The 72,089-nt window shown below is 28.5% G+C and overlaps 4 protein-coding genes and 2 long non-coding RNA genes across 10 annotated transcripts in view; 3 read left to right on the top strand and 3 right to left on the bottom strand.

Moving 5' to 3' along the window:
* The window catches only part of LOC148234906 (uncharacterized), a 17,724-nt gene extending 15,808 nt beyond the window's left edge, over positions 1 to 1,916 (bottom strand). The window contains exon 1 of the mRNA XM_088185458.1: positions 1,686 to 1,916. The gene's annotated coding sequence lies outside the window, so the exon portion shown is untranslated. The remainder of the gene's footprint in view (positions 1 to 1,685) is intronic.
* A 14,863-nt stretch (positions 1,917 to 16,779) lies between these two features.
* Positions 16,780 to 19,164, bottom strand: LOC148234908 (uncharacterized). The gene is made up of 5 exons (XM_088186336.1): positions 18,957 to 19,164; positions 17,916 to 18,130; positions 17,743 to 17,845; positions 17,468 to 17,672; positions 16,780 to 17,394 (listed from the first exon to the last, which is right to left on the bottom strand). Exons 1-5 carry the CDS (start codon positions 19,095 to 19,097, stop codon positions 17,309 to 17,311), a joined length of 750 nt encoding a protein of 249 aa, XP_088042462.1. The 5' UTR covers positions 19,098 to 19,164; the 3' UTR covers positions 16,780 to 17,308.
* A 1,549-nt stretch (positions 19,165 to 20,713) lies between these two features.
* gzl (godzilla E3 ubiquitin protein ligase) lies at positions 20,714 to 33,813 on the top strand. Of its 4 annotated transcripts, none has more exons than XM_088185918.1 (11): positions 20,714 to 20,864; positions 21,096 to 21,293; positions 25,357 to 25,529; positions 26,302 to 26,393; positions 26,465 to 26,567; positions 26,640 to 26,748; positions 28,661 to 28,835; positions 28,902 to 29,110; positions 29,442 to 29,548; positions 30,475 to 30,591; positions 31,195 to 33,813. In XM_088185918.1, exons 2-11 carry the CDS (start codon positions 21,192 to 21,194, stop codon positions 31,559 to 31,561), a joined length of 1,554 nt encoding a protein of 517 aa, XP_088042044.1. In that variant the 5' UTR covers positions 20,714 to 20,864; positions 21,096 to 21,191; the 3' UTR covers positions 31,562 to 33,813. The 4 variants fall into 4 exon arrangements, 3 of the variants coding, with proteins under 3 accessions (XP_088042044.1, XP_088042046.1, XP_088042045.1); XR_015809578.1 differs by lacking the exon at positions 31,195 to 33,813 and adding an exon at positions 30,092 to 30,218 and having other exon boundaries at positions 20,725 to 20,864; XM_088185919.1 differs by having other exon boundaries at positions 20,845 to 21,032.
* Positions 33,814 to 34,900: 1,087 nt separating this feature from the next.
* Positions 34,901 to 41,417, top strand: LOC148234910 (uncharacterized). 2 transcript variants are annotated; one of them, XR_015809579.1, is made up of 4 exons: positions 34,901 to 35,588; positions 36,091 to 36,161; positions 36,284 to 36,430; positions 38,407 to 39,389. It is a non-coding gene; the product is annotated as an uncharacterized LOC148234910 (long non-coding RNA). The 2 variants fall into 2 exon arrangements; XR_015809580.1 differs by lacking the exon at positions 38,407 to 39,389 and adding an exon at positions 41,345 to 41,417 and having other exon boundaries at positions 36,091 to 36,430.
* On the bottom strand, positions 39,959 to 40,791 carry LOC148234911 (uncharacterized). Its single transcript, XR_015809581.1, has 3 exons — positions 40,517 to 40,791; positions 40,151 to 40,318; positions 39,959 to 40,084 (listed from the first exon to the last, which is right to left on the bottom strand). It is a non-coding gene; the product is annotated as an uncharacterized LOC148234911 (long non-coding RNA).
* Positions 41,418 to 60,102: 18,685 nt separating the features above from the next.
* LOC148234912 (uncharacterized) lies at positions 60,103 to 61,133 on the top strand. The gene is made up of 4 exons (XM_088186960.1): positions 60,103 to 60,238; positions 60,383 to 60,550; positions 60,612 to 60,758; positions 60,816 to 61,133. Exons 1-4 carry the CDS (start codon positions 60,149 to 60,151, stop codon positions 60,978 to 60,980), a joined length of 570 nt encoding a protein of 189 aa, XP_088043086.1. The 5' UTR covers positions 60,103 to 60,148; the 3' UTR covers positions 60,981 to 61,133.
* Positions 61,134 to 72,089: the final 10,956 nt, after the last annotated feature.

Here is a 72,089-nt window from a genome sequence, read left to right on the forward strand (position 1 = left end):
ACTATATATACTTAAACAAGAATCAATAAATTTAATTAGAAAAATTATGTCTTTGATATATCAACGGTTATGTATAATATTAACGCTCTTTAAAGCAATGCTAATAATAATATGGAAACGTATCTACACATATCGTTTAGAATCCTCTCAATTTAATATCATATATTGATTGATTTGCTTAGTTTATTTTTGTGTTAAATGTTGAAAATTAACGTAAATAAGAGATTCTTAAGACAATCGTTGTGAAAAAAATCGATTTTAACTAACACTATATATGAGCTTTTTTAAATTAAAATTTAAATCATTTTTAGGATTACTAAAATTAATATTTATCGATGTATTAAATAATAAAAAATATTAAACACCCATTAAAAATGTATCTGGTTTTTTTTTAGCATAAGCTGATAACTAAAGGGTTAACATGTATCGTATCAAGATATATATTAACAAAAAAATATTTTAACTCATTGGTAATTAAAGGTGTTTTTTTTAGATTCTTATAAATTGTCATTAAAAACGACGCAAACATTTACAATACATAACAACTAAATTTAATATTATATTTTTGTGTACAATAATAAGTCAAGTAACTCCTTTTGACAATGTATCAAAAGCCAGCGCCGGATTAGTGGGCATTTAATAAATTAAAGATTTTTTTTATTGTTTTTTAAAATTATAAAACGTATATGCTTTGATATCAAAAATCAAACATTTTATATAATAATAATCTAAACACTTTTAAACTGATTTCAATTAATTTTTATAGAATAATAAGTAGTAGTAGAATATATTTTATTTCGCAACACTAAATTTATTAAGTTAATAATTGCTAATATCATACATTAATATTCTTAAACAGTTGTATATTATTTATAATTAATTAATTTGAAATCTAAATACAAATTAATCAGATGTTATAGTTTTGAGAATCATGAACTTAATTTTAAAGTTTAAATACATTTTATTAAATAAATTACATACATAGTTTAGAAATTAATAAGTAAATTTTTAACGTTATTTTAATATTGAAAATTTTGTAGTTAACATATTTTGAATGAATATGAATGATTTTTTTTCAGTATTCGCTGATATTACTTTGATTACAAAGTAAGGTTTTGGACGTTTTTAAATAGTAATATTTATCTAGTTATTAACTGTTATATATAATACATAAACGTTGTTTTTTTAAGCCGCGTAGAAATATCGTAAATTTTGCTCAAAAATTTTTTTTGAGCAATCACTCACTTTTTTAAAATAAAATTAATATGTTTTTTAAAATTCTAGAATAAGGTTTATTTTTTTAATTTCAATTGGTATTTTAAAACTAAGATTTTTTTCCGGAATACTGCGGTTTTATGTTTCAAATATTTTAAATGTTCAAGCAAATATATTTCGCTAAGCTTATCTAGCCTTTTTTACCCTTTTTTTAAAGCAATTATATTTTTTAAATGCAAATATGTTATAATTAATAGCACATAAACATCATATTTATATATGCAAATTCTAATTGCTCCTGAAGCAAAGAATTTTGCAGAAATATTTATGTATATATCGTAAGCGTCAGATCAATGGCCTTGTGAAGTTCGTTACACAAATCTAGCTCTCGATTAACTATTTTAATCAATTTAAAGCTTTTCTTCAATTCACTTAAATATGTTAAACAATAATTTAAAATATATACATACCTTTAGATGTCGTTTTCTTCAAACACTTTTATAAACTAGCGAAATAATATATTGATTATATATTACACAAATCTTAATGAATTTAATTTATTAAGAATTAAACGTGACGAAATTGGTATGAATGCTGGTTAAATTTAACCGGCAAAGTAACTCGAATACGGTTTAACTATAAACTCGAATAGAGAGACGCGACATTGACCTCTCCACAGGGTCACCGGCGAGCGAGTAAGCGCGAAACCTGTACGTCGAGCTTTATATACCGCGCTTTGAAGAAGACGTCTCTTACTTACTTGGTAAAATACGTAATAATAAAATGTAAAAAAATATAAAAACAACGCAAAACGAGATCGATACTTCATAATAGTAACATCCGATACAGATGCCATTTAACCGGTTCTTTATAAAATGGTATGGATGTGTTCACATCATAATATGTAACGATATCGAATTGCCTTATGCGATTTAATATTTTTTAATGTACTTTATTGTTCCAGACTATTAAATATAATGCACGCAGAGTAATACTTTTGATTGCCAATAAAATCCAGAATAATATACATATGTATGTTCAAATAAAATAACATATAAAATAACCATTAAGCATCACTTGCAATTGGATAAAAGATTCGATTCCGTTTTAAATTTTTAATTAGTAAAGTTTTCAAATCACATAAAAAGCACATCAACGAGAGTCTGTTCAAGTAATTCATTACAAGTAATAAAATAGTAATTAAAAGTATTCATGATGTATACCTTAAATTATTGAACTGATAATTAAAAGCACTTGTGGTTCGTTCAATTGAAAAATAATGATAATAATAATAACAATAATAAAAATATTTTTAATAATGTATACACAAAAAAAAAAATACAGTTACAGCACTAGGTGGCGCAACTTATTTTTAAAATCACAGCTATCAACCTATATATTGAAGGTAATCAAATGCATCTTTTCTTGATTCAGAAACCATAGTCAATGGTAAAAATACACTCATATTTTGGTTTACACTCCTATAATACACCTCGCAGTTCAAGACATATACGATCAATAAATAATCTTTCAAGGTGCTCGGCTTTGCTATGAGAAATGCATTTTCGATTTGTCAGATATTTGCGTCTCTGTAACACTTGAGTTCGCAGCATATTCGAAATATGATCTATGATTTAGAATCACAGAATAACCAAAATGATCTCTCTTAATCGAAAAAGTTCAGAATAAGTTCTTGAGATACGTTTTATAAGAGAATATTTGTTTATTATCCATTGTATCTCAAGTTTTGTGAAGAAAAGCCAATTCAAACTTTGAATCCAAAGTCCCCGAAATGGTGCAAAATATTTGCCCTTTCTCAAAAATACTAATAACTGAGATGTGTGTGGATCAGTTAAGACAAATAAATCAACAAAATAAAAATTAATTTGTATAAAAAGTAATTATGGGTTATTATAATTCAGCATATTTTTATATGCCTTTTATTATTTATGTAATTAATTGCCTTTTAACGCAATTTCTGGTAATATATTTTTAAAATACTATCGAGGTTTCCTTGTTTTTAATTAATTACATTTTTAAAAGCATTTTTTTCTTACTGTTTGATGCAACAATGAAATGGATTAAATTTTTATATAGGATCAATGGTTCATAAGATATTTAAATAATCTATTTGTAATGGTACTTTGTAAGCAACTCATTGCAATTGCTAATTAAAAGTATTTTAAAAAAACTATTAAAATATTATCTAAGCATATCTTACACGTGTTTACTAAAAACACTCAATAGATGTTTTTCCATTTTTGTATTGTATACTAAAAAAAATGTAGTATCTCTAATTGTACATTTACATAATTAACTTTTATATTAACCATCATGATTAATTGAAAGAGATACCTGAAAGATCTGGTTACAAATCCCATAAACCTAATATTTTTCAATTTCTATCGCGTTTGAAAGAATATAGTGATTATTATATAATAATAATTCAGGTCGATCATCACCGGTTATGTTTTCCTAGATTTCCCTAATTTCTCGGATGACTATCGTGATGAATAATTATAATAAAATCGAGCTTGGTCATGCATGACATGACATTTATTAATTCCAAGCTGTAATATAAGTTTTAATTAATAAATCTCGCTACTTAGCTATTGATTGTATTTACTTCATTGTAATGCATTGCGCTTATAACGAACGAGTCAATATAAAAATAAAACATCATGATTAATTAATTCATTGAATGGTATTTTTACACAAAAAAATATTTACACTGTTTATCTACAATTTCTGGTACGTGAAGATTTATTTATACTCTAAAAACAACTCAATTATTAAAAAAAGAGGTTCTCAGTATTGTGATCATACTATACGTTTACGATTTGCTAGAATAAGTTCTTTTAGCAGTCGTTGTAAACGTTGTAACTGTAAATTTGATATAGAAAGGATTATATTTTTAGTTGTAATCGTATATTACTTTAACGTTTTAGATGGATTCAAGTTCGTTTTATTTTATTGTTCAAGAAACTTAAGTTTACAGTTAAAAATATTATCTCTGAATAATTGTTTCAATCTTTCGTTTCATTTGTAATGATAATAACTTGATGCACAGAGTTTATTCCTCAAACTAAAGTTTTCATGTCTTAAAAAATATAAGCATATTCAACTGAGTTCGATGAATAGCCAGAGATAATGAGCGAATGACGTAAATATGTTACAAAATGTCCTCCTGTGCATTCGTGATGATTTTCGCACAAAAGGCCTGACAACTAAACTCCATTGTGCGAGTTCGCAAATTTGTCAGTAAAGAAATAAATATTTAATAGTTTATGCCAGACGAAGATCTATGAATATGAAACGGATCCACTTTTTTTGTTTCAGCGTCTGAATCGTCTCTTTTGTCGTGAAAAGATCAAACGAATCTCCATATCTAGACCGAATATTAATGTCTTCAGGATTAACGGTTATATTCTAATAATACTTTCGGCGCACGTGTACAGCGGAGTTAAACTAGGGGTTTATTCAAGTAGTATTTATAATCATAGAGTATATTAAAGTAGAACAAATAAACTAAAAGTTGGATAATATATTTTAATTGAAGATAATATTTTTTTAATATATTGTGCGTTATATGTAATAGGCAAAAAAAAATTCGGGACCGCATATAATGTGGTCTTGTACAACTGGTCTAGCCAAGTAGTCATCCTTAATCTCCAAGAGTTGAATCTGATCTTTTGGATGAATTAAAGAGCAGCTCTACGGCACTGATCTAAAACAACTTTTCTATTGGTTTACAAACTGAAAGACATATTTGAAACTATTATGACCTTAAAATAATTAAAAATAAACATAAATGCCGACCAGGCATTATACATATTTTTACTTTTCGCTTACGAAGAAGCTGTGCCTGGCTGGTTGATTGATGACATACGTAATTTGGCCTGTGAGATTTAACTTACAAATTGCGTTATATTAGTTCATAAAATATACAATTATTAAATTTAATAAATGACAATTTTTATAATATATTTGCTTTGATAAAATATTCACACACAAAAAGTTTTTGTAATTGTATTTTTATCTATTGTTTAAGTATAAATACATAGGAAATATTAAAAATGAAGTATCACTGTATAAATTTAATTGTGTATTTAACAATGAACAAAATTTATAAGTTAAAAAAATATGAGAAGAACTATTCCGCGCTTCTTTCGAATAATTATTTTGTCGGAAAGTAGAATTGCCGGTTAATTTCCATAAGCATGAACATAATTGCAAATACTTGCGTAAACATTTTAACGACCAGGGATGAACTTAAAACCAGATCCTGGCGACAAAAATGGTTTTGAAACTCTTTTTTTTGTTCATGTCTCATGAAAAGTACAAGAGTTTTTTATAAATTATTTTTAGATTACCACAGTTTTTAAAATGGCTACTTTCTCGAGCTTTTAAGGATTGCCCCGTTTGGTCCATAATCCAATACGGAAGCGAAGTGGTAGTTTTGCATGAAGTTTGCACTAAAATATTCGAAGAAAGTGATTCAGTACGGCCTTTCTGACAGATATATATATATATATATATATATATATATATATATATATATATATATATATATATATATATATATATATATATATCTGTCAGAATTGTGGAAAGTACAATAAACCTTTGCCCTGTCGCCAATGTGATAATTCGGGGCGGAACCAGACTCTTTTTTTATAATAACGTTGTAACGCATTGGGGTTACGCCTATCAGGCTACATAAAAAATACATATCTATCATTGTGTAACGGTAAGTTTCGCGTATTTGTGTCAAAGCAAAGTTTTTTTCTCGTTGATATAAACTGTATTCAATAATAGTTTTTAAAGCATTTGCATTAAAATCAGAGCTACCTGAACAAAGAAAAGGGTCGGTGTCAATTGCGAATAAATGCGATCATCTTTGACCACATACATATACATTTTTTTATTTTTAAAATAAAAAAATCGGTGAGCTTGAGCAAATCACAAACAAGTGGTACTAACGTAAGAAAAAAAAATATATTGAACCAAAAAAGAACAGCACTAAAAATCCAAAAAATGTTTATATTTTATATATAGTATGTAATAATTTATTTTCTTATTAAAATGAGCTTTTGCATACTATAATTACATATTTTATTTTATAAAAATTAATTGTGAATATAAATATAAATAATTCATTCTGGTTTCGAAGGTTAAGTAACAAGTATATATAATACATTTATAGAACATCTTTTAATGATAAGATTCATTATTAACAAAAGCCTGGACAGCTACAATCAGCTCAAAGTAATAACTCCATTATTAATATGTAATCAATATCCTCTGAAGTCACAAAAAAATGTAACACCTGATGTATTCGACCAGTTCTGCATACACAAATGAGAAAAGTTCATTAACAGTCACAGTTAATGTGTTATTTGCACGTCATCGTTCGTGATGTATAATGATATGTGCTCTAAAAAAAATGAACTTTACCTCATCAAACAGCTCGGTATGGTGTCACTTTGGCGAAAATTATTCGGCATAGAAAAAATAATGTATAACAGTAAAAACGGAATATATGATGACAAAATGAGTGTAAGCGCGAAACCTGTTTCATCAATGGACGTATAAAAGCGATGAGTCAACATACCATTTGAATATTTTCTCGGTATTGTAACAAAAAAATGTCCAAATGACTTACTATTCTGATAGACTTAATTGTAGTCAGATGATTTATTTGCAGATTGATGTATGCAGAAAAGCAATATATAAGCTATGGTACAAAAAGTAATAGTCATACATTTCATTTCCAGAGCATAACGAATTTCTAATGAAGATGTTATTAAAGATTATTATAATATTATTTTAATATTGTATAATATTATTAATCCATATATATTTCAAATTTACTGTAAATTTAATTATAAAATGTTAACCGTTCGTACACTAATATTATTCTAACAAAGGACCAAAATTTTGCGTGAAATTATCTCAATATATGTACAAATATTATCATCACTGGCTGCTTTGTTTCTTATGTAAAATAGAAATGCTGCCATTTTTTAGCACCGACATTAGAATAATTCAATGGGTACAACCGAAAAATCTGTACTCCTGGAAATAGGTAAATCAGTCTGTGTAAGGCAAATATGCGCACTTACGGCTAAACCAGAAATGTGTGCAGAATTGTTAATGGATTTTTAGTTCTTTTAATTAATTTAAAGAGTACATTTAGTTTAAGTACATTATTTTTTAACCATATTTCTATTATACTTAAAATACACCTTTGCAATTTATTAATGTGTCGTAATTATAGATAAAACATTTGGAAAACAATATTTATAATACTTGCTTAACTTTATTTATGAGAGTTCTGCGCAATAAAAATCTGCTTAGAAACACTATCTAGTTAACTAAATACCAAAGTACTGCGAATAATATCCCTAACATGACTAAAATGCTTTTTGATAAAAACATTTACGAAAAAAATCGCTACACTGTTTAGTGTAATTTTGAAAAATAGAAATGCAGTTTTAATTTTTTAATGCGATATTTTTTTACATACATATGTAAACACACTGCACATAAAAAGGATACTAATTATACATATTATTTTTAATTAATAATAAATGAGTTATTACGCCATTACCATTGCTAACGTTTAACATAACAATAACAATATAATCACACAGAAATAATAAGATGTTCAAATTATTTACACCATAATAACAATCCGTTTGATGTCTTCATTACGTATTATAACACCCAGTGAAAAAAAAGTTGATTGATATCAAGGAAGTTACTATATAAAAAGTAATTGTTCAAACAGCTACAAAAAAAAAGACAAGTCTCCGAACGACCTCTTTCAATTTGTAACGTGTAATTATTTTAAGCGAAATTTTATTATCCAGAATAACGAAAACGGTTATCTATGCGTTTATTTTTTTATTGTTATTTTTTTTAACCTATTGGACGGTTGGTACGCATAATTACGAAATGTTTTGTGGTCGTTCATGCGTGGAGGATGAATAATGCTTAGATTGACTTTAATTTAGAAATTTAATTAAGAAACGTCCATCATCTTGTTAACAATGAATTTAAATTACAGATTTTATGGTATGGATATTGTTAGGTAAGTTTTTCATTAAAAAGTCAGTAGAAGATGGGTGATTTAAGTATTTATAATTAAACTATGACTTCATGCCTTCATAAAAACAGAAATTTGAGAAAAAAATATTTATAATATAATTTTCGGTTTACACACGATATGAAATTTCTACAAAACGTTTTTTACTGATTCTCAAGATTTACGCATTAAAAAAATATAGTAAAGTAATAAAATTACAACAACATAGTATTTCAGAAATTTGTTTTACAAACATACATATTTTTTTACTCTTCGATTTTTCTTTATAATGACAATATTTACGAAAATCAATGTAAAAATCGATGAAATAAATATCTTGATGCAAAAGATTATGCTAGTTGCAGCACGTTTATTTTACTCAATTGCCGAAATAGTTAATGTAGAATTAGCTACTTGTTATAAGTTTCGTTTTTAAATTCCATGAATCGCACAAACTAGCCCTCAAAGTTTACAGCCTTGTTAAGATTTATTAAAATGTGTTCAGAACTTTATTTTATGAAATGGTTAAAGAAAGATTTGTCTATCTGTAATTTGTGCGCTTGTTTGGTTACAAAAAAAGGCCCACTAGTCAGTGGCGTAGCTAGGGTATGTGCTGCCCATGGCGATCTTTAAAATTGCCGCCCCCCTCATACATTTTTTGCAGGGTTATAAAATCAGCATTTCTTAAAATAATAAATTGGTTATTATTAAGATCTTGTTATTCGTGGATTTATATATGTTTTAGTGTATTCATTTTAGTGTATTCAGATCTAGACGATCCCATTGCGAATATTCCGCCCCCAAGCAAGCGCCGCCCGGGGCGGCCCGCCCCCTCCGCCCCACCATAGCTACGCCACTGCCACTAGTATCCATCTTATTATGCACCAAAGAGTTTTTCCGCAATCATCTTTTAGAAGCAAAATTTAAATATCTCTAAATAATAATAAGTGCGTGAGTTTAATATCAATAGTGTAACACGAAAAAATGTGTATGTAAGCAAGAACTACGGAGTCAAGTGTAGAGATTTTCAATTAATAATTGCAGCTTTACTTAATCTTAGATTACCATTAAGCTGCGAAGCAAGCAATTCAAACATTTTCTCAATTTCATTTGGTCATCCAGTGAAAATTTTTGTGTAAAATAATTTAATTAATTTCAATACCAGTATTTTTTCTTAAGATAATGTGGCGACCACCAAAAACTTCTACAGAAACTTTAAAACAAGCTGTAAAAACCAATGTTTTTTGTTGTGACGCACGTAGGAAAACACGGTGTTTTAGTGGACTGCTCAAAAGGACTGCCAGGTCCAGTGATAACACTTGACAAACCGCATAAGTCAATAGCTTGAAATTCATATAATATATTGATAGTGATTCCGATTCTACTTCACTCTCTCATGATTAGTCAATGAGTTAAGGAAGAGGATTGTTGTTTAACTTTTTTCTTTTTATTGATTATATCTAAGCCGTAACGCTGTCATAAGAAAATAACCCAGCTTTGAATTTTTAGTTTCACCCAACTTTTACTAGCCCTGCTCTCTTTATTTCTGTCGTGGAATTTAACGAAAGTTTAATCAGTAGAGATCTTTAAATTGACAAATATGACACCATCGAAGTGCAAAAAAAAAGCAGCCGCTTCCACTTAGTTCTGGTAAAGCCAATCATTTACATCTATTGTAAATCAACAAAAGTTAACTAGACTTTTGAGACCACTTAAAAGTTTTTATTTCACAGAGACACATTATATATTTATTTCAGAAATTTGTACGGGAAAAATCTCAGTTGTTGTAACTTAAAACTCTAATCTATTTGACATTTATTAATCAGCGCAATATTCTACTGTTTATTAATTGTGTTTGTTATCTACCTTGCAAAAACAGCACACAACACATTGTTTACAAAACATTTTTTTATTATATGTAAATTTATAACTATGATAATATATGTAAACCTATAACTATTTGGGGTAGCTCAAAACAGTGAAAGATAGACAGCCGTACATGTACGGCGATACTCCTCAAAGGGTTAAGTAAAAAATATAATACTTCTGTACTACGTAGAAAATGGATTAAATTGAAAATCTGTAAATTCGATATTTAACAATAAGTCGAAATACCGAAATTCTCAGTATAATCTATGTAAGTAAACGAAAACAGTGGTGCATTGAAAGGTTAAATACCTTCATACGAACATTTCACTGCGTGACGTAAAAATCTCGCGTGAAAATCGATGTCACATTGATACTATTTTTTTGGCGTATCGCGGTTCGGATTTGCGAATCGTGACTTTCGATTCGTTTTAAGAGGTCATGTTTATGTGAAATGACATTTTAAAAGCACACTTGAAGAGCAACTACTGTCCAGAAAAAAATTTGAAGTGTAATACAATACTTTTGGCGATCTACACTAAGGTGATTTATAAGCGTTGTGAAATATAATATATTTAATTTGACGTTAAAAAATATTGAAATCATCATTCAAGTTTTAACAAAATAGATTAGATGTAAACTGATCGATCATTTAAGCCAGAAGTTGCAAAACTTTTAAGAATAAAAACTAAATGATTAAAAAAAATTGAGGGTCATAATTATTTTACAATTTGGGTTAGTTTAAAACACGATTAAGTATACCTTTGATTTAATTCAACTAATTGCATGTTTAAAATAGGATTTACAATTTTTCTATAATTAAAAAAATATATATTTAATAAGTTAATTTAGAAGAAAAATATTTTTTATACATTATTCGACTGTGGTCGATTTTTTTATATCAATTCAGAGGCTCTTAATATTTTTTATGAAATTATTACAAAATAATTTTTGTCATACTCTATAATTTATTGATAATATTTTTATATAAATTATTTACTTAAAATCCAATTAAAAAATCGCAAATATAAATATAATGTTTTCTATTTATTAGTTATATATGTATATATCATACTATCTGGATTTACTTAAAGCAGTGAAAGATCGACCACCGTACATGTACGGCTATACCGTACGTATTAAGATGAAAATTTACTTTGTAATCTTGAGAAAATTCGGCTAATGTAGATAGCGCGTGTGCTGTAAAACTTCATTGTTATAGGTTGTATGGAACATAGACATCTACTAATAATGAGTCGATTATATAAATAGGTCATTTTAAGCACAGTAAGCGAGCAAATATATATTTATCATGGTGCTAGGATTTACTTTAAATTAAATTTATAGATATGCAAAAGAATAGTACGTATTTATGATAAAACGTTTGTCTGTACCACGGTTTAAGACCAAATTTACTCAATTAAAATTTCCAATGACTTCCAAGTCAGACTAGTCAAATGTCCAACCTTATAATCTGGGAACCTTAGTTCGGTCCTTATTGTAGCTTTATTCAAGTACATAAACGTTAATCTTCACAGTGTTTATTACCATCTCATGATTCACACCTTAAATGATACTGCCAGTTTTTTTTCCCACAATGCACATGCAATGGATCTTCAATCGATCAAGGAGTCTATCAGCGGTTAATCCACCGAGGTGTCTCAATCAAAAGCGTCTTGGTTGGGTGACTGACCCTGGCGCAGCACCAAGCCGACCGGAGTGTTTTTTTTGTCACAGGCCGTTGCTCTTATCCAGTCAGCAGCGAGTGGTCAGCAAACATGTCGCCACTGCTTAGGTGACCGGTCACATAGACAAAAACAATGATGACCAAATTTTGATTATATCAGAAACATAACTGCATATAATCGATTCAAGGCCTTCGTCATACAAAAATAACTGTGTCAGCTATCATACAGAAACACTTCATTTGTATTATTTGGTTTATTATGATAGTTACTAAATAATAGTAAACAATAATTGTTCCACGTGTATTTTTAAGTATTATTTTTTATTACAAATCTAATCAGTATGACTTGACAGCTTTCTCCAATACGTCATAATTGCCATTATTCAAACTATAATAAACATTAAAAAACAGTTATTATGTACATCTAAAATAGATGCGCATCATCCCAAATTTTTTTTCCAGCTCCTCATAGCTATCGCCAAAAACACCATTGTGTTTGTAAACTCGTTGAGAAGCTGGATGGCTCGTGCGAGAGGAGCGTTCTCAAGCGCTGACGTTTTGGCCGCAACGGTCATGAATTAGGAACGCGATCGCGACTGTCTAGGGCACTCTAAATCTCGCAGTTGAAAAACACCCATCATTGACGGCTTGTCAAGCTCTCCGTAGCAATTACTTCATTGTATCCCAACGCTCCTAGCAAAAAGGTGCCAGGATTCTAATACGAATACGCGCCGTACTCTCTCTTGTAGAGGTGTCTTACACATTAATTTTGAATTCTCTCCAACAACAAAGAGTATTTCGCTTCACTCGGATTCCAGACAATGGAGCCATATTCGAGGACGCAACGAACTAGCGTATCGTACAGAACGCGAATCGACAATAAATTATTGAAGTAAGACGCGCTCCGCATAACGAAACCAGGCATCGTCAACGCCTTATCGCAAAACGCCTTGGCGATACAATTATAAACTCTCGCTTGAGATTCTCTAGTCCAGTTACAAAGCGCGGCTCTTTCAGTGCATTGAAAAAGCTTTTATTATATTTACTACAATAGAAATATACATAGAAATATATACTTTATAATTACACACATTATACTAGTTTGTAGCTACTAGCTGGGTATGTGAAGCTAGCGAGTGTGCGAATAAAGGACCCTCAACTTTTTCGGTTTTAAATATTATTTTTGCTTCGTTCAGATTTTTAAAATCTATTTTTAAATTTAATGGTTAAAATTATAAATTAATATTTAGGATTTTCAATGATAGTCAAAATGATTCAATCTATAAAAAAACTACTATACATTTTCAATTCGTTTGAAAATAGGTTTACAACTTAGCTAAATATTTCCAGAAAAAATACTTTATATTATTTAAAGTTAGATTTGATTAAGTCTAAAACTAAAACTAAAGCTAGATAATAATAAAACTACACATTTTTTACTGAAATCTCAGTATAGCGAAACTCACGGGACTGAAGAAAAAAATTCGTCATACTGAAAATCGTTATATTGAATGTAAGGAAGATGATATATTTATTTTTATTTTTAAAAACCATATTACCACAGCATCAAAATAACTTATTATAAGATTGACAGGTCGTTTTTTGTCCATTTTTAAGGATACCGTAATGAACATAATAAAAATTGTTTAAAAAATGTTTTATAAAATAAGTTTGAGGGTCGGTGAAACACCTTGAATGTTGCTTGTGAACACATGTGGCACACGCTAAGTCAAGGTCAAGTGAGATCAGTCTTCATTACAATGAAAACATTTTGTATTAAAGTTTTTTGGGAGCAAATTGAAATTTCGTTATACTGAGAATTTCGTTATTTCGGTATTCGTTACAAAGAGATTTCACTGTATTACGTTTTAAGATATTTAGTCTCTATTAAGGTTTATTTGGATATGCTATTATATATGTATATATTAAAAAATATTTTGTTCTTATTATATATACAATCGATTACCTATAGTTGGTGCAATGTGAGCGATTATAAGTCATTGATTGTGTTTTAGCGTATTTTAGATATTTGAGAGCCCGTTTTCTTGAAACGTTTTTTGCTTAAATAACTATATCAATATAAAAAATGGTTTTCTATATTACTATGTGATATAAATAACATGCTACTTACATATAACACAATGTGTTTTATGTGTAAATATAAAAGCCAGTTTCTAATCAATTTTACTATCTGGAAAGAAACAATAGACTGAAAATATCGACCACCTAACCTGCTGCTTTAGACCAAAAATGTGCAGTGAGCACAGTATGTGGTTTAATAATTTTAAGAACTTTGTCTATTTTTATTAAACATATTCTAATTTACATTTTTTTAAAGGTTTTTTTATGCGCAGTTATAAAAATACTTTTTTCAGAGTTTGATGACAAAACCCGGGATTTCCCTTAAATATAAAATTTGCTAACATATGACAATACTTCCGTCATCTGTCAAGCGCGCGCCGGGACACAATTTAGTGAAATTAAATAAACAATAAAATATGTTATAATCACAGCATTTTTCTTACAAAGTGTTAGTTGAAGATGATTCAAAATGGTGTAGCATTGGAATTATAAACAATATAAGCAAAAATTTAAATTATGAGTGTGCCAGAAAGTGTTTGGTTATAAGAATAATATATCACGGTTATTCTAACAAAATTACTATTGACTTTATAGGATCTAATAATAAAAAACAAACAGCAGTGATTTGGCAATTAAAGATATACATGGCAAAGTTAATTAAACATATTACAATGGTAGTAATAATCAAAAATCTCGTATTAGTTTAAATAAAAAGTTACATTTTACCCACTATATAGTATCGTTTACAGTTAATTTTCAGAAGCAATTAAAGATCTAATAAAATTTACGTATGGCAAACAATTAAATTATGACTTACAACTTATCAGTTCAATTAAATATCCTGAATTTGGCTGTTCTAAAAGAGAAATGATTGCACAGAAGAAAAATTGATAAAAAACCATGACGTAGATACATATTTTGCCACATCGAAATTAAAAATAGCCCACTCTTAGATATTTTGGCTATCCATTATTTCAGGTGTGCAATCATATATTTATAATCATTGTAAAATATCGTCTATTACAGGGTTTCCCAAACTTTTTCAGCGACGGAACACCTGGCAAATCCGAAAATTTTGGTGGAACACTTAGCTAAAATGTTTGACTTCTCTTGACGTCATAAACCTCAATTAAGGTTAACCGTCGCTCGTCTTTCATTATGAAGTAGAATATGTTAATTTTTTTTAATTACTCCAAATTTTTGTGAAATATCTATTTAGGCTCCGCGGAACACCTATTTTGGATCCGCGGAACACCAGTGTTCCGCGGAACAGTTTGGGAAACCATGGTCTATTAGATAACATCAAAGAAACTACACATTTATAAGCTGTCCATTGGCTGATATATATAGCGTTCCCACTGTGACAGCGTCGATTTGATCGACATTAACTTTCAATCCCATACATACTAAGAATATATTACACGTTCACGTTTAGAAGGTACCTGGTTTATTTGCAATTCGTCAAATTTAACGAATATGTGCAATAAATCAGAAGCAATGATAAATTTTATATATTGTAAAAGGAAAAACTCACTTTTTGGCCTCGGAGTCTGTCGACGGGAATTCAAAATTAGAAGATTTCATTACGAAGATTGTAGTATGATTGTTATCTAGTTTAATCAATGTATTCTTATAATCCTTACACAAATGTATATATTTCATTTTCATAGTTATAACATACCTAGTAAATTTGCAATCCGATTAGTTATATTCAGTCAAATCAAACAACGCACATGCCAAAATAATGAAAATTATTGTCCCGTAGCAAAATTATTTACAACTGTTGTCATGTTACTGTCGGCCATCTTGTTATATTTGAATGCTTATTTTTCATTGGTCGACAACAAAAGAATTCATTAGCGGAGGTTCGAAAATTATTATGCCAACTCTATTTTTATTTATTATGATTAAATATATACCTTTGTTTACATGTATTATCATACACCTTATCGTTTTTTCAGCAAGTAATTGCGACAAATTTAGTCTCACTCAAGAGGTAGTCTTAATAGTGTTATGTACTATATAAGTATTATAAGACATTTGAACAAAACGTGTAGTCGATAAAAGTTTTTAAAGTAGCAAGTCATAGTTCTGTAATAAAGCTCACTCTAAAGAAATAAAACACTTGTATTTATTAAAAATTAGAGAATTTATTCAATAAAATATTTTATCGTACAATAAGTTTAAAACCATAGTATCCGCAAATATCATTGGAATATATGAGAATATTATTTTAGAAATATATCAAATATATTGGAGGTTTTTCTATACAGACTTAAGATTTTCTTCTTATTAATTTATAAATCGGCTTTAGAAAAAAAGTATATTCTTAAACACGATATTTGCTTCTGTTTTAAACTCACACAGCGATGCATTGTATGTATCGCTGGTTTAAATACTTTTCATAAAACTAATAATTTTAAATTATTGCGAATAAGTCAAAGAAATAAAATAATAATTGTTCATAATAATAAATAAATAAAAATAATGACACATTTTATCTTCATTCATTCTATTAAAACATGTTAAAAAGTAAACACCTTTTGTGTTGATGGTAAGCTACTATACTATTGTTTAATAACTTATAAAAAACAAGATAAAAAATGGCACTCATACATTATTTTTATACATTCTATTAAAAACTTGTAGGAGACAATAAAAATAATCATAAATATTAAAATTATTGGCTTGAGTATAATATAAAAATCGTACCAAGTAATTCTAGTATGAGTTTCCCGATTCTGTTTATCGAGCTTTAATTTTCATAATCAACAACAATTTAGATTATTCTCTTATAATTGTATTATCCGAAGTTTTACTTTTTCTTGCTTTTGAATTCTTTTTAAATTCTCTATATATTGAGGTTGTAATGCATTAACATTTCTATCGAAATCTATTTAACGTGGCAATACAACGTCCATTGAAATATATAAAATCAAGGTTGATGTAGAATGAAACCAATTTTATCTGTTGATAAAATATACCACTTCAACTTCTAAAAATACAAAATAGTAATACTGAAGATACAATCGCAGCTTGTCATACAACGCACAACATTTTTAATAAACTGCCTTATTATTATGGAAAAATAATAATCTAGCTAGCTAATTTGGCTTCTCAGAGTAAATTTTTTCGACTAATTTTAAATATAAACTACAATTTTAGTTTTAGTTACAACAATTATCAACAAACAGTTTTTAATTGAACAAAATACAATACACAAATACTTTTAGATCAAATATTATCATAAAATTTATTTAGTAGTTTAGAACTATAACTTTATCGGAAAGACAAATTATATAATTAAATGCCAAAGATATCACAGTGATTATTATAGATATTAAAAATGTCGTATTGCACCCTGTTTATTAGTTTTCATCGTCTTCAGAACTAGCATCTTGTTTGTTTGTCTTTGGCAAATTTGGAAAATGAAAGTTAGGAAACCTTATTTTCACTGAAAAAAAAAAGATTATTATAAATAATGTTACGAAGAATTATAACGTAGGCTAAAAACGTCGAATTCTTACTGAGAGCTCCGCAGACACTCATCTTGAAAAATAAGAGTCTTTCGATCGCCAAGATACAGTTATACTGTAACTTAGTGATATAAAATTCTCGTTCGACATTTTCAAACGCCGTCGTCCCTTCGTCGATTTCTTTCGAGATTTCGTCCAGTTTCTCTTTCAATATTTTTAGTTTATTAGTCTTTTCTTCGAGCGCCTCAGGGGCCCACTGTTAAAAATATACACATATAGTTAATAAATGTAACTTATGTATCATATAATAAAAAAAAAAATCATACATGTTCATAAACATTCAAATCATCAAAAGTTAGTCCTTTGACGTCGATTGAATCTGTGCAAGAGTCAGCTAACTTGCATATTCTCAGCGATTCTATGTAGGTTCTGAAAATGATATAAAAGTTAATATATGATATATTGTATAGTAGATGTTATAAAATATATGAACAAGTACTTTATATGCATTCCAGCGATCATATGCAGTTTATATTTTTCTGCTGGTTTGTTATGAAGATGTACTACTAGGCAAGACATTTGCAATTGACACATCAAATACTTCAACCTTTCCGTCGGTACCTCATCGACGCTTTCGTATTTTTCGTCGCGATATTTGTATTTCGATAACATGTCTGCAATTTCCAACTTTTGTAAAGTCTCTAAAAGTTTAGCCTGAAAGAAAGATATTAAAATATTAGTAATAGATATACATATGTGGCAATGTATATTTAATTCACTTTATAAACAGATCTACTGAATGTATATCCATTGTTTTACTATTTCGATAACATGTTGCCTTGAATGGAAAAAGCATTCAACAGAAATAGATAAATCACTGATTTAATCAGTTGGACTCTTTTTCGAGCGAGTGATTTTCATCCAAGAGTGATTGGTTAAAAGGAGAGAAGGCAAATTTATAAGCAGTCAAGTTAGTGCGACGGCGACGGGGCCGACACGATTTTATTGTTTTTGATGTGGATTTTTGACTTCTAAGAAGTGATAATTGTTTTTGCGTCCTACTATTAACCAACTTTCGGTTTGAATACACTTTGACTAACACTCTTATATCAGAAGTGGTTTGAATATATACCGACTCTCAGCCTTGCTTTTTTCCAAACATATTTTCTAAAGAATACCATATTAACCCATATACAACATCAGTCAGGAGACGCAGCAGAAGCGAACTAAGCAGCCGTCTAGCGTGACGACGCATTCCTGCAACGTGCGGAGTAGAAATATAATAATATATCCTTTCTAGAAGTTTCTATCGACCGTCAAAAGTAAGATAAAAACAAAGATTCAATTTGGTCAAAGAATCTTTTGACTTAAAAATTACGAGCGGAGCAACTTTAAAATAAAATGCTAAAACTGAACGAAAAGAGTAGGATACTCTATTGTATTTAGCCTAACAGTAAATATGAAGATCCCTGGTTAGAATAAGTTGCATTAATGACGCCATTTAAAGGGAAACTGAACAAATGGCAAACGAAAACAATACCTGATAGTCGTCTATGTCTTTCGGTCCGTGCTCCAAAGTCGGGAAGCTGGTGTTGACATCCTTCATTATGTTGGCGAGTTCTTCCTCCGTCCAACTTTCCGGAGCGCGCACAGTCCCTTCGTACGAAGCCAACGCCTCCATCGCGCCGACCGAGTGAAACAGTTCGAACGGGCTGTCAACAGACCTGACGCAAGTGTGCCAACCTTCCGAACGCAACGGCAGGAAATGAGATTACGCGAATGCGCATGTGCGACATTTCATCGCGTTTTCTCCGCAACCTTGCTATAATTATTTATAATCTGATTACTTCATCTATCGATAATGTAAATATTCAATTATTATTTGATTAATCATAAGCCATTTTTAAACGAGTATTCCCCCTTTTTTTAAGTTTAAATATTTTTTCTTTAGCTACGTGCAAACATTAAAAATAATAAAATTATACTTTCCTGTTATCATAGTTCAAATTTATTCCAAAAAACTATTTATTCATTTAGATAAACATTTTATTTATTTATAAACGTGTTGGTCAGAACTATATGCATCGCATGAATAACTCTATGGGGCCTATTTATATTATAATTTAAATTTTGTTGTATCCAAAACTTAGCGGCACTTGGGTAACACCAATACCACCTAGATACCTACATAACACTGGCGTAACACACTATCTTGATTTTTCGAGTGCAAACTCCGCGCTTTAATCACTTTTAAACAACATGTAACAACTTTGTATCACAAATAAAACATTACTGCAGCAACTCAATCTGTGTCTTATTGCCACCTGTCACCATCCCGTCGCGAAAACTCTACAACAAATCTACTTAAAAATGTAATTTATAATGGTATATAAATGAATAAAATGTATAAATTAATGAATATTTTTTTCTCTGATGTCGCACATTTCCACCTCTCTGGGTATATTAAAAACAAAGTTGCTGCACATGTTTATGTGATTAAAAATGTTTATGTGATTCACGAGACTATTACATACCCAAAAACTGCTGTTTGTTGCGAATTGTGGTTAAGCGGCGTTATTGTGTCTTACTTTTTCGAAAACGAAGAAGGTCGGACTTTAACAGTCAACGGTAAACACTATAGACGTATGAAAACCGATTATTTTTCTACAAAATCAAGGATATAGACGTGAAAGACACGTGGTTCCAACAAGACAGCGCAACTTGCTATACATTGGGTGTAACGTTAGATGTTTTGCGTAAAAAGTTCCCATGTCATGACATTAAATCATGCGACTTAATGTCGACAAACCTGAAACATTTGAACACTTAAAAACCAACATCCATCAAGTTATAGCCGAGATATCGCTCGAAATGTAGGAAAAAGTCATCAAAAACTACATTAAAATGATCACCTGCTGCAAAACGTCTAGAGGCGCCCATTTCATAAATATTATTTTTTGTTGTTAATTGATACAAAGTATATGTGAATTGCTAAAGTATTTAATAATCAAAATATATATAAATAGACATTTCTCTGTTAACTGATTTAAAGATTATTTAAAAAGTGTACTAAATTCTATCCAAAATATAATAAAATAACTAATGTAATTTATTTTGTTAATATTATTATTTGTATTTATAAAAAATAACGTGCTTGACGTCATCGGATCTGAGTAGGAAATGAGAAAATGGCAAAGCGTGGTCTATGCTCGTTCTACGCTCGATTAAAAATATTTCGTCTCTCGACAGTTAATTGTTAGTTTAAAAAATAATATTTATTGTTTTAAAGTCATGGTCAACAGAGTTCGGTTCTATGTTCAAATTAGTCGTATTTGTCAAAGTGATCTGTATCGCTCGGCCCCTGCCGTCGTTTGTCTTTCTTCTCTTTCTTGGCAGCTCGTCGAATTCGCACATTGCAAAATATTCGCACACCAGCAACTACTATCAAGTGCGCAATTACAATCATACATATCTCCGACTTCCAATCTTCAAGGCTATATTTAGTTTTGGTTTATTGTTTTCGCTAATTAGTCATTTATTGGCCTCAAACGTCACTTTCGTTCAATTTGTTACATTTTTATTTATGTAATTAATCGTCCCGACTCCACGATCGATCGTAACTTACTATCGATATTTAATTTAATTGTTATAGTTTTGTCATGTGTGTTTATTTTTACAGTGAAGAATGTGAACAAAGTGCGTTCCAACCAAAGTGACCTAACCTTAAACTCATAAATGTAAACAACACTTCACAACAAGAAAGTAAACCGTCACGATGGCTTGGAGCGCTCGATTTGCGCTGGTGTTGATAACGGCTGTTATACGGAGCGTCATCTACTGCGATGTCCTCGTCTACAACAAAGACTATCCATTGGGGGTAAATATATTATTTGTTTCTAATACATTGTGTATTATATAAACAATATTATACTAAATATGTATATAAATTTATACATTTTTTATGTCTGCGGTTTTACGAACAGGACATAAAACTTTTATGTCTTGACACTTATTATGATGTTTTGCAATAATTGTGCTTATTTATTCAATTTTAAATTATGAAAAATATTAATTATTTTTACTAATAGTATTTATTAGTAATATATTCAGTTTGACATATTTTTAAATTATATACATTTTATTTTTAAATAAATTTATATATACGTAATTTTAAACTTGAAAATTAATTCTTAAATTCGTTAATAAACAAACATAAACAGAGCAATAGCACGAATTTCTTTTCTAGTATTAATAATCCAAAGAGAATAAACATTGTTACAGTTTATTCTGACATACCTATTATATCTTCTAACATTACACTAGCATCGAAAGACATAAATTCAAATATTGATGCTACAAAATTTACTAATTGTCAATGAAAATCTGTTCTCAAAAAACACTATTTTTTCTTAAAAACTTATCCATGGTTGAGAGCATCGGTTATCAAGTTGCTCTAATTTAGAATCGTTAAATGTACAATTTGAGAAACATACTCATATTACTCAAAAAGGAATTGTTATTGCGCACTGTTCGACTAGATGTATTAAATTATCTTTATTATATAAAAAAATTCATACGACATAAATTTCTCTTATTAATCCTTGCGTACCGAGACCTCGGTATGGAGTACAAAGTAACCCCAAGTTCAAACTAATGAACTAAATTTATTTATTTATTAAATCTTCCGTTGACAGGCGTGAGCCCAATGCGTTACAACGGGGTAAAGTTGTATCAACTGATTAAGTCAATCTGATATAATAAACCTACAAGTATTAACCACCAATGTCTGGAAATCGGTGACATCTATATTAATTAATAATTATAAATTATTATGTGTAATATAATTTATAACCAATAGATGTCACTGTAGCTGAGGGCCGGTTTTTTAATAATAGCACATATTTTTTTATAAATAAAAATTCAAGTGCTGCTGCCGGAGCTCGAACCCATAACCTCAAGAGTTACTAGTCAGACGCTACAGACTACGGTATTCCGTCCAACGTTAATATAACAGTGAAATTAATTTTGATCTTCATTTTGAACATGTTAAAAATGGATTTTATCCCCATCAAATTTATCTTCAAAAAGCTTTCCTCGAACATACTCTCAAAAGAAGCAGCAGTAGCAAACTGACGCGGTCTTGTGCAGAGTCCGTCACGTGCCGATTATTCAGCGAGTGTTCGATAAGGTATCAACCAAAATAATACAATTTTTTTATAATATTTTATATTCCAATAAAGTTACAAATTAAAATTAGTTATCAAAGGAAAACACGGAAACATAAAAAAAACAAAGTAAATAATCTCAAAATCTCGATATCATTATTATTTTTTAATATATTTAAATTTTTTTTCACATTCCATTCATTGGGATATCTTTATAGATTACAATAAATATCAGATAGGCATTATTCATATTTAACGAATAGTTGAAATACCAAGAATTTCGGGGTATAAATTTATCCCACTTGGTCTTGTGAAGGTTAAAGCTGTTAATATGTTGGAAGAATCTCAGTAGATGAAATGAAAGAAAAGTGTGTTTCCGTAACAATTCATATTTTTAATTTAGTTTATTATTTAACAATATCGTTATATGTTTCTAAACAAGATTAATTTATTTTTGAAAATATATTGTTATTATTTAACGAGATAAAAAAAATAATATATATATGTACATAGGATCTAAGAAATAGTAACTTTATTTGGACATATATTATATTATAAAATAAAATGCTTAGCTTTTATGCTTTATTGTTAATTGGTAATTTTTTGTGTATTTTTAAGTAAAATAGCTATACAGTCATACCTTGATTTGTGTGGTAGATAGGTTCCGTGAATTTTCGCGCAAATCGAATTGGCGTAGATCTCGGTATTAAACACAATTAACAATGGAAGATAGGTTACCAAAAATAAAAATTTACGTAAATTGAGACTCAGAACTCTATACAAAATTGGGAGATAGGTTACAAAAAATTCGCATAAAGCACATACAATTATATATGTAAATAGTATGTACATTCTCGTATATCAAAACAAAAAATGTAAGTCTTTGGCTACAATAATAAACTCATTATATCCGCGGTCGCCAACTTTAAACTTAAAACGGTAAAACGTGTGGACTGCGACCATGCTTTTTTTAATAAAAGTAGCGTACTAAATATAAAATGTTACTTGTTTTGCCGTGAGGGAGGTTTAGTGCTCGCCCACTTATCGCTACAGACAATTACCATGTAATTTAATTCAGCGAAAATTGAAAAGTCGAATTAGAATATAATAAAACATTTTAATAAACTGATTTCAAGTACATATATTCAAATTACTCCACGGACCACCACAATTCTCTCATGGATCATCAGTTGGTGAACGTTACACTACATTACTATCACAAAAATGTTAAGGTGACCAGATTTTGAAAATATCATACATATATGTACATTTTGTATATAACAGCCTCGGTCGGTGAGATAATTTCCCTCTTGATCGCTCACGTGTTAAGTGACGGGAGTGAGTGAGAGATAAGAGCATGCGGTCAGCATGCCCTTATCTCTCATTCACTCTCTGGTATATATGTATGTATATATAAAAAAATGTCACTTTGGACATTTTTTTTGTGGAAGACAACATTTTTAAGGAAATCCTCAAAGGAGGACCTTAAAAATAATAAAAACAAATCCGCTAAAAATTTTCTTATATTTTGAATTATAAGTAGTTGTTGAAAAATAGTGAATAGAGAAAGTAGAATTTTAAAATTATGTACGTATGTTTCAATTATAAATTTGCAATAAAAATATGTTTTTTATATTCAAAATCAACAGTTTTCCATATTCTACAGATAAGATACCAAAGTCAAGATTAGATTAGACTTACAATTGCATACAATTCTAGTTTTTGTTTTGCTTTGCATTACCCAAACGTATGTTTTTGTTTGTCACATAAAATACAACTTCTAGAATCATGTCGCCATCTGTTGTCGTGAACCTGCTTCAATTTTTCAGGATGGTTGATCTACAGGAATACGTATGTTTGCTCTTATCTCTAATATTGCTATATAAATAAATTAACTATGGTATGTTTTACATACATGATGTGAAAATATCGTCAGTTTTATTCCAATATTGTCTTATTGCATATTCATATTTACTTTTTATTTCGTTTTTTATCTGATGCCACAGTTTTATTATCTATTAAATGAGATTGATTTGTTTCATGTTTATTATTTGTAGATAAACTATTTAATTGATGTCATGTATTTTTAGTCCATAAAAAATAATTTGTAGATTACTATTTATATATCAGATACATGCATAAATTTGGTTCAGATTTGGCATAGTCAGCTTAAAAGTTATTCAAATATCTCTCTAAACTTTAGAGATATATTTTCTTTAGAGTCTAAAGAAAGTTTTTGTTTCCTTTATAAACTTCCTTGGGACAATAATAGATGCAACTAAAGCTCTGCAAACTTAGTGTTGTTTTAAATTTTTGCGGCGTCTTGTGGGAAAAAAATTGGTGATACCCAAAAATATTTTCATTACCTAAAAATTATATTTTTGCAGCCTGAAAAACCAGCATCAGAGTTTTACTAGTTATATATATATACATTTATATTATTACGTACTTTAATTAAAATTACGACTTTATTTTAGGATGAATGAACTCATGTCCCTGTTCTTCTCGCTGTTAGTAATTGAACGTTAAACATACCAATGTCATTGTTGAGCGTTCAATGCACTGTATCAACTTTTAAATATAGCCGAGTTGAAACGCATATTTGCACAGTATCATCACTCCCTTTGAAAAATTATTGAACGATTGCCCCGCTAATACGAAAAGGCTTCATCTATAATCGATTTATTTTAATTGGTTGTCAAGTCATCGTTTCTTGCCTGCATACTACGAGCGTTATTGGCCAATAACTAAAGGGTTTCGTTTTAATGATTGCAGATAGAAGAAGAGTTTCGAGATATGCCAGCGAGGTTTGGACCAGCGCTGCCACCAGAAGGTATGAAAGCTTTAGTCGTCTTGGGCGATCCTCAGGATGGTTGCGATCAAAATACTCTCAAGAAGCCACCGGTGCTACCAAATTTCACCTCAAACTGGGTGGTTTTGTTGGCAAGGTAAACAAAATGGTTGATTTGTTAACCCTTTGGTTGCCAAAATACGATACATCTGTTTTTGAAATTTGGCCTAATCCGTCGTTATTGAAAAATGAATCAAATACATTTTAATTGGATTGTAGGGTATTTGTTTTAGGGACAATTAACATTTTTTCTGAACATTGTTGTGTAATACATCGATATTTAGATATCAATCTCAAAAGCATTTGGCAATCAAAGGGTTAAGTATTAATTTATTATGTATGTATATTCCATTATTGACTATAATAATTATATATTATTTAAAGAGGATTGTTTGGTTAACAGTTGATTGTAATGAAATATTATGTTGTGATAGCAGATGAAATATATGTGTTTAAGGCAAAATTAAAATATAATTAAAGTACTCGGGATGTGCATTGAGATCATACATGTTTTAGAACAAAATAAGATTACACATTTTTAAAATTTTGTCACAGATTTTATATCTTGATAGTACATGCCAAATATTGGCAGGGGTAAGACAGAACCCCATATATTATACTATACTTCATTAGCTGATACGATTTCTTTTTACGAATAAAAAAAATATAAAAATTTTGAAGTGATGTATGATTGTTTTTCTTCGTACTTTTTTGTTTTATTTGGACCTATGTTCTCAGTGAGCGCAGCAACTTTGACCCCAATTTTATTGCAGTGGCTAAAGAATTTAAAAATGTTTTTCTGTAACGAAATGATTTCTTGATCGATATATTAAAATATTGAAGAAGAATGGTTTATTATATCTTTACAGATACAACTGTAACTTTGAGAGAAAGATTCGATCTGCTCAATTCGCTGGCTACGATGGAGTCATTGTGCACAATATCAATTCTAGTGATTTAGGTATGTAGGTACATATTTATTTCTATCTCACTAGATGAGTTTGTTCTAAGTAATACATTTTCAAATTTTAGAAATCATGTCAGCCAATAGTGCGCTTGGTATTATGATACCTTCTGTGTTCATTGGTGCTCAATCAGGGAATGTGATTCAAAATCATTTTTTATACGATAGTGGGTTAGTATTAAAAAATCAGCTTTAATGAAAATGTGGATTATTGTATATTGTTACTAATGTGTTTTATTTCAGGTATTTCGTTGTAATAAACGGCGATTTGCCGTTTAACATCAACAGTCATCTATTTATACCATTTGCCATTGTGGTATCGTTGTGTTTTATCGTTTTGATAGTGTTCTTGGTAAGTCTTTATATACATATTTACACATTTGAAAATGTTTTTTTTATACATGCTGCTAGATACAAAAGTATCTGACTTTATTATCTTTTTGAGGACGAGTGTGCGTGACTTATAAGACACTTAGTGAATATGTCTTGTATATGTTTAATATTGCAAAACGTAAATTAGTATTATAATATGATTAATAAAATGCAAATTGTCCAGTAATTTATCTGAATTTTGGTTAACAGTAGTGATAAATGTAATTATAATTTCCGAGACGACTCTTGAATTAAAGTGTCAAGTGTATTCGCACAAAGCCTTTTTATATGTTTGATATCCAGCAGCTTTGACTAATGCTTTGTGGGCTTATTTTTAACCAATTCATTTCCTGTATGCCACTGGAACAAAAATAGTATTTTATAGGGTATAATTATGCTATAATTACTGTGGCCATAAATAATCGTGTTGTCTGTAGAGTACGCTCGGGATAAGGATTCCGGTTTGTATTTGTATGCGTGTACACTGGCTCAAAACAATTTCGCTAAGAATATTATTTATTTTTTTATTTAAAAAAATACATAATACAGGCGGCCTTCAACTTTCGCACATAATTGGTTCCTGAAAATGTGTGCGAATGTTGAATGTTCGAAAGTAGAGAGAAGTAAAAAAAAAATTAAGTTGTGTGTATTTTAAAATATTTATTTATCAAGTAAATATAAGATGTTTAAGAGGCGTTTAAGAGACATCTTTAAGTGGGGTTTGCGGGTGTTTCCTTTGAAAAGTTATCAAGAGCTAACTGTTTTCCACTATTCTTTTTCTTTTCTTCATATAGTTTTTTATAACATGCTATGTCTTTATTGATCGCCCTACGCACTTGAGATATGCATTCTCCATTGGGATAACAATCTTCCATAATATTTAAAAATTTGTCAAGATGCGTGAAGGCTTCATTCATATTTTTCATTGTTGAAGAGTTTTCCAAAATAAACCTGTCTCATCTACATTAAATATTTGGCTAAAGGAATATTCTCCATCTTCAATAATCTTGGATAATTAGGAAATAAATTCTTTTGCAGCATCTTTATCCGCATCAGCCGATTCTCCAGTAAATTTAATATTATGAAAATAATACCTCATTTTAAACTTGTAAAACCAACCGTTACTTGCTTGAAAAATCGTGTTAAAATCTTTTTTTATTCTATCCTTCCAATCTTTGTGCAAACTAAGAGCTTTTGCTTGAATAATTGAAATACTCAGAGGGATATCTTTTTGCTGTTGGTCATCGATCCATGATGACAAAGATTTTTCCATTTCATCCATGTTTTTTTTTGCCATGTGTTTTTGGAAACATATCTTTAAAGAATGTGGAAATATATCTTTAATTTCCACAATTTTGAACGTATTCCTTAATTATATTTTTATTTTGCAAAATTTAACATATCGTAGACCTGTTTGTATCATACGAACGTCCAATTGAAGCAAAAGATTCACCGCTATCAGAACGTCTAATAATTTCCATCTTTGTCTCGAATCATGTGAAGTTTACGAGCCCTTGATTTCTTTTTGTTCGTATCAACACTAAAGTTTTTCCGTTTCTCACTCATGTTTATAATTAAAAAAAAAAAATAATTAAAAAAAAATGTTTTTTTTTTTTTTAAAATGTGCGAAATAGCGAATTGTGCGAAAGTCGAGGGCCGCCTGTATACATTTATGATATTCCAAAAAGTCCTTTATAAATTGATAGACATTATAATTTATTTCCTAGGATTGGGATATATGTATATATTGCATGACTTCTATAACTTGAGATCAATCATAAGGAACATATAGAAACTATTTTTAATTATAGTTAAATTATACTTGTATTGGATCTACTAGTATTTTGTCATCAAAATTATAAAGCATAATATTTAAATTTTATTATTTATAGATCGTTAAATGCGTGCGAGCCCAACGTAGAACCCGAAGACACAGATTGCCATACAGTTCTCTTAAAAAGATACCGACATGCAAATTTGCCAAAGGAGATCCTTACGACACATGTGCAATATGTTTAGACGATTATGTAGAAGGCGATAAGTTGAGAGTTCTTCCATGCGCTCATGGTAAAGTATCATAATTCATTTTCTCAAGTGTAGACAAGTGGTTATTATTGTATTAATGCATTTTAGCGTATCACTGTAAATGCATTGATCCGTGGCTCACTAAAAATCGCCGAGTGTGCCCGGTTTGCAAGAGGCTAGTATTCGCTAACGGCGAGAGGCAGCACCGTAGAAACACATCTTCTAGTCGGACGAGAGACAGTCATTCAGATAGCGATTTAACCGATGATGACAGGGCCCCTTTAGTTGAGTCGAGATCTGAACAGAGGAACACACAGGTATTTAAGACGGTATACAAAATGGTACCCAAAATATTCCAGAATTAAAATCCACTGTAATCAATAAAATGGTAATTATTCACCGAACTCTCTCCTTGTGCCTTTATTACTAATATGAACAAAGCAGCAGTTAAAAGGAATGCTGAAATTTATGTGGCTCAACGAAGCATTCCGGAAGAAAATTTAGACTGAACAGGAGCAGCTGCATTTAAAATTTCAGACCTGTAAGTATACTTGAAATTTAAAGAACTAAATAATACTGGTAACTTTTGGGTACTCCCGTAATATTCTTAGTAGTTATAGTTGAGTAACGATTTCTTTTATTTGCTAGGGTGGCACATTTAATAATCAAAGCGAAAATCAGACTATTGCAGCTTTTCGCCCAGATTTTGCGCGCAGCAACAGAGTGACTGTACAGCAAGAGCCAACACAGTCTAGGTATTTATATTATTTGCTGTATCACAGAATCATAACTAAACTAGTTTTGTCTTCCATTTATTACCAATTGTCTTGATATGGACGATATTTCTGTTAAATTATTTATAACTGCCATATATACGTGCTTTTGTTGACCATGAAAAAAGCATTCATTTATTATCTGTCACATTGGGTGACTACTTGTGACTTATTTATTGTCAAGAAAAAGGCAATGCAAATTATTAAGAATCGAAAAATTCAAATTATTTAGATTCTAAAAATAAACACATTCTTGCGTTTAAATTAAAGATCAGCGAGGATTAGGTTTTCCTATATTTTCCTAATCTCTAATCTAATGTTAATATTGTGATTTGTGAATAAAATCAAGCTAGTCTGTATATGTCTTCATTAAGTAAATAGATCGAGAGTGAGTCATGCTTGCAGTGGCGTAGCTAGGGTATGTGCCTCATACATTTCTTGCAGGGTCATAAAATCAGCATTTCTTAAAATAATAAATTGGTTATTATTAAGATCTTGTTATTCGTGGATTTATATATGTTTTAGTGCATTCAGGGTTAAGAACCACACTAGACGATCCCATCGCGAATATGCCGCCCCCTTGTAAGTGCCGCCCGGGGCGGCCCGCCCCCTCCGCCCCACCATAGCTACGCTACTGCATGCTTGTTCGAGAGTAAGTTCATGTCTGTGACAGATACTGGTTTTGAACGAATGGGAGAAAAGGCTAATTTGGGACCAATAGCATTATTGCTTAGCTCCGCCTTTGATACATCCCTCCGTGAAAGCATAACTTCCAGGTGGCCATTTTTGGCGATCATCTGATAATGACATGTTTATAGACTTTATTTAATTGAGTCATTGGCACGTAAAGCGCTAATAAGCTTGGAAGAATAATCTTGAGAAATAATTAAATTCCTTATATTTTTCAGAGCAACTCATGGTGGAAGTTGGCCTGAAACCTTAGCAGCCAGAGACATGTCAAGAGGGGGTCCGTTTTTAACAGGAGTTTTAAACTTAAGAGGAGATCGATTCACACAACCGATGCCGTAATTATCTATTTATGATTTATTGGTCATTGTATAAATACTCGCGTAGTTCTTTACATTTTAAATAATATTTTTATAAAGAAAGGTGCAGAATTTTCTGATTTTAATCTTCTCCGAGATTAAACCATGTCGGAATATCGAGATAAGCAAAGGTTTATCTAGATATATTTTGTTATTTTATTATCCCTTTACAAATACTGATCCTATTTATCTTGAGCTCATGCTTAGATCTCTGGATCCTGTGGAATGGTTATGTTTTCTATTTATTTTTATGGTTTTTCCTCTGACTAATATTAGGTTGTCATTTGCTTATTGTAGATTGTAGATTAAAACACCTTCCTTAATTTATCTTTATGTGTTGAATAGTTCTGGGGAAAGAATACATCAACGGTGAACATCTTTGTGCAAATGGAGTTCTTTAGAGACGATATTATTTATTCTTACTCTTAATACACTACTCTCACCCATTTTTAATATTTTTTTAGCATTGTAGCTCATGAGTGATAAAACAGATTTTTGGAATAGAAGTTCTATTGGATTACAAAAAGCTCATGGTTTTGATTGTATATAATGATATAAAACGTTTTTTATCATTTTTTTAAGATCTGTCGAAGAAGCATCTTACAATGATCGACAGAACTTGTATAGTACATCATCAACGTCATCCAAGAGGACGGATAACAGAGAAGAGACAGAAGGCAGAAGTAGCAATCGCAGAGCTTCTAGCGAGGGCACCCCGAAGCGCTCCAAGAAGAGTTCACGCAATTTATTGCGAAAAAAGAGATTAGGATCTCACTCGACCCAAAAGACCAGTGAAAGCGAACCAAGCGAAGCTGCTCAGCCGACTGAGCAAAATGCACAACCACCGTCTGTGAGCGCCGAAGATATCGAATCGGGAAGAATTGGCGTCGCAGCATTGCCAAACGTTCACATCGAAGAAAGGAATCAGGGGAGCGACTATATCGTTTAGTTGACGGTTTGATTTTTGACATATTTTAGTGGTTCGAGGTTTGACGTGCTACTTCTACACTTAACGCAGTCTACGCTTTGGATGAGAAGATGTGAAAATTTAATGTGCATCATAAATTGTGCCAATAGTGTTTCACAGGTTTAATATGGTTTTACAATGATCTGATTGGGAAGCATTGGAAGGTTTTTATTTTCTTGATAAGGTTGAAAATCACTCAATTAGGGTTTTCTTTTTATATATTGCTTTATATCGTAACTTCTTAATAGTACAAAGAAGTTGTGTTATAAATATTATGTTTTATACCTTCAACTACATTTTTTTTGTATAATATATTCGTTTTATTTTATTTAGAAGTGCATTTTTTTGTATAGATTTTTTAATTATTAGCTTATCAAGTTCTATAGAGCGATAGGTTTAGATATGTCTGTGAAACAGGATTGTATACAAATTATATACATAATTTATGTGAGTGTAGATGGTTGTAAACTTGTAAAAACTTAAGGATATGTCACATAAAGAAGCTTTTTTAAATTTAATCTAAATTTAAAGAAAGATATTTTAGATATATTGGGAATGGTTGTTACACTTTTTAACATTCACATAAAGCTATATTTTGATTAAAAAAATATTCTTAAAGTAACCCAATCAAGGTTAAGAAAGACGCATATTTCATATTCTACACGAATTTCGATTAGTTTTATACTAATCTTACAGATGTATTTTTAATTATTATTAAAAAAGTGCTCTTTACTTGATACCTTGTCTATGAAGTGGGTTGTAAAAGACTTAAGGATGTAAATGACATTTCATCACTTGTAATTTGAAGCATTGTGCGAATTAGTTGGGACAAGCAGTTTAAAAATATCAATTACTAGATTAATTTGTTTAGCATCATTTTACATCATCTAATATTTTGTTGCGCACTTTGTATTTATGGTACGAGTTTGGCGAATTTTCGGACTATTCCAATACATTTGACTATTCATAGGAATAGAAAAGTATTTCAATATAGAAGCAGCTTTGAAGATAAATCGTTTGATCTTCAAAGCTGCTTCTTCATTAAGAATCCTAACTATTTAACATAGTAGCTTATTAGTATGTTATTACAGATCTTTACATCCTTTTTTATTGATCCATTTTGTATTACAACTGCAAAACACATAGGAATCTGTATGAAGACTGAAACTAAGAATGCCAATAACCGAGTTGAAAGAATGCAAATTTCCATTTCATGTTTTTTACCTTCAAATTGGCGTGTGTGATATTAATATTTTCGTTTATCGTCTAATTATATATATATTATTTTATATCATGAATGATGAATATTGGATTATTTTTAATGTTATAAAATATTTGTGTTACATCACAATTTAGATACAAAGCGTTACCATGTAGTTATATAATAGATTTTCATACAATTTGTAAACAACGATTTGTACTCATCTTGAGTAAGATTCATAATTACCTCAAATTATCACTTTTATACAATATTACATATTATGCTATATAAATATTACTATTAAATACTTTATTCGTTTAGTCATTCATTATCTATCATTATATGATTCTGTTTGGACTTAAATCTACTTATAGTTTATTAAAACGTTATTTAAAATTTATATTTTATAGTGGTTAGGATTTTATTGTTAGTTTGACGAAGAAATTTGCTTTTGCGATTCGACCATTTCATAACCGGTCGTAAAGCTACATGCTGTTTTAAACCAAATTTTTGTATTGTGATCACATTGTTTTAATTTGTGTATATATAAATGGTAACTATGGTCCGAATATTGGGTGCTATTTATAAGCAAGTTCATATCTGTGTGAATCACAAAAGAGTTTGTTTGACTAAGGACAGCTATTTTATTCATGAGTAAATTAAAATAAATAGAAGTGATCATTAAAAACTGAATTTTTATTAGGTGTCGTAAACAAGTAACCCAAAATGTATGATACTAATAAATTGCTCGACTCATTTATACAAACTCTAACTATATGTGCTTGTGTTAGTAGCACCTTTAATCCGGAGCTAATAAGAACATTATTTTTGTATTTAAGAAATGGTTTTAATTATTGTAAAGTTGAATCTGCATCGACGTAGTGTTGGCTTAATTTTTGCATCCGCACTCATTTTGCCAATACTATGCACTTATTGTGTATATAATAAATAAAATAATTATGTAAAATAATGAAGTTTAATATGTATTATATAAGTATATTATATTGCGTAATAAAATATTTTTACTAAAGCAGATTGATAATTTTATTTATTTATTATCAAGTTTTCTTTGATGGTTTTATTTCGTATATGATCTTGGAGCAGTAAATAGAACCATTTTTTAAATTATGTTCAACAGTAATAATGCAAGTGGCAAACTATAATATGTTTTCAGTATCGGAGACTTATGAACTGAGTGTTAAACTAATGTCATAAGTTAAACAAATAATAATATTTTAAATAATGATAAAAAAGATTGAAATATTTGCGTTACAACTCTCAAAACAAGTATATGCTGTAAAGATCCTGGGTTGTCCATAGAGATGCAATTAAAGCCATTTTAAACAGAATATAACACTTAATTAAAATTTTAAAATTACATTTTAATACTAGTATTGTTAAAACACACAAAAAAACGTCATTGGGGATATGGTTTATGCAGCACATTATCCGGGGGCACAGACCCTCGGTAAAGATGTATCTAGGGACTGTTCTTATGGATAGGGACTGTTCTTACAATCTCATTTTTTAAGATATGGGTTAACATCTATACATATATTTTTTTAAAACAAGGTTTTGTTGATTTTTGTGAAGTTTGAAGAAGGTTTACTCTTGTATAAATATGGTTATATAAATTAGAATAAATAGAAACACCACAGAAATCTTTTATTTTGAATCACATATTTGCATTAACACATCATTATTTTTTGAATAGAACTCGATCTTACCAACTTATGTTCCATATTCTGTCACTTTAAATACTTGCGAAATTGTATTTAATTTTAATCTTATTTTAACAGTATAACACTGACCCTAATAATACAATGTAATGTATGAATAATTATGAATTATATTTATTAACATTTTTTTCATTACAAACATAAAGGTGTGTAGTTTTTTCTTTCTTTACATCAGCTTGGTTTATTGAAATTAAAATTGAAAAGAATATTAACGTTTGGCGATCCATGGTCGACTATTTGGTTAGAACTAATTCATATTTGATATAATTTTATTTTATATATCATATGATAACAATCAGTTATCGCAAAACTTATCATATCATTAGGATACTCATTAACCATTATACTCGATGTAAAGGCTGGAAAAATATTCAAGTTTGAGTGAATATTAATTTGGTACATAGAATGTCAAATATAGAAATATTATTGTACAAATATAGAGAGTTGTAGGGTTTCATTTATATATTTGGTACAATTATTCATAGTCGTTAATCGTATTCCACGGTAACTTTTGGGTACTCCCGTAATATTTTTAGTAGTTATAGATGAGTAACGTTTTATTTTTTTAATTTGCTAGGGTGGCACATTTAATAATTAAAGCGAAAATCAGATTATTGAAGCTTTTCACACAGATTTAACGCGCAGCAATAAATTTACTTTACAGCAAGAGCCAACACAGTCTAGAAATTTATATTATTTGCTGTATCACAGAATCATAAATAAAGTAGTTTTGTCTGCCTTTTATTACCAGTTGTGTTGATGTATACGATATTTTTGTTAAATTATTTATAACTGAGTAGATACATTGAGAATGTATCTACTCAGTTATAAATAATAATCTTCTTTGAGTAGATACATTGAGAATGAGCCATGCTTGTATTGGTTTTTGAACGAGTTTATAAGTTTTGCAAAATCAAGCTTGAGAAATAATTAAATTGCTTATATTTTTCAGAACAACTCATGGCGGAAGTTAGCCTGAAACCTTAGAAGCCACAGACATGTCAAGAGGGTGTCCGTTTATAACAGAAGTTTTAAACTTAAGAGGAAGTCGATTCACACAACCGATGCCGTAATTATATATTTATGATTTATTGCTCATTGTATAAATACTCGCGTAGATCTTTACTTTTTAAATAATATTTTTTAAAGAAAGGTGCAGAATTTTCTGATTTTAATCTTTTCCAAGATTAAACCATGTCGGAATATTGAGATAACCAAACGTTTATCTAGATATTTTTTTGTTATTTCGTTATCCCTTCACAAATACTAATTATCCTATTTATCTTGAGTTCATGTCCAGATCTCTGGATCCTGTGGAATGCTTATATTTTCTATTTATTTTTATGGTTCTTCATTACCAAAAACCTCTGACTGATATTAAGTTGTCATTTGATTATTGTAAGTTGTAGATTAAAACACCTTCTCTAAAATATCCTATTGTATTGAACAGTTCTAGGGATAGAACACATCAATGGCGAATACCTTTGTGCAAATGATATTATTTACTCTTATTCTTAATACACTACTCTCACCTATTTATAATATAATCTTCTATATTTTAAACATTGTAGCTCATGAGTTTCATAGTGAAATTAAATCTGATTTTTGGAATGGATGTACTGAGGACTAGGTATGGAAATAAGTATGTAAAAAAATTCAGACAGCAAATAAGATAAGATGAATTTTTCATTTACAATATTTATTATTATATTATATTTCTCTATTTCAATCATACATTTAATTATTTTCAATATTCTGTTGTAGACTGACAGACATTAGTCCAATGCGTTACAACAAGGTAAATCTGTACTAAATGGGTGAGTCACTCAAGCATAATGAATACATACAAGTAAATATTAACTACCAGACAAAATCTAATGTCATAAAGAAAAATTATGGAAAAATATTGAAGTAAGTATGTTTTATTAAAAAATCAATGACAATTTAAAAAACCTATAACATACCATAAATAAATAGTATGATTTAATTAAATGATGATGATATGAAGGATTAAATTAAAAGTAATTACTTGAATTTTCAAAATCATTAATTTATATGCAAGGGCATAAAAATGAACGAGGGCAACGTCTTGAATTTATTGTAATTGAATTGCTGATATTTTTAAATTTTTGGTAAAGGATTTTAAGAGACTAGGCTAGTTTTAGTTCAAGAAAATAAATAGCATAACAAAAAACATATTTTTAATTCTGCATCTTTTTAACTGAAACTGCATCACTAATGATTTTTGCACAGTAAACATAATTTTTCGAATAGAACTCAATCTTACCGACGTATGTTCCATATTCTGCTACTTTAAATACTTGAGAAAATGTATTCAATTTTAATCTTATATTGTAAGTTCCCTGAAGAAAAATATTTAAAAACCTTATATTTAATTAAATAAAATACAATTTTATCAATATATACCTTTTTGATTACACAGTTAGGCAGAACTGTAAATGACGTCATTAGTATAGCAGCAAAAACTGGATTCTTGCAAGGTTCTTCCGTATTAATTGCTAAATCTGGATACAATTGACCGTTTGTTAGCTTTTCGTTAACGAAAATAATCTAATAAGTAAAATAACTATTTATTACTGATTTTGTCAAATAAATTATTATTAATTTATAACCTTTGTAATTTGTATATTTTCTGGTATAAAAACATCGCCAACGAAATTATCTTCAGTTCTAGATACTTTTGTCACTTTGATCGTTTCGTTTATGTACTTTTTCCCTTGCTCAGTCGTTTCTGTGACGTTACATTTTAAAATTTGTTTTGCAACACTATAATACTGACCCTAATAATATAATGTAATGTATAATATCAATAATTATATTTATTAACAAATTTTTCATTACATACATAGAGGCTTGTAGCTTTTCCTTTCTTAACATCTGCTTGGTTTATTAATATTAAAATTGAAAAGACTATTAACATTAGGCGATCCATGATTGACTTTTTTGTTAAAACTAAATTATATTTGATACAATTTTGTTTTATATGTCATATGATAACAATCAGTAATCGCAAAAGTTATCATATCATTAGGCTACTCATTAACAAATGTATTATGCTCTATGTAAAGGTTGGAAAAATATTCAAGTATGACTGAATAATAATTTGGTACATAATTAATTTGTATAGCAAGTCAATTATAGAGTTTCATTTATAGATTTGCTATAATTATTCGTAGTCATTAATCGTATTCCACGAGGAAGTTTAAGGACTAGGGTGTGAAAATCTCAGCTATTGCTCAATGGAAGTTTATATCACCTTTATGTACCTTGAAGTCTAGGAAGTCTACAGTGTAGTAGTGCAAACTTCAGAGAAGATAATTACTTCTCGTTCAGTTACCATTTTCTATAAAATATAGTTATTCCGGACAGGATTTTTGCAGACACTGATTATTTCGTACAAAAACATATTTTTAATATTGTATTAAAAAAAAATTAAACATTTGGATTGATGAATTCTTAACTACCGAGTTTAAAGTAGTAATCAATTAGAATTAAATAAAATTATCAATATCTCAAAATTATCTTCGTTGATATTTTGATTATTTTGATAAGATTATTAACTAGATGGCGTCTATAAAAATGGACAATTAAATGTTAAATAAAGATTGATTAGGACTTTTTGGCTGCAGTCGTTATGAAAATGAATGGAAAATTTCGGATGTGATCAACAAAAAAAATTGCTGTGTACACAGATATAACGCGGGCTAAATCCCCCCCTCTGATTTGTGCATTGTTATTCACTGACATTTGCAAATATGCGTCTAAATTTTGTACTCATTATATGTATTATAATGTTTTAAATATGTGGATGACAATCTCAAGTGCGTCCAAATTACATTTTTTCTTTGTGCCCGTGCTTCATTTAGGAATCGCTCTACTCAGGACCATCTCTTCTTCATCTATCAAGACTACAAGATTAAATGTCGACCATCGAACTTTCCTGGACTAGGACTATAATCCAGCCTCAAAGGAAAAAAATAGCATAATATAGGATTATTGAATATTATAATATATTACCAGTGGATTTAACATAATTATAATTTTAAAAATCTAATTTTTGATAAACTTTTAATTAGACAATTTTGAAAGATTAGTTTATTTGTTATAGCCATTTCAATTGTATCTTTTCATTTTTGCAATTGATTGAATAAAAAAACTTTTGTTATTTTCGAACAATGAAAAAATTGAGTATCGTGTAGTGATTAAACACTTTCATTTGAAAGACAAAGCGTCGAAAGAAATCAGAGCCGAGTTGGATGCAGTCATGGCACATCTGCACCAGCGTTTAAAACTGTGTATAATTGGATGAATGAGTTTAAACGCGGTCGTACATTCACAAGTGATGATCGTTCGAGACGTCCTATTGAGGTAACTATGCTAGAAATGATCGACAATATCCACGATATGGTTTAGAGTGACCGACGAGTCAAAGTGCGTGAACTTGTTGAGGCAACAGGCATTTCAAATGGTTCAGTGATTTAAATTTTACATGAAAAATTGGGTATGAAAAAGATATCGGCAAGTTGGGTTCCGCGTTTGGTCGATTTAATGGCTAGTTTGGGTCTTTTTCGTCGCTTTTGCATCGATACATTACTGCATGAAACATGGATTCAGCACTATACTCCAGAGACAAAGGAACAGTCTAAACAGTGGGTTTCTGGAAACGATTCGACTCCAAAGAAGTACGGTTTTTGGGATGTACGCGAAATCATTCACATTGACTACTTGGAAAAAGGACGAACGATAAATGGAGAGTATTATGCGTTGTTATTGGACAGACTCAGTGAAAAAAGTGTATTGAGCTAAACGAAAAACAAATGTTGAAAAATAACAACGAATCAATCCTAAATAATCTGTTTTTATATTGTTTTGTAAGGACTTATTGACCTACCGTCGTATGATCATTTAAAAATGTAGTATCTTACCCATATACAAGAGATTTACTTTTTACTTTCTGCTACAACTTTCTTTATTCTTTACTATGGAATATTCAAGCATTATGGAAGGCAGTTGAGTCTATTTGCACAATTTATTATAATTCAAGTGTCATTTTTACGAGCATTTTGAACAAATGGGACTGGATATGATAAAAGATAAGGATAAAGGTAAAATAAATCAATATCTATAAGTGTAATATACTATTTATAAAAAAAACATTGCCAAAGTTTATAAACAATATTTTTAACGCTGCTTCTTTTTAACTGCTGTTGCTTCGCTGGTGACTTTTCCACAGTAAATGTAATCCTTTGCGTAAAATTCAACCCTGCTGACAAACACTCCAAACTCTCCCATTTTATACACTTGGGCAATTGCGTTAAAGTTCAACTTTACATTGTAAGTACCCTGCAAAAATAAGATTTTTGAAAAAATAATTTAATAACAATAATTAAAAAAATATACCTTTTTAACCACACAGTTATTATCAATTTTATAAGCCGTTGTCAGTATAATTCTCATAAAAGGATTTTTACACGGTGTTTTCGTCTTTATAGTAAATTCTGGATACAATTGACCGTTTGTTTGTTTTTCATTGATTATTATACCCTAATTGGAGAAAAACACTAATTGTAACTATTTTAGTATAAGAAATCCAAATAACATAATTCAAACCTTTGTAAATTGTATATTTTCTGGTATGTAAATATCACCGACAAAATAGTCTTCAGTTCTAGACATTTTTGTCACTTTTATCGTGTCGTTTATATACTTTTTATGACTCTCGGCTTTTTCTGAAACGTTGCATTTTTCAAAGAACTTTGCAGCAACGTAGAATTTACCCTATTAAATAATAATAAATACTAATATATTAAAAGTCAATGTTTATCTGTGACATCAAAATCGCGAGCTTATTACATAAGCTTTAATTTAAATTAAAACATTGATACTGTCGTGTCATTATGAATAAATATTAAAATAATTTAACTGAAAATCGTTTCAAAGTAATTACATAGATTTATATTATAGTATAATACTTACATAGTTTTGCGCAACATTTGCTCGCTTAATATCGGTTGTGTTTATTCCGCATACAAAAATAAAAATAAAAATGACTATTAACGTCAGTCGATTCATATTTAACAATGCATTAAACATATGTGCAATACGCAGTATAAACGTAAAATTTACATCTGATATAATTACTCATGATTATGGAAGCCAGTTATCGCAAAAACTATCGTAATTGTGACTGGATAATGACACATTACATATATTTTTATTGGAGAAGTTCTTTGTACTAAATAGTAATTATTCACACAGTATTTTTGCAGACACTGAATATTTCGGACATAGATTATTCCTTGAAAAAATATATTTTTAATATTATATTTAAAAAAAAAAGTAAACATTTGGATTGTTGAATTCTTAACCACCGAGTTCAATGTAGCAATCATCTTAACAGAGTAAAATTTATTTTTAATTATTATCTTTTTTATTAACTGACTTAATTAAAATAATAAATTTATGTAACGCACTCAAGAAATAAAATGATTATGTTATAATATTAATTTCAAATATTTTTGTATTAATGTATACAGTCGAACCCCCTATAGCGTTAGATTAGGACCTTGTTGTAGGAATACTACGCTATAGGGGACTAGGAACCATACAAAATTTGAAGTTAGGTTATTTCAACTGTATTTTGTGAATTTAACAATATCAGCAAATCAAACTTTTTTCCTATTTTTAATGTATTAAATGATATTGTATTTAGTGTGTAAACAAGAACACGTGCCCTATGTTAAAAGTGTATACATAATACATTAAAGACATGTAAATTGATTTGCTTGATCATCATTTTTCCAGAAATATTTTCTTACTGTATTGTTACAAGAACTACGCTATATGGGAGAACGTGATAGGAGAGACTGCCGCAAACGCTATAGGACACTTCGCTATATGGGGGAACGCTATAGGTAAAATAAACAAATTTATTAAATAAAACCACAAAGAATATCTAATTTATTGTTATTTATTCCTTATAATAATAAGGTTTTTAGGTAGATAATGTAGACAATAATATATAAAATTTGGTTATAATTAAGACGTTAAGAATAGTATATGTATTGAATAAAAAGACGATGTTTTAAAACATATTAAATTTTTACAATTAGTTCATATTTTTTTATTACATATTTATAACATATAATTTATAGAACCCAATTTACAACAATTTCATTATGACAAAATACATCCGGAAATACAAATTTATTTTTAAGAATTTTTTATGAAAAAAATATTCATGTAAATTTAGTCATTTAAATAGGTAACATATAATATTATTTTTCTGTCTTTCTAACTCTATTTATTAAAAAATAAATTAAAGCTTCTTCATTGGTTTTGCTTCACTATAAAACTTTCTACAATAAACCAATTTGTCTTTAAAATAAAATTCAATCGATGTAACAAATTCACCATACTCAGTATTTTTAAAAATATGTGAAATTTTGTTAAAGTTAGCTTTAACACTATACGTTCCCTGAAATAAAAATTGAAGTCTTACTAAGTGTTCAAATATTCAATAAAAATAAAAAATACCTTTTTAATTGAACAGTCTGTGCCTCCTTTGAAGATTGACATAATAATAAAAGAGAATACAAGATTATTGCATGGCTGGTTGGTAGCTTGCTTAAAGTCAGGAAACAGCTTATTATTTCTTAGTTTTTCGTTTATAAGAACAACCTGCAAATATATAGTAATTTTTATATGTATCACTTAAGATTTCATTGGACAAATATATTCGGTTCACACTTTACTAAATTTTACATCTATCGGTATTGTAACATTTCCAACAATTAATTCTTCTGTTCTAGACAATTTGGTAATTCTGATTGTGTCAATGACGTTATAGTCTTTGTAATCAGTCCTTCCTGAGACATTACATCTTTCGATACCCTTAACATTACTATAATATGCACCCTTAAATGATGATAATTTTTGAAGTTAAATGCATTATTATATATAATAATAAAATTGTTGTACATGGTTTACGCTGTTACTTACTATTTTCTTAATTTCTGCTGAATGTATTGCTTGGAATAAAACAATTACTGATAGAATGCGACAGGTGACATCCATGGTACTGTAATGATAGTATTCATACAGTCGTTTGTAATATACTAGCAACGTAAAATACATTATTCCACAATTTTTGTACATAAACGTGATATAATTGATGTATTGTAATAATCAGATATAAAAACAAGCTTATTATTTAACGCTTATATTCTATAAATGGTAATTGCTATAAAAAAATAAAAATAATCCTTTCTACGAAAACATGATGTTTGGGATATAAGCAAGGCAATCTTGTAGGTTCAAGTGTCACAAAATATTTTTGATATCACTAGCACGATAAATCAGTGGTATAGTCAGTGAATAATACCTGAAAGATGTGGATTATTTTAATACATTTCTATGTTGCTTGAGAGATCTGAATTAGTAATATAATTTTAATTTCTATCTAGCAAAAAAGATTAGGTTTTCCTAGACGTTTCTAATATCAAGTATGAATATCGTGATGATTAATTAGAAACGAGCTAGTTTTTACATATTAGGTCTTATAAGAAACTAGTTGAGCATATATATCATGTATGTATAAAATAAAAAATAAAAATATGTATCGTAAACTGTTTTCTCTTGAAAAAGTGTTCATTTGTAGATGCTATTCCCTCGGAATCTCCAGTCGTGTGGACATCAGCATTACAAATGCATTAGTTGCAAGTCATAAAAACAAGTTAAAATGGTTGTGAGGACAACTTGAATAAATAAATCGAGCAGGATAATAATATTATTGATAGGATGATACATGTTCTGTTCATGGTTATGTAATGATTTTATTTTACACATTTGAGACGAGCCTTAATATCTAACCATTATTGTATAATGGGCTTAGTAAAAAATTCATCCAATCATTATTTGTGTAGTTTGCAACTGACATTAACATTATTTGTGTAATATATTTTTTTTTTTTAAATTACGCAAACATGAAGTTTTATGCAGTAAAATTACGCTAACATGTTTTTTAAAATTGTGTGCTGATTTAAAATGTCATTATTTTTAACATTTTAATTTATCGATTACAATTTGTATGATTATAGTTGATAAATTAAAATGTTAAATAGTCTTCGGTTCTAGTAATTTTTGTCATATTTATCTTGTCGTTTAAGTACTTTTTATAACTATCGGTCGTTTGCATTTTTTATTGGTCCTTATAAAAAAAAAATATTTACTAGATTATTAATTTTATTAAATAACGTTAAAGAAGTTGTAGATAACTTAAATCATGAGTTAAGTATAAAGAAAATATGGTTAAAAAATTTTTAAAGAAGTGAAAAATGCAAAACGGAAATACAAGGAAAGATTTAATGATGAATGTTTTGCTGAATGTCAAGATGAAAAGACAGTTTGGATGAAAAAGGTTCTAGTATATTTTATATTGATTATATATTTTATTAAAAACTTGAGAATGCAAATGCGATATAAAATATTTAATTATCGTTCTTCTGTGAATATTAAGTGCAATACATTATTAAAAATATAGTATATTTATTTTTATCAACTTTTATTTATACAAATACTATAAAGGCCTATTGTTTAGCTTGTTTAAATAAAAAATATATGTATGTAAATAGCTTTAAATAAGATGAATACAAAGTATATCAGTTATTATTCATTGATAAAGTAAGCTGACTCGTTTTATGCGTGTAAAAATTCTGAAACTAAAACGATTTCTAAAATAATGGAAAGACAATATTGCATAAAAATTATGTTCAGTTGTATTTTTTAAATAGAAAATTGTTTGAAATCATGAGTATAATTTTGCCCAAATCTAACAATATTATTCGTCCACATTTTTTTGCTTTATATATTTATGATAAAGGTGTTTATTTCTTTGCAATAATTATTTATTCCATGACAATATAAATATAATAAGATTTTTAGTTTACGATAATGTAGACACTAAAATTAGTCTTTAATTAAGATATTACCTAAAATTAATGTATTGAATAAAAAGACGACGATTTTAATAAAATATTAAATATTTACCATTAGTTCATATTTTTTTATTACATTGTTGCTATATTTTGAGGTATACAATGTATTTATAAAATATATTTTATTGAACCCAATTTACAACATTTTATTATTATAAATTGACTTATTAAATTTTATTAAAAAAATATGTATAGTTTTTTAAAGCTTAGTAATTTAAATAGCTAACGTACGATTTTTTACAAACGCGTTTCGCAAAAATATTTATAGCTTCTTAATTGGTTTTGCTTCACTATAAAACTTTGTACAATAAACCAATTTGTCTTTAAAATAAAATTCAATCGTAGAAACATATGCACCATACTCAGTTTCTTGATAAATATGTCCAATTTTGTTAAAGTTAACTTTAATACCATACGTTCCCTGAAATAAAAATTAAAAACTTATTAAAATATAAACATTCTATAATCATCAAATCAAATACCTTTTTAATTGCACAGTCTAAGCTTCCTTTAAAGATCGACATAATAATAAAAGAGAATACAATATTATTGCATGGCTGGTTGGTAACTTGCTTAAAGTCAAGAAACAGTTTATTATTTCTTACTTTTTCGTTAATAAGAACAACCTCAAAAAATACAGTAATTATTATATGTATCACTTAAGATTTCATTGGACAAATAAATTCGGTTCACACTTTACTAAATTTGACATCTATCGGTATTGTAATATTTCCAACAATCAATTCTTCTGTTCTAGACAATTTGGTACTTCGGATTGTGTCAGTGACGTGATAGTCTTTGTAATCAGTCCTTTCTGAGACATCACACTTTTCAACAGCCTTAACATTAAGTTGATATGCACCCTTAAATAATGATTATTTATTGTAGTTAAAAGTTATTATATATGGTGTATTATTATATATTAATTGTAATACATAATTGACGCTGCTATGTACTATTTTCTTAATTTCTGCTGAATGTATTGCTTGGAACAAAACAATAACTGATAGAATGCGACAGGTGACATCCATGGTACTGTAATGATAGTATTCATAAAGTCGTTTGTAATATACTAGTAACGAGAATTACATTATTCCACAATTATTGTATATAAAGGTAATATCATTGATGTAATAATCAGATATAAAAAACCAGCTTATTATTTACCGCTTATATTCTATAAATGGTAGTTGCTATAAAAAATAAAAATAATTCTTTCTACCACAACATAATTTTAGGGAATCTAAAAGGTGCAAGTGCCACAAAAAATTACGCTAACAAGATTTTTAAAAATAGTGTGCTAATTTAAAATATCACTATTTTAATGTTTTAAAGCCGGTTGGACCCCCCACAGTGCAAAGCATTTTTTTCAGCTGGTTTATCTTAGGTATATAATCTTAACATGTTTTTCTAATTCTAGTAATTTTTACGAAACTAGGGTTTCTGTCATAGTTACCCTCTGTGACAGAGAATGGATGTTTCTCTCATGGTCAATTTTACAACGCAAAATAATTAAATAAAAACACTGTATTACATTTTTTTATTAGAAGACAACTATTATTTATTAATAATATTTAATACACTTGAATATTATTATACTTTGATCTACAATAAAATATTTTAAATACGCTTATTAAAATAAAACATTTTAAGACAATGGCAATATCTCACAAATTACTTTCACACAATATATAACACCATCTTTAGAATAAATTTCGAAGCTAAACCAATACGTGGCGTATTGAGCTACTGGAAGCATCTTGTGAATAATCTTGTTAGCACTAATGCCTTTCAGGTAAAAAGTATTCTAGAATTATCATAAATAACTTCTGTAATAAGCATAATTGCATAATTAATAATAAGTTTACCTTTTTAACGATGCAATTTGCATCTGTCTTCAAATATTGTTTGAAAACCGCCATCGAAAAAATACTTTTGCATGGAGTATTAAAAACTTTTTTAATATCGGGCATTTCTTTAGTTTCTTCAGTTATTTTATGAGCAGTATAAATGGTTTTCACAATTTGAACATCATGCAAAAACGTAAGTTCTCCTTCTGAGCTATCATCAGAGTTCGACACTTTAATAAATTTCATTGATTGATTTACAGCAAAGTTCAGTTCGTCAATATTTTTTTTTAACAATTGGCAATCTACCACTTCTTTGATTGACATACGATACGTACCCTGAGAAAGAGTTGTTTTAGTATTAAAAATAATAAAAAAATAATATTTATGCATACTTACAAAACCAGCGCTTTGCACCGGATTTATATGGAAATTCAGAATGAATATAATAATATAGTATACGAGCTTCATCGTTGATAGTTTGCTTTATAATGAGATTTAATAACTAGCCAATTAATATAGTATTGTCGATTCGGTGATTAAACAGCAAATTATTGTATAGTAACCATAAAAGCCTAGATTGTTTAATGTTTCTATATATTGTTGTAAAGCTACTGCTTTAACATAATAAGCGTTAACCCAAAGTGATAACAGTGTGTATATACATTATGTAAGACAAAGACAGGCATTCTAAAAACTAAATTAAAAATTATATGTATTGCTTTTACTAATAAAGAGTGTTACTTATAATTAATTCACATACAAAATTAAATTACTTATCAAAACAAAAATATTGTAATAATGCCAAAGAGTTCCCAACTGGTTGATTAAAAATAAAAATTGGTATGATCCCAGTTATGATTATTATTTTAAAGAATATTTTGTGTTCCATATTTTTAATTTACAACCAAGCAATAAATCCACTGTAACGTATAGGTTTAATGGTTAAAATAAGGTACCCTTTTATTGATTTTTGTAATTTTTGACATCGCTTCTTAGTTCCTGGACAAATTTGTAAATATCAATTAGTAACTTTATGGAACAAGTTGATTTTTAATTCAAATAACTGTTAAAATACGGGTGTTTTATTTGTGAAATAAATAGACTGTAGTAGTCTTCAAGCTGCCTCGACGATTGAATTAAGCTCTCGACGATTAAAGGTGACTGCTTGGCTGAATCAGATCCGACGATCGAAGTGAAAACGACATCATCTGTATCAATTTAGTATCAAGTTCTGATGTATGTTCTTATGGAAGTAAAATCAGGAAAAATAGGGAATATCAACGCTCCTTGACTAATCTGTATAATTTTTGGCGATTTTTTACTTTTATTAAATAAATATCATAATCATTTAATGCTCTTATTTATAACAAAAAAAATACCAAAAACACCAGTTTTTATTATTTTATATTACAAATTTTTACATAATTAAAAATTTGTATTGCATTAGTTTTTGATTTAAAAAGTCTGGCAAGAATTTACAAATATTAGTGATTTTTTATGAAAGCATACCGGCTTACATACGATCGGAGAAATGGGAGGAGATTAAAGATCTTTTTTTCTTTAACTCTTCGGCCCGTCTGGATAATTTATAATATGATAAGAAATTCTGTTTTAATTTTTCAAACTATTATACAATTAGCTCTTATTACAAGTTCGTTTGTCATAAATTGTGTAAAAGTGCGATAATAAAAAAAATTGTAGTCTTACTATCTCCTTAAAGAAACTATATCTCACTAGTGTTTAAGTAGCAGTTATTTTAAAAATCGAGATTCTTTCTTTATCAGTGTCGTTAATTAAAATTAATTTATTTGGAAAGTAAATTCTCTGACTAAACCTTGTCCTAAGGTTTTATTTTACGGGATCTTGTACAATTTAATTGTAACGTGACGATTATGAGTATATCAATAGTTTAAACAATATATTTCATTAATATATTTTCTAAACATATTTTGCAGGTTATTTTTGATAATTTATAGTTTAAAAAAATCTGTGTGGTTATTGTGCAATTTGGGTGTTCTTCAGGTGATTCTACTTCATGATTACAGTTAAGTCAAACTATTTTTGTTTTATATGCTTGATAATGGTATATTTAAAATTCCTAGAGTATATTTTAACGACTATTTTAAAGAATGCATTTTATTATAATTTTTGGTTTTATCTCAAAACGTAGTTATGCCATTTAATTTTTATTTTAACAACTGTTTTATAAGTAGGTGATTGAAATATACGATTAGAAGATGGTTTTTCTTCAATGTAGAATAGAGACTATCTTAATCGACATATCATATAAAAACATCTATTTACGTATAATATCATATTTTAGAGGTACGTAATAATAATCCGACATATGAATATGACGGATCATCACCTTAATGAGAGTATCGTTTTTTACAGGTAATTTTAAACCAGATTACATAAATATAGCAAATAATACACAACGTCCAATATATAATATTATATCAGTAATTTATATTATGAATTTTTTTATAAAATAAATTTTTATCAGACTTTGCACCTTACAAAAAATAACAAAGATATCAAAATCCATTTATCATAATACAAATATTTTTAACATTAATATTGTTTTTTTCTGTTTTAGTATATTTATTATAAATCACCAAACAAATTAACAATATATAGTAGATTTCAACCTATAAAAAGTTTGGAAAGCATTATATAAACAATATTTTAACGATATTTTTAAATTATATGTACATATATTTAATATTTTGATTGAATTAATTTTGTTGTAATATAATTTGTAATTAATATACTCAATATATACCATTTTTATATTATATATTTTATGGATATATTTTACAGATGTACATACATACATACATGTAGGGTAGCAAATAAATAATTAGCATATTCCTATCATATGTATAGTCCATCCAAGATGTTAACGCTCATCATCATTGTGTTGGAAATAAGGGTGCGTGTACGCACGCATGCATACATATATAGAATTTCCGCGAATTTGCTTACACCGATAAGAGAACGTTACCAATAGTAAATCAGGGCTGTTTTAAGGGTAATAATGTGTTATATTTTTATTATAAATTATTGTCATGTTGTGTAATTTTGTAATCAATAAAACAATTCCTGTAATATTCTATTGGTATTTTATTTATTATGATATTTAACATGGAGAGTGATTCCAAAATAGCTTTCGTATTTTTGAGTTAAATATGTATATAAATAAACAAAACAAGTAAGAAAGTGATATTTTACATTTAAATTAAACTAAAAAACAAAAACTTAATTGAACGTATAATTTCACATGGTCACCTTATTATATTTCTCACCAATAGTATGTCGATGAGCGTTCACATCTTGGACGGACTATATGCATATATGCATAATTTACTATTTAGTGCTTAATTTTTTTATTAAAATTCCTTAATTTTAAAAATTGTGTTTAATCAACAATAAAAATATAATTTAATTGTATAATGTCATTTATTACTATTCTTTTTTTAATGGAAGGGTCTGTCCATTTAATTCAAGGCAACAGATAGAACCATTAGAGGAAAAAAATTCTGTTCTAAAATAATAATAGCCATGTTGAACTGTTTGTATTACCATATGAATAATCTTATTGATATCAACATCGATAATATTATGTTTACCCTGAAAATAATATAATATTATTGAAAATATAACACCATCTACATGTAATTTAGGTTAATTTTAGATTGTAAAATTTTAATATTACTTACACTCATGATTACACAATCGTTGTCAATCGCAATGTATTGTAAAACTGTTTGAAGATAAACGTTTTTACAGGGTTTTTTTGATACAATTTTGATGTCATGAATGCTCAGAAAGCTGAAAGTATTTTGTTTATCTTTTTTCTTGTACGCCATTAAAACTGCCTATATAAAATTATAAAACAGATAATTAAAATTTATAAATATTAAACATTAAAATTATGCAATAACTACCTTGACTATCTTAACTTCTTTAGGAAAGTACATTTCACCGTTAAAAACAATTTTACTAGAATTATTTGTAATTTTTGTAAAAGTGATATTATGCACGTTTGTTTCTTTATCAATTGGAGTAGATTGATTATCGCAGATTTTTATCTCTTTGCTTGAAAAATAATAAGGCCCCTAAATATATGATAAATGTAAGTTAAACAGGTATAAAGTAAATAATGTCTATTTAAAATAAAACAAATCACAAAATATTTTGATGGTTCTTCACATTGAACGGAGCTATAAATAACGATAAACTTTAACCAAAAAAGTAGGACGTATAACATGGTTGAAATGGTTATACTGAATCTGTGAGAGTAGATGAAATTATATTTGTCTGATATTTATTGTATATATACGCTACAGTAATTTTTAATTATCGTAATTGTATATTTTATTTTACAATATGTGCATAAAATTAGTCAATTTAGATGAATAGATAAATTAAGATAGCATTATGTTGAACCAGTATGATAGATAGCAGTGTAATTTTAATGTCGCGGGTTATTAAAACGTACATATGTACATTAAAACATACATTGGAACCATTCATTAAACTCATATCATTAACATTTTGCATAGCTGCATATTTGCAAAAAATCGTCGCATCATCACTAGATGATATAGAAGTGATGCAATGATATAACATGGACATGTTTTGGTATAAACATTTCTCCATCATCACCCAACATCCATAATGTTGTAATTGGTCTTTGCTATGTTAAGAATAAGTAAGAACTTTACTGAATTTTTTTATGTGGGAAATAAATATAGAAAATTTTCAAGAGATTACTGTTAGTTTTTTAGCCGTCACCAAAAATTCTGACACCACAAAAAAAATCTCTTGAAATACTGTTCTCGATTTTTAATTTTTATTTGTGTCTTCAAATAACCCTTTTTTCCAAAAAATAAGTATAGATATTTAAAGATCAGTTAAATTACGGTTTATTTTATTACATGTAAAACTTTTTACCTATATTGGTTAACTCATAGAGAGCAAGATATATAGCATTATATAAAGCAAAAAATATTTTGGTGTATTCTGCGTTAATATATATTTTGCATATATGGGTTCGTCTCTTTTTATATATTTTTGCATAGGAATTTAAGTACACTCAACTATTTTTTTACACGATTTTGAAATAATAAGGTTCAAAAAAATAATGAATACATATTTTTACTATATTTTTACAGGAATTATTTGTATAAACGATTCTCGGAAATTCCAATTCGAAAGAGACGAGCTATTTATTTGGATAATAGGTTTAACATTTTGGATCGTCTTGGAAGAAGCGAAAATTCTACATATGTGGGTAAAGGTTTTCCTCTGAACGAAGCAACTATTAGAGCAATTAAAAATAATGAAGATTCCATCCGAAAGTCAGTGGTTTCTGAATCAAAAATTAGTTACAAAAAGTCATCGTATATCTGAAATGTTTTTTTATAGAGAAGATGGAAAAACTTTTACTATTGTTTTCTTTTTCCTTAATTAAAATACGTTCATATGTATAATATTTTATTAAAAATATTTTTAGAATTTATCACTTTTTTTACTAATTTTTAATGGAACGTATCAACCGTGTTAAAAAAGAGTTTCTTTGGTGAGGTAAAAACAAACCAGTGTTCGAGATTAAAGTTGTAGGTTGCTATTTTAATAATAATATTGAGACCTTTTATGTTTAAAAAATCGAATAAAAGTTGTTTTGTATATAATATATGATTTACTAAAAATGAGTATTGACAAATTTGAGAGTCTTTCTTATGGTCGTCGATGATCGTCGATTTATGGTGAATGATTTGACATTTACACTTTGTTTTATTTTTAAACGTGGTCGCTTTATGAATATATAGCTACAGAAAATTTGCCCAGTTTAGTACATTTTCACGCTGGAGACTTTGGTTTAAGTGGTTTAAGTCCGAGTTTTTTTGGTTTAAGTGGTTTAAGTCCGAGCGGTCATTAAACATGTAGGTCGATAAGTGAGTATTTACTAATCGTTTAATTATTTACTATTTATTAAAATTTCTAGTCGCTTAATAAAATGACGCATAAATTCGCCAATAAGTAATTATATTTCTATATATTTAAAAACAAAAAAATAATAATTTTACTTATGTTTTGTTGTTCTTAAAAATATTTTATAGCAAAGTATCTGGATATTAGATTATTTGCTTGTTATGTTTGCCATTTAAAAAGCAATAATAATTAAAACATATTATATTTATTATAAAAAAAGTTTATTTTTATTCTGCATTTTGCTGTATATTTTTATAAAACATTTCGTCAATATAAGATTTTTTAATTTTTTGTATAATAAATGCAGATCTTACATTTATTGATTTTGACTGCATAAGTGTTTTATAAATTTATTAAAATATTTTAGTGTGCATAAGTGTTGGTATATATTTTAGAATGGATAAGTCATAGGGTAGACTCATATTTAATATTATTATAACATTTGATAAGTTAATAATTGAAAGTCTAAAATGTTTATTTATTGTAATATATAAACAAAGTATTTTAATTTTATTTTACGTTCGTGGTATAATGTCACATTCGACTCTCACACAAAACAATGAGCCCAAGTTTGAGAAAAACTCCATTCCTACGGTATAATACCCGAATTTAGGCGTATACGAAAATTGATGTAATATGTTATTTAGACTAATTTTATTGTAAACGTACTTATCCTAAAATAAAAAATATTATTAATACTTATTATAAAAATATTAACTAGTTCATCGTTCAAACCTTTTTTACAATGCAGTTAGCATCCGGTTTAAAAATAGTTTTAATTGTGTACGCAGAAATCGGATTTTTGCAAGGTCTCGTAGTTATTCCTTTGAAATTGAAAGCCAATGTTGATGCATTACTATAAATTCCGTAATATGTTACTTTTGATACTTTAACATCGTTCGTAAATGTTATCTCGCCGCCAAAGTACTCTTTGTACTTGGATATTTTAGAAATAGTAATCGATTTATTCACTGGAGAATTTCGGTAATCAATCGGTCGAGAGCTATTGCAATTTATAACACGCTTTGTATTTACGTAGAATGGCGGCTAAAATAGATAAAAGTCGAAAAATAATTAGCACATATAAACATAAAATGAAATATAAAGTAGTAGCAAATTAAGATGAACACTAGACTACAACTATGAATAATAGGAGGAGAAAAAACAACAGTATTTGATGGTTTCAGAATTAAATTGTTATGGACAATAATTATTTATGTATAAAAATGAAATAAATTTGCTATTAAGTTATATTTCATAAATGTAATTTTACTAACTAGTGAAGACTGAACGCTTATTAGGTTTGTTGCAAACAAACATAACAAATAATATTTATAATCCATGTTGATTATGGTATTTAGTAAACACGTACTGATTCGCTGAGTGCAATTTTACAGTGTGGGATTTTTTGACTGAATATGATGAAAATTGATGCTTTAATGCAGACTATATAATGTAATAATAATTACATGAACATATGTTTAATATATAAAATTTATCCTAGACAGGCGATGGTATTGAATGGGTTTACCGTTTTTTTTTATATACAATATCTATTAATTCCCACCATTATTTGAGAAACTGAAAAAAAAAATCTTCTGGTATATCAAATCAAAATGCTATTTTATGTAGTATCGTTAGTAAATAAAAACGATTATACTGCTTCTTTAATTTTTTATCTAAATTCTCTCAGTTAAAGACTCATTTAACTGAGATAAGTCACATTTAAAAATATATTTGCTGCAAACGAGCATAATAGATTAAAATCTATAGTAAGATAAAAGAAAAGTATATGTTAAAAATTATTAAAGCAAAAGCCGAATAAGGATTGACTAAATATTATTATGAAATCTATTTTGTTTTATTATATTTATAAAGAACTAAAATTATTGCGTTATTTAGTGATTGGGACAGTTGGAAGTTGACCTGGAAAAATTAGGTAAATTTTTTTCTTTGGTAATATTAAATTTATCTATGTTATGTTCAAAATTTTGCTGATATTGAACATAGCACAAAGAGGACCAATAAACTTATTTATATATTTAAAATTTAACCTTTGTGATAGTATTCAACATGTATTTATATATGTACATTAGAATTTTCAGGAATTCTCAGGTATCCGGAATGTTATTATATTACATAAAAAATAGTATTTTTACCATTATAGTATCAGATAGTATTTGACTGTTTGATTGGCAAAAGTAAATAAATATCTGCTTTTTTTAAAAATATTTTTACTGATGACTAACTGCGAAACATTTTTAATATGTTCAAAGTAGATTTAGGGATTAAAATGTGAAACTCGGGACTCAGAAATAGTAGAGAAATAAACTTTAGTGCTATATGAAAAGGACCATAAAACTAGATACATTTTTAGATTTGTAAAGATTTTTGAGAAATTATCTAAAAGGCTAAGAGCTTTAATAATTTTTTTTGCCTGTCTTGATGTAAATTTATCTCTAAATTATTAAAAATAAAAATTAAAAGAACGAAGATTTTATTTTATGTTCCGTGCTATTTTTGTAATATGTAACGGTTAAACAATTTTAGTCGTTTACTTGTTAATGATGTCGTAGTTACTAGTTTTATATTTGATTTATTGTAATACATAAAACAGTGAATATATTTTAATGAATAAAACCAATTAATTAAATTATATATTTTATTAATAAACTACAGATTGTATACTACATTCTCTATATTTTTATAATTTCGCATTCGATTCTTAAACAATACAATGAGCCAAAGTTAGAGAAAAACTCTAAGCCTATGATGTAAAAACCGACTTTATGCGTGTACGTAAATTTGTGAATAATACTATTTAGACTTATTTCCTTGTAAACGTACCGCCCCTAAAATAAATGAATAAAAACATATGATTATAAGAATTAAAACATAAATTAACTTCAACATTCAAACCTCTTTTATAACACAGTTAGAATCTGGTTTTAAAACAGTTTTCAGCATATACGAAGTAAAGGGATTTCTGCAAGGTCTCTTACTGGCCCCTTTTAAATTGAAAGCTGATGCTGTTGAATTTGCATCAATGCCATAATATGTTACTTTGGAAACTTTTATATCTCTTTTAAAACTTATTTCACCGCTAAAGTAATCTTTGTACTTAGATATTTTATATAATTTTAACGATTGATTTACTGGAGCATTTCTGTAATCGAATGGCTGAGTGTTGTTGCAGTTTATTACATTTTTTGTAGTAACATAGAATGGCGGCTGAAAAAAATAATTTAATTTGTAAATATAAATTCAGGACCTCAGTAGTATATAGAGAAAATTGTTTGAGTAACGCAGGTCCATTTTTGTTTATTATAAATATAATACACATGTTACTGTGAATGTATTAAAAAAATATTATATATTATAAACTATTGAAAATATACGTGTTTTTTTTGCTAAAAAATACATAAAAATGTAATACAAATAAAACTCGACTCATATTATTTAATAGTAAGAGATAATATAGTATCTGAAAAATATTTTATATTTAGTACAATGAGGCAATTAATTAATTAATATATAGTATAAGACAGAAAATTATTTGCATATATTTTTTATATGCTAATGGAATAAAAATCAAATAGCAAATTTAACGTTGAATTATATAAGAAATCACACTTTGATTTTAAAAACTAAAAATATAATTTGATAAATTAATTTAAAACTATAATTACTGACCACAGATGTAGTTTCAACGCTCACTAGGTTTGTTACATACAAACATATTATAGTTATATAAAATCGAAAATACATTTTTGTTATCAATTACTGTTTATTTTGTGTATTTTCGTGTAAACATGTACATATTCGCTTAACAGAGTTGTGCGGTATGAGATTCAGCCCAAAATTGTATAATGATGTTGATTTTTTTGATAAATACGCTTGAGTGTTTTTCAATGCTGATTATTATCTAATGATAATTGTATATAAATTATGTTAAATCAGACAGATGATATTCAATAGTACATCATCATTTATTGTGAAATTGACCATTTCATGTGTTAGTAAAAAATCGATTTTCCTGTTTTTCATAATATTTTATATATTTTATTAGACATTAAATTAAAAAAAAAAGTTAAACATAATAAACGATCCTAAATGATATTATAACTAAATCAAACGACTGCAATGTTTATTCAAATGTATGCAAAATGTGAAATATTGTATGGAGTTGAAAGAAAATAGTTATTATAAAACATGTAACTTAACTCAATATCTTGGAATTATTTTCCGTGGTCTATTTTTTACTCAAAATATTAACAGACTGTTGACTGAAATCCTGTGGAAGAAAAGGTAATAACGTGGTCTTCTATTGTTCGCACAGTAGAGGTTTCATCGTATATTTATAATTAGTTCAAATGCTTTTATACCTGATTAAAGAGATTTTGAGATTCAATGCGGATTTACCATATATAATAAAGACATCAATATACTAAACGTATAAATACAACTTAATACTTTATGATAAATACAAAGACCATGTGCTTTTATGTCTAAAGATATTAGCGATTCTGAGATTTTTGATATTAAATGTAGGATTATATAAATCTCAAAACAAAGACGCTTGAGACAATTATTTGTTTTGTATTGTCTATATTAGAATCTAAATATGTGTGAATATAGATATACAATAATCATCATTCAGTCTGAAAGAGACTCTTAGAACCAATTTATCATAACTAATATTTTTTTTACACATTTCTAGAATTAATTTACGATTACATATACAAACATGTATGTACATATTTAAACTTCGATCAGCAATTAAAATAAAAAACTTAAAAAGTATTCAAAAGCAATATTTACAAGTATGCTTCAAATCATATCGAATGATACTAATTGAACTTTTAGGTGCGTAAATATATTATAAACAAATATCTTGATAATATTTTTAAGGTGATTATAAAGTTCTTTTCATTGAACATAAAAACTAGTTTTAAAAGTTTATTCTAATTATTCAGGTTTTAATTTGAACAATGTGCGTCATACACTCGAAAGTTTTCCGAGTACGGTTATTAGTTGACATGATGGTTACTTATTACTAACCATAACTATAGCGTGCGCTGCTGCAAAAAATAAATTCGCATGCCGCTCGCAATTTTTAAAGTTCAAAAGTTGTAAATTTATATTTTTGTACATTTCAAAATATAAATCGGGCTTTTTATTTTGACAATCGGTACTCGAAAGTGTCACGAGTATTTTTTTAAAAGTCGTTAATCAACCAAGAGCTGTGGCATTTGACGCAGAAAATGCTAATAAAGCAATTAATATAACCTGGTTATATCTATATAATATAGTACATACATATATCAAAAAGGGTTTGTTTTTGACATTTATTCAATTTAATTGACACCCTTGATTTAGATGACTGATTAAAAACATCTTTGAATCCTAGAATCTGGTATCTGGAATCTCGGTTAGGCAATATTGTAGAAAATAAACTTTTACTAATGGGAGCTTAGATTGTATCTGAACCCTAATTTATTTGGATGTATGTCGATACTCTAAGAAGCGATCGATTCCCATATGTCATGACAATCAGCATGTTGTGAGATGAATAGCTACACACTTCTTGTTATTCTGCCACTAAAGCATTAGTAACTTATTTGTTTCGAACAAAAACTAAAATTAAACTTTCAGTTCCGATCCTTTACCGGAGAGGTAATATTGTTGGTATTCGTCTGCAATGAAAGTTGTTCAGAATGATTAAGTGAAGTTATTTCTTCGGAATACATGTGGACCGAGAGAAAGAAAGAAAGAGCAGCATCCAACACAGTCACGGGTCGTGTGGGCTTGTCTTCAACGTTTCTGTGTCAGAGATGACTTGAGTAGTTCTAGTACCAACTCATGGATAATTATACAAAAAACACACACACAAAAATAATACAATGAGCTGCTATATTATTTAAAAAAAAAATTGAATAGCTACAATTTTTGTAAGGTCTTGTAAGGTAGAAAAAAAGATAAAGGATTAAAACTAATTGAAATATATTTAGATAAATATATGGAAACATTAAAATGTGTACTTCTGTATCTAAAGTTTGTTTTAACATTTTGTGCTTTAATTTTTATTTGAGTTTGTTTTCATCGTAGTTTTTAATACTCCTTCTAGTTTTTTCTATAACGTTTTTTTTTAACACTAATAAAAACAATGTATTTTTAAAATAATTTATACTTGGACCGCATTAGTGGAAAGTTCTTAATAAGTACGAAATGCTTTATTAAATTATTGTTTCAAATTTTCAAGGTATCCGAATATTTAATGCTCAGTTTTACCTTTACTTTATGCCTATATATTCAGCGGTGGTGACAACGCTTGTCAGCGTTTCGTGATTATAATTTACTTATATTTATTCTGATTAACTTTAAGTTTCCATCTCTTGAGATATTCCTAAGATACTGTATAACTGTCTGTAGTAGATAATGCTACAATATAATTTAATAAATGCTGATAATAGAGTTGAGCGTTTTATTGTAATACAATTAGAGTTAAATTACAAACAATGTAACATATCCATGAAACGGATTAGTATAATGTTAATTATTTCGTATGTATACGAACTGATTGAATCGAATCAAAAATTACTTCCAACTCACGGATCATTAGCTGCAATTTGCCATACCGTTAATGCGGTTCGTTTTGAGCCAAATGAGTTTAAAATGCTGTTTTCGATAACGAAACTGCAATTACAGATAATGCAAATGCCCGAAATTACCAAAACTCGAACACTCTTTGTCGCGTAAACCCAATAATAACACTAATAAAAACACATACGGTTTATCGATAAAACGCATAAATAGCCATATAAAATGGCACTAACGGGTCACGGTCGCATTTTTATTTGTAAAGTTAAATTTGTAAGGCTTTGAACGTAATTCGTGCGTCGTTTTATAAATGAACGTGAATCTTTTGTGGCATACGTGGTTATGTGTACATTTATCTGTTTGCATTGAAAAACGGCCTATTGAATTTGATATAAAGTAAGTATGAAGAATGAATGTATTCAAACTATGTATTGGGATCATCGACACATTTAAGGACGAAAGCTTAAATAGTACGAGGGGCATTAGAAAAGTTTGAAAAATAAAAGGCTAGTTTATACGAATGCAACAATGATTACAGTGTTCAATTTGTGCGTTAAATGAATGTACATTCGTTACTTTACAAGGTGCTGCGTAATTAAAATCTCATCTATAAGATCAAGTTGAACTCATGGTAGTTCAAACTAATTGCACTGGAACAGATCTTTTTAGAAGGGCCATTTTGGTGCTTTCAAAAATCTTTTAATTCTTATAAGTCTATATTACAGATCATCTAATACCATTTAAGCTCAAAGTCTAGTTTAAAATATGTATCAATCATAAAAATGTACAAAAAAATATTTTTAATAAATATTTTATAAAAAGTTTTAAAAATTACAAGACAAGATTTTTATTATTATTATTTTAATAATCAGCATTTTTATACATATGTATATATATTTAAAATAAATAAATATTACTATGTATAATAATTGTTAGTTAAGTTAGCCATTCATTTTTTTTATTTTTTTTATATCATAATAGCACACATTAAAAGACATTTAAATCACCATCAAACATAGATTATGCAATCTTTACGCAATTATATAATTTGTGTGTCATTATATAATATTTGCTATTAAACATTTTTTTGTAGTGAAGCAAACATATTTTAGAACGATAACCATTGAATCATTACGAATTTTAATTCAGTACGATTTAGAACCATGAAACACTACACTTGTATACTGCTGTTGTGTGAATTATGTTCTGTTTTGACAGACAAGCAGTTGAAGAAAATTTCAAACCTTGACTATGTGAGTTTTTTGATAATAAAATAATACAATATGTTATTTATTGAAATAATTTATGAAAGCTGTCAAAAGTTGTATCATCTAACCGTATCGTTAAGATCATAAATTAATTAAAAACAATGCTAAATATTTTTTATTATTATTTAGGGTCCATACATCATGACCACAAAACTTTTAGAAAAATGTAACACTACAGGGCCTTATGATGCTAAACATGCTCCAGTTAACGATACTCTTAAGTTAATTAAAATATCAAGAACCGAAGAAGATATCCTTGGACAGTTCACATTACCATACGATATTCAATTAGTCAAGGTTTGTTAATGTATTTTTAAAACGAAATAAACATATTTATTATTATTATTATTTTTTTAAGGGAATTGTCATAGCCAATAGACAATCAAACAATGGAGCTTATTCGCCTGACTTTAAACAGATCTCCAATTATCCTTGTTTGAATCCATTTTTAACTGTAATATTAGTAAAATACTTTAGACCGGATTCTAACTGCGTAATTAAAAAGGTATTGTATTTATTATATTTTTATTACATAAGATATGTAAAATTTTTTTTTTTTCAGGGACCTTATCAAATTCAAGGTATCAACCCTAACTTAATCTCTACAATTCTGAAGAAAACACAATATGCTTCCTATATGTTTACAATTGAATTGTATACCAAGCATGGATTAATATACTGCGTAAAAGCGATATGCGAAGCAAAACCGAAACCATTAAAAAATTAATTAAATCAAGGGTAACAGTTAAATTAAGTTATTTTAGTCTGGAAAAGATACGTATTTTTTAATATTTATATTGTCATGTATGGCGTTACAATCTATTGTGTATTTATTATTGTTTCAATAACACTGTCCGCTTTTATAATAAATTAAACTAGTATTCTATAATATATTTAAACCCACAGCTACATTTCTCGTTCATTTAATCTTTAATTAGTCCATCCTAACCCATTATAACTGACGTTAGCTAAAAATATATGATTTAGTATTATCGGGACATACCTCTTTCATAGCGTTAAAAATAACACAAAAATATTATTTAATGACAACTTAGCAAATGCTTTAAAAATTTCAATATACAGTAAACGTTTCAGGGCTTAGAAAATAAAATTTTAATGACAAAGATGCATCTCGCGCCGAATGACCTGTCACAACAGAAGTAGATAAAATAAAGACCATAATTAATAGCGACTGGCATTTGACGAGACATGAGTTAACGAAAACTTGTGATGGTCAAGAATCTGTAGGGGTTTCAACCACCTGTACAATTTGTTACAATTTAGAGGTAATCCTAACGACTAATCGAACAAACGAAAAGAGAAATATTCACTGTATATTCACAACACAATAAAAAAATATAATTGTCCCGAGACGTTAATCACATATAAGTACCGCTAGACAATATATTATACTCTATGAAGTGATGCAATTGGCTCGCAAACATCCTCATCTACGATTTTACAGAACTGTCTCGAATCATCATTATAAAATATATCATATAAGGCACTTGGTTATAGAGAGAAAAAAGAGACACCACGAAGTCATAGCAACATAGACAAGCAGAAATGATCCACTAGACTGCATAGGTACGAGAGACTTCAGCGGTTTGCCCATAGAGCAGAGCCGACAATAATACAACTAAACACGCCAGCGAAGACTTGCCAACTTGAAAGACCTGCTATTTTAACTCAACCGCTTGATATCGGTATCTAAATTTCTCTATATGCGTGGTAATTTATAATTTTTTATAAAATAAACTGTTACTAGCTTTTCCGGCGGCTATTTAGCTGCAAATTAGGCTTCAATAGTTGGATTTTTTCCAATATTTTAGGAAAAAAATCTAACTGTTTGCTTTTATTTTATCATGTAATGGACCAATTTGTTCGTATATTGTAAATTTACTAATTTTACATTGTCATTGTGTCAAGTGTAAATATTTTTTATTTCCAAATATAGTTTTTGTGCCAAACATTTTCTTACACATTGTATAGATAAATCCTCTTCCTTGCACCAGTATATTTGTTCCTGGGGCAGAGAATTATGTACAGTTAGCAATAAAACTTAACATTTAAAAGCTTCTTTAGACTCTCCTGCGAAAAATAAAACCACGACAGTTTTTTTGTGAAGCCAACTAAATACATTGTCTTACAAAAGATTTTTTAAACTGTACTTTATTTTTCTAATTATTCCAAATTACAGCATTTTCCTCCATTTTTTTTAAATTCTGGTTTTGTATTCACCAAACAGATTAAATATTTTTCCTTTTAGATTTAGATACGGAATTCTTCTAAATTTTTGAAGGTGGGGTATAAATATTATATGTTCCAATAGAGGATGTTTTCATCAGTAGTAAGTTTGAATGATTTTCTAATCTGCCCAGAACATCTTTTGGATAAGTATTTTCTAAAATATTATCATCGAGGTATTCTTTATCTGATCCATAAAATTTATATCAATAACTATTTTTTGCAATTCAGCAAGCAAATAAAATTTCCTCATACGCATATCCACAAAATAATATAAAATGTAATAAATCACAACATATATTAAATATTTCATACTGCATCAGCCATGTTCCCCAAATGGAAAAAGGCAATAAAACAATATTTTTATTTTATTTTGGCCGAGCACTGACGTTTATTATAACCTATAATTAGTCATGCACGAGACAATAAGTTAAATAAACAATAAAAAAGTCACTTTTTTCTATTTGTGATTTATCTTTAAATTTTCACTACTATTACTTATTACTCCAATCTAAAAAAACAATTATACCTCGAATTGTGACATTGCTTAGAAAGCGAGGGACTGAAAGGAACGTTGAGTTTCTCCCCCCAAATTTTATATTCGATGCCAGAACACTGCTCTATTGAATCACTTCCTTCAAGCATTTTAATTAAAAACTTTATCTTGGAATATATGAGAGCTCAACAAAACTCACCGAATCGATCAGGATGAACTTTAAAATACCGGGAAAAAAATCAGCTTTCAGTTACTCAAATTCCCAAGAGTCTAAACCGATCTTTAATACAACTTGGAGACTACGTGACGCAGTACTATAAGGAATAAATACACGTGCATACATATATATTAATCATTATTGCACATTTTTTCTAAATATTTGTAGTTATAAGAAAAACACATAATTTTACTATTTAAAAACTAGATTTTTCTGTCTTATCTGTAAAATTTTGATTAGTGATATAAATACACCTGTTTAGATTTGATGTATAAATTGACATGCAATTCTAATTTTCATACTATGGTTCAAATTATAATAGAAAGGGGATCTCCTTTTAGCATGCCCCCATATTGCCCTTGAAGTGTCTGTCATCTCCCCAGACACGTAGCTCGTGCGTATTTGAACTTATGAGTATCTATCCATACACAGGTATAACTAATCATCGTTATTTTTATTCCAAGTATCGTGTTAGACAGATATCGCACCGCGCAAAGCGGAACCGGTTAGATATTTCGTGTTAGGGTCGGAGTATATTTTTGTGTCGCGGTTTGGCGAAGGAAAAAAATCTCGAAACGGGTATCGCGGCTGGGTATTAACCGAAAAGTTTATTTTGTTTCCGTTTCGGCGATAATTTAGACGTCGCCACCGCACGTAGTAGGTACTCTGGCCAAAACTTTGGCTGTGTCGGCAAACTTACACCGATGATAACGATTCGCGTTCACATGAACTCGTGTGTGACTAAACACACTTAGGCCGCTTTAAGAACACCACTCGGCGCCCCCGGCGAAAAAATAAAACGTTCCCAAAACGCCAATTATTACATACACACATATGCACATATATATGAATGTAGAACCAGGGGTGGATAGGATTGGATAGTAGTAATAGGATTTGAGATATGTAAATTAACCTAACCCAACATAAACTCACTTAAGCTTCATCCGTTACCCAAATATACTATTCCAAGCTAATCTAAATATCAACGTAGGATTTTGACTTTATATTAAAATATCAAAAAAATATTCACTGCACGGCCAAATACGCACAATTTAAAGTTATATCATATAAAAACGTTTACTAGTTTCAGCAGAAAATTAACTACCGTGTTAGATATTTTCCATCTCTGAGCCATATGTTCAAATCCACCATCCATCGAATCAAAAGTCTACAGAGTTTATTTAATCATAAAAAAATGTTTTAAATTGCATTGTTATGATTAATTATAGTTCAAAAATGATTAAAATACCAAACAGAGGTTAATACAACCTAACATAACCTATGTTGTGAAATAATTGAAAAAAAACAGCAGGAAATACGAACAAAGGTCGACGAAAGATTTTTAACATTAAAACCCGCTTCTGCACCGCTGCGGATGCCCTCGGTATCCGCTTTAACGCATTTTTTACGGGGAAAGTTCTACATTGGCCTATACTTCACACATATTAAAATATAATAACTATAATTAGTTAATTTAAATTATATGTATGACTAAGATTACACGGAATTAGAAATCGCTACAGATCTTTAAAAATATAAATAAACACAAGAATCTCAAAAAAGTGACACATCTCACATTTAGACGAAAATCTTTGTCCTTCATAGGTATAAAATACTTTAAGGCCAATATAAAATAAACTCATATGGTTTGGAAACCTGTCAACCAACAACACATTAATCATATGTATAGCCTAATTAGTCAAGATAAACACGTTCACTATTTGTCAAAATTGCTCGAAGCTAACACATAAAAGGGTTAGCAAGATCTCAAAATTAAGACACATCGAGCGACGTTCCTAAAAATACGCTTTAGCAGCTATTTAAAGACTGATCATTGCGACTATTAACTCTATGACATCACTACGATTTACCATGATTCTTCTGCATTTGAAATCAACACCCTACTCTGACTTCTGATCTATGGTCATATAAGAACATATTTTATTTGTGCAATAAAAAATATATCTAACAGATTCACCAAACATCTCAGTGTTTGACAAAATCAATTTTTGACCTAATTTTTAGAAATATCATTTTATAAAACCGTAATTTATGTTTTTTAAAAAAAAGTTTTTTGTAAAAAAATATAACAAATATCAGTGATAAACGAATACAAACGTATGTGATTTTAAGTTAAAATTAATTACAAAATAAGCCATTAATTGACATTCGTAAATCTGCGAGTATTGTATTTTAAAGAAACATTAACTCATACAAGAAGTTTTTAATAAAAAGTAAATAGAACTATTATTTAATCATATTTATACCATTTATATGCATGTCTAGATATAATATGCAAAATACTTCAATATGTGGCACCGAAGAACATAAAAAACCTGATGGTATGACGCAATCAGAGTCGAAGTTAAATAACACAATTGAATCAATCCAGAATTTATTTATTCACTACAAGATCATTCATTACCTAACGTCAAAGCAGACCAGACTTATGAATCGGTAAAATCAAAACCTAAAAATAAATTATGATCTGCCGGTAAGTAAAGTAATTTACCACCGGCCGATTAGCCCACTTGAACAGCTGTCGTTTCGAGATCTGAAGTTCGTAGCAAAATAAGAGACTTATACAACAAGCGTTTATTTTAGGGTACGGCCATTAAAGTATTATCAAATATGATATAAGAAATATTGTAGTATTGTATTATAAAATAAAAAAATTGAACTGTTGAGTCTGTTTTTAGCACTTTATACAACAAACATTAAATTGCAATTGAAATAAAAATATCACTTAATGCACGATTTGATTATCTTTAATTAAAGATACGCGCAGTTGGTTTTGATAGAATTTGCATATGTTCACAATCCATCCCTTGCACCTGGCACGCAAATTAAGCCATTTTTAGCGGCGTCACGCCCTGTTTCGTCGTCACCGTTACAGATTTCAAGGGTATAAGCGCGCTGTTTTCGAGTATATAAATCCAAAGAAGTCCGAAAGTCGACAGCGAGCAGGTGTTGTTTGGCATTGTTTGGCCGGCGAAGGGCGTCGCTTTTCACCCGGTAGGTCGATCAAAGTTTTATTGGGGTGGTAGGCTCTAATGGGGTAGACGTGTCTCTAGCGCTTTCCGTGCCAAGGGGCTGCCTTTCTAAAAACGCGCGCGAAGAAATTCAAATGTGAAAATGTACTATACACCTACGAAAGTATTGGGAAGCGTTGTGCAGAAGAGTGGTTGGATATATCTCGTTTTGAAGTGGGGAAAAGTTTTGACGATGCGCGACTGGTGAGACATCTTCTCGTGGACGGACCTCGGTGAGTGAAATTTTGTAAATTGGCGTCTCGGTGAAAGTTTCGCAAAATTGACTTTGGGGCAAAATTAAAGTTTTAATGCCCCGGCGGCGAAATCTTTCCATCTTTTCGATTAAGCGGAACACGAACGAGGATATTGCGGGTTTTGATGCGTCGTCCTTGAGGCGAATGTGAATATTTTTAATTAGGTTGTAAAGTAAATTAATATTGTTATTATATTTGATCAATAGACTGATAGCTAAATATATAACATTGTTATCTATGAAAAAGGTTAATGAAAGTTCTAGTAAAGTTTCTAGTTTATTATTCGTTATAATAATAAGTAATGTTAAAATGTTTTTAATATTATTATTATATATATATTTAACTTTTATACGAAGGTTAAAAAGCATGTGTGAGAGCAAAAAACAGTGTTTACTCGACCTAAGTCGCGGCAACTGAATTGTGTTTTTACAGGTTGTGTAAATTTAGACTATGACATTGTAAAGTAATAAAATGTGGAGTTTAAACCAAAAAGTAGTTAATGAAAAAATAAGTGAAAGACTATCTTATAACTGATGAACTTATTTAGAAAAAAGGCGTTTAATGGTCGATGAACTTATGAATTACTTAGAACTATTCTCTATAAATCGATTATCAGAAGTGCTCTGTGCACGTTGGTTGCCAAAAAAGACAGGCGCAAAGTTTGGAATCAAAACACTCGTTTATAAGGTAATCAAATTCATAAGGGTCTAAGTAAAATAAAACGGAAATGATTAACTTTTTGCGAATAAGCCCATCTTTACCTTTTTTAACTATTACATTAATTGAACTATTACTCTTATATATGTATACGGAAAGTTTCTCTGAGATTAAATAAAAACGCAAATTCAATTAAAATACCAATTCTTTTAAGCAATCAATGCAGTGCTTTCAGATGTATTTTTAGTGCTGTGTTCAGCTTTATTAAAAATGTTTGATTGCAATAAAAGCGATTTATTGGATCGTATTTTATTTGGTATGAAACAAGCTATAGATTTAAAAAAATATTATGTGCATTATTAACAAGTTATAAATGTGCATATTTAATAAACAGTAATAATATGGCTATTATTTTTTATAGTTCTGAAAATAAAATATTTTGCTAGTACAATCTACATCATAATAATATAAATACATATTTACACTATATGCATACTTTAAAAAAATCAATATAAACAAATAAAAATATTTTGATAACTTTATTCACATTTAAATTGTAACAATAGTTAAAAAATTTATAAAATTATTACACATATAAAAACATAAATAAAGATAATCTTATTAATTGTATATAAATATAATGATTTGCAAAATGCATTTTAAGAACTAACTTAAATTTATCTCTTACCACTCAACAAGTATGTTTAAATTTACAAAACAAGACTCACTTGATTTACTTTCGTGATTTACAATAGGCCTTCAATAAATTCTTGTAAGCCATCTTTCGCACTTCTTATGTAATCTAGAAAATATAATTTTTGAGTTAATAGTCAATAAACCTAACTCAGGAGTACGACAGAGATCTGTGCTAGGCCAAGTCCTTTTATCAAATACCTAAATAATCTACCAGAAACCAGAAGCGTAATATGGCAACATTTGTTTATGATATTGCAGTATAAGCGAGCTATTTATAGAGCTTCCAAAATACTACAATATTACAACTGGAATTTAATAGCAAATACTTCAATAGGAATCCAGCACTGGAGCTGAATAAATCAACCAATGATTTGCCCCACAATATAGGACGACATTTATTACATATGTAGACCATTAAAATAATAATATTAAAATTAATATTAAATACTATTCTTATTTATGAATATTAACTGTGATTTCTGAATCTAATATAATTTTAACACTCATGCATTCAAATCTATATATTTAAATATATGAGTTTTCGTTATTATTTAACACTAAAAAATAAGGCCTTGATCTAGTATTAGACTAATATACATTTTCTTGTGTTTAACTCTTAATGATCTTTTTATAAAGAGCTTTAGTTAATTGTTTTTAAGAAGAACAAATATTAATTAATTAATTATTTATTATACAGATTTTTTAAAGACTTATAAATGAGTCAATAGTTAAAATATATTGTTATTTTTAAACAGACAATTAATATAACTGTTTTTTTTAGTCTAAGATTTTTTTTTATTTATTATTCTAAAAAAATAAAATTTTCGTCAATCCCAAAATAACACAATAAAATCAACAATACTCGTCATATGGTGTTTTTTAAAAAACTTGAATAGTACTATATTAAAATATTAAATTAAAATCAAAGAGTCACTTTTAATAATTGTAAAATTTTAAGAAAGATACTCTAAAAGATATAATAAGTAAAACGCAGGTAATATTATTTTAGAAGCAGCAAAAACTTTTCTGCTCTGAAATTAGCAACTAGCTAAGATTATTTTCAACTTAAATCGCAATTCCATCATAAACTATTGGGTTCTAAAATATTTATTTTTTTGCTAAATACAAACTATTGCGTTACAATTGATTCAATGATAATAATGTCTAAAATTAAATTATATATAAAGTACAAGTATAGTAAAAAGTAGATGCATATATTGCATTAATACATTTTCAACGTCTGCTCTTAATTTTGTATGACAATTTTAATACAAGTTTTAAGAGTTTTACTGTAAGAATAAAATAAAGTTAAGTGTATTATTTTATTTTTATCAAAGATGGCTTTCAAATATTCTTTAATGATTTATTAACTCTCTGCAGATTATTATGTTATGTAAATATATCAAAAATACATATATTATTAACTTAGCTTTATATGCTGTATTTGTGTTTGGAAGCAATTAATTGAAATGTCATATAAAATATATAAAAACATCGATTTTTATTTTTGTATAAAGAATATAAATGAAGTCGTCAGGTTTTCCTGCAAAATGCAAAATTGATGATGACGATGAACTAAACTAGAAAATCGTATAAAGGCTATTGTTAAACCCACAAAGCTCAAGAGATATATTGTTCCGTTTTCATTCCACATATTGAAAAAAATAATAAATCATAAGCAATATGTTTATTAATTTTAATCAATATTAGTCAAACTTATACAAATCTATTTTCAGTAGTTGTGTAAATAAATAAACAAAAACATACTTTACAGAGGCAAATTGTGAGTATTATACTAAATACAAAATAGACCACAGTATATTAAAGCAATATAAAATATATTTATTGCTGTATGTTATAAATTAGATTGTATGTAATTTATATGTAGATCTGTTAAAACCACAATATATAGAGGTGTTTGCAACAGTCATTAAAAGTGTCATAAAAGTAATTGATTATGTCTCTCAAAATAAAAATTTAGTTAGCAAAACAAACAATGAGCGAGTTTGCGTAAAATAATTACAGAATCGAATATTTTAGTATGAATTAACTGACGCGTTGGACCTTATTTTAACAAAAAAATACAATTTGGTGCCAAATATCTAAAAGCAAGGTCTACATTAACCATTGCAGAATATTTCTGAACTCACTTTTTCAATCTCGTCTTCCAAAAAAAATGTGTCTTTTTTAATATACTATCAACATTTTTAATATACTATCTTAAGATAATATATAAAAATAATAATAAATTGTATCTAATTATTTAACTTCCCCTATTTATATGTCCTTCCATATTAAAAGAAATCATCAGAGCCCATGTGAATTAAAGAGCTCCAACATTTTTAGTCCTTATAGCATTTTAACTAATAACTTTCAAGCGTTGAAAAAAATATGACCTAGCTCTACATAGTTGCATTCCTAACAGTCAGCCAATTTGTACAGTGCAATGAAGCGAATTGGGCGATAACAATAAAAACGGACGAGATTTTTAATACGAAATTTTGTACTCATCCCGACGGGACCCGGGCGCGGGGCGTGTGTTCGACCCCAGGTCGGGATCTCTGACCCCTAACGAGCGGGTCTCAACCCTTAACGCGACCCGGGGTCTTCGAGAAAAATACACCCCGTAAATACGACATCTAATCGCAACGTGGAAAAACAAACAGCGCCCTGCATCCTCATTTACGGACGTTGCTTAAGCGAAATATATTCTTACGGCGGCTCTTTCTCGCACATAAAACCCTAAGGGGCAACACTAAATTTCGTTGAGGGTTGTTTTTTTTTATTTTGTGTATAAAAAAAGTTTCTTGTATCTTGTTACTTTTATGCAACGTTTCCAGGAATTGCATGTGGGAGCGCTCACCTACGTAATCTGTCACTTAAATTAAAAAAAAACAATATTTTTACTTGAAGATTTCACCTTATATTTTTCGTGTGATGAATTTTTATTGAAAAAATGATGTATTTTGATAAATGTTTAAAGTTTTTAGATTCTTATTGAATGACCTTTTTTTAAGTGAGTAAGTAGCGAGCACCTCCAATAAAAAACTTTTTATTGGAGGTGCTTTAGTCAATGGTCTTTAAAAAACGGTAAAAATTGAATCGAAAGTTTTAAAGTTCATTAGCTCCAGACAATGACCTTGACATTGAAGTCGAAATGCCTTATCCATTTAAAAAAAATTGAGTACGATAAAAATCTCTATTATTATACCATATAAACAGCATCGATTTCTATAATATATATAAAATAAATGTATAACTCAAATGACAGTGAAATTTTGACATTATGGCCTTTTAAAATACATAATATACGGTTTAGCGTTTAATGGCGTTTCACTGTACACATATCGCATAACTTTAACGATAATGTATGATTTGAGTTATTATCATGTTCGCAATATATTGATCTTCGAAAGTGGAGTAAGGTACATGGGTTGGCACGATTGGTGATATATTTTCAAGAGCAAAACATATTTTTTACACAAATTTATTAAATATGAATAAATTTATTGAAATTGCCATAGCATATCTTTACATACGAAAATATAAATAATGTTGCTATAAAAACTAATATTATTAATTATAAATATATTTTCAATGCATTATTTTAACACTTGAAATTTAAAATTACATTATGAATTAAACTAAGTGAGTTATGTATTAAGAATAATTCATATTTTTATGGATAATAAATATAAAAAGGTTTTGTTTAATTATGTACTTTCTGTTGAGTTTACAATGGGTTTTAAATACAGATTAATTGTTATTGCTTTAAAAAAAAACAGTACATAAAGTAATACTGACGAGCTGTATACAGTACGGTTTTGCCATTAAACTCAATGTGGAATATGTGTTTGCTATATTTTTTTAATATTGAGTGGTGTAATTTTATTATCTAGTGAGATGCTTAAAGATTGGTTTAATATACGTATATTTGATATATAAAGCTCTTCACTTTCTAACCAATTATCGAACCTTTTGTATGTCCTCTCACATAGGCGCAAAATAGGTTTCATTTGAACCAATTCAGTTTAGCAAAGCAGTGACCTAAATTCTAAGAGTTCAATCCGATCTTTGAGACAGAGGGTTCAAAACTGTATTTTTGTGCTTAAAATCTACCGAAAACGAAATTAATTGAATGATCAATATGTTTGTAAATAACATTCACAAAAGCATGTTCCCCACCAGTAATAATAAAATTATAATTTGACTTTTAATGTAAGCAATTTATCTTTTA

The sequence above is a fragment of the Plectrocnemia conspersa genome, unplaced genomic scaffold (genome assembly GCF_051122295.1).
Source record: "Plectrocnemia conspersa isolate PC_06_02 unplaced genomic scaffold, ASM5112229v1 ptg000005l, whole genome shotgun sequence".
NCBI lineage: Eukaryota > Metazoa > Arthropoda > Insecta > Trichoptera > Polycentropodidae > Plectrocnemia > Plectrocnemia conspersa.

Coding starts and splice junctions, on each gene's coding strand:
- LOC148234912 (XM_088186960.1), top strand. CDS start 60,149: ATGAAACACTACACTTGTATACTGCTGTTGTGTGAATTATGTTCTGTT. Junction 60,239..60,382: donor AAATTTCAAACCTTGACTAT/GTGAGTTTTTTG, acceptor ATTATTATTTAG/GGTCCATACATCATGACCAC. Junction 60,759..60,815: donor CTAACTGCGTAATTAAAAAG/GTATTGTATTTA, acceptor TTTTTTTTTCAG/GGACCTTATCAAATTCAAGG.
- gzl (XM_088185918.1), top strand. CDS start 21,192: ATGGCTTGGAGCGCTCGATTTGCGCTGGTGTTGATAACGGCTGTTATA. Junction 26,394..26,464: donor TATCAATTCTAGTGATTTAG/GTATGTAGGTAC, acceptor TTCAAATTTTAG/AAATCATGTCAGCCAATAGT. Junction 26,749..28,660: donor TCGTTTTGATAGTGTTCTTG/GTAAGTCTTTAT, acceptor TATTATTTATAG/ATCGTTAAATGCGTGCGAGC.
- LOC148234908 (XM_088186336.1), bottom strand. CDS start 19,097: ATGGAGGCGTTGGCTTCGTACGAAGGGACTGTGCGCGCTCCGGAAAGT. Junction 18,131..18,956: donor AAGACATAGACGACTATCAG/GTATTGTTTTCG, acceptor TCTTTCTTTCAG/GCTAAACTTTTAGAGACTTT. Junction 17,395..17,467: donor GAGTGTCTGCGGAGCTCTCA/GTAAGAATTCGA, acceptor TTTTTTTTTCAG/TGAAAATAAGGTTTCCTAAC.